This window comes from Pongo pygmaeus, chromosome 13 (genome assembly GCF_028885625.2).
Source record: "Pongo pygmaeus isolate AG05252 chromosome 13, NHGRI_mPonPyg2-v2.0_pri, whole genome shotgun sequence".
Classification (NCBI taxonomy): domain Eukaryota; kingdom Metazoa; phylum Chordata; class Mammalia; order Primates; family Hominidae; genus Pongo; species Pongo pygmaeus.
In genome coordinates this window covers 41380167-41452255 of record NC_072386.2, presented here as the reverse complement: position 1 = coordinate 41452255, position 72089 = coordinate 41380167, and the positions used below count along the sequence as shown (strand labels likewise).

The 72089-nt window shown below is 42.7% G+C and overlaps 1 long non-coding RNA gene across 1 annotated transcript; it reads left to right on the top strand.

Annotated features, from left to right (window-relative positions):
* The first annotated feature begins 22699 nt into the window (after nt 1-22699).
* Nucleotides 22700-48589, top strand: LOC134737886 (uncharacterized). The gene is made up of 4 exons (XR_010123285.1): nt 22700-22844; nt 23414-23526; nt 30020-30142; nt 47578-48589. It is a non-coding gene; the product is annotated as an uncharacterized LOC134737886 (long non-coding RNA).
* The last annotated feature ends 23500 nt before the right edge of the window (nt 48590-72089 follow it).

The window sequence follows — 72089 nt, the reverse complement described above, 5'->3', positions numbered from 1 at the left end:
AGTTCACTGAATTATCACAGTTCCTCTGAGGTCATTTGTTTGTGTTTGCTCATCTTGGTCATTCTTATTCATGTTTGAGATATTCCCCAGTGTCTGGGATTCCTTTGTTATTTGTTCATGGATGATAGGTAGCATTGCTGTGCATGGACGGAGAGGGTGGACTGGCTCAATTTACAGGCAGAGAGCCCAACAGCATCTTGGGAACTCCTAAATGCTTAAACGTATAGGTCTCAGCCCTGGGGTACCAACCATCACACCAGCTACCACAGTTTTCCTGCATGGGTACTTCGACTTCTCAAGTTGAAGTCTGACACCTTCACTTTCACACAGTCTGGGGAACACCTTCACCCATCAGATCTGTCAGCCTTTTCCACTCAAAATGTCCCCAACGAAATATACTCTCTTCCTTCACAAACCTCTTTGCCTCCTTGGGCTTCCGGCATCTGATAGCTATACTGTCTTTCCAGTATTAAAAACCACAGAATAATATCTGAGTGGCTCTTACTCTCCTTGTTTAGTCTGTTCCTAAGGCCTTGAGGATTCCTCCTGCCTCTGTCCACCCTCTTTCTTTCCATCACAGCCTCTCCAGTCAGGCCATCATTATTTATTCCCTGGAAAAAAATCCAAGTTTCTCTCTAGCTTTCTGCCTCTCATCTCCCTTATAGTTAGCTGTCAGATTAATATTCCCAGGTGTAGTTCTCTTTATATCATTGTGCTGCTCAAAATTCTTTCCTGGATCTCTTCTATTTCCTCACTAAGGCCTACCTTTGCAATCTGACGTTCAAAGGTTCAACCCACTTCTCTTCCCACCTTCCTATGGGAGGCAGGAGCATGTAGCATGGGCTCTTGGGACATACAGGCACAGCCAGATGCAGGCTCCAATACCTACGGGGCAAATTATTTGCCCTCTCTGACCCGTACCTACCTTTCTCATCTCTAACTTTAAGATAAAAAAAGCACAGGTATGCCTCGGAGATATTGTGGTTTCGGTTTTGGGCCACCAGACTAAAGTGAATACCACGATAAAGTGAGTCACACATATTTTTTAATTTCCCAGTGCATATAAAAGCTATGTTTACACTATACTGTAATCTATTAAGTACACTATATTGTAGTCTATTAAGACATTATGTCTTTAAAAATGCAGATACTTTAATTAAAAATATTTTCTTGTAAAACAAATACTAACAATCATCTGAGCCTTCAGCTTGTAATCTTTTCACTGGTGGAAGATCTTGTCTTGATGTTGATGGCTGCTGACTGATCATGATGGTGATTACTGAAGGCTGGGGTGGCTGTGACTATTTCTGAAAATAAGACAATGAGGTTTGCCACAATGGTTGACTTGTGCTTTTACAAAAGGTTTCTCTGCAGCGTGTCATTCTGTGTGATAGCATTTTACACATAGTGGAACTTCTTTTAAAATTTGTCAGCCCTCTCAACCCCTGCCACTGCTTTAGCAAATTAAGTTTATGCAATATTCTAAATCTTTTGTTTCATTTCAGCAACATTCACAGCATCTTCACCAGGAGTAGATTCTATTTCAAGAAACCATTCTTCGCTCATCCATAAGAAGCAACTCCTTATTCATTCAAGTTTTCTCATGAGATTGCAGAAATTCAGTCGCATCTTCAGGTTCCATTTCTAATTTTAGTTCTTTTGCTATTTCCACCACCTTGGCAGTGACTTCCTCAGTTGAAGTCTTGAACCCCTCAAAGTCATGCATGAATGTTGGAATCAGTTTCTTCCAAATTCCTGTTAATGTTGATATTTTGACCTCCACCCATCAACGACATCTACAATGGTGAATCCTTTCCGGATGTTTTCCATTTACTTTGCCCAGATCCATCAGGGGAATCACCATCTATGGCAGCTATAGCCGTAAGAAATGTATTTCTTAAATAATAAGACTAGAAAGTCAAAAGTACTCCTAATCCATGGGCTGCAGAATGGATATTGTGTTTGCAGGCATAGTAACAATATCCATCTCCTTGTATATCTCCATCAGAGATCTAGGGTGACTAGGTGCATTGTCAATAAATAGTAATATTTTGAAAGAAATCTAATTTCTTGAGCAATAGTTATCAACAATAGGCTTAAATATTCGGTAAACCATGCTGTAAACAGGCTTTGTTATTCCATTTATAGAGCTCAGGCAGAGTAGATTTAGCATAATTCTTAAGGGCCCTAGGATTTCACAATGGTAAATGAGTATTGGCTTCAAGTTAAAGTCACCAGCTCCATTAGCCTCTAACAAGAGTGTCAGCCTGCCCTTTGAAGCCTTGAACTCTTCCAATATAAGACTGTTTCATCTACATTAAAAATCTGTTGGTGTGCTGCACACCAACATGGCACATGTATACATATGTAACTAACCTGCATGTTGTGCACATGTACCCTAAAACTTAAAGTCTAATAAAAAAAAAATCTGTTGTGTAGTATAGCCATGTTCATCAGTGATTTTAGCTAGATCCTCTGGATAACTTGCTGCAGCTTCTACGTTGGCATTTGGTGTTTCACCTTACACTTTTATGTAATGGAGATGGCTTCTTAAACCTCATGAACCAGTCTTTTGCTAGCCTCAAATCTTTCTTCTGCAACTTCCTCACCTTCTTAGCCTTCATAGAATTGAAGTGAGTTAGTGCCTTGCTGTAGATTAGCCTTTGGCTTAAGAGACTGTTGTGGCTGGTTTAGTCTTCTATCCAGAACACTAAAATTAATGCTCGTAAAGGGTTGTATTTATGAAGACTACTACTGTTATTATTGTTATTGTTCTTGTCATGCATCCAATATCTTTCAGCCAAGGTGGTCTCCTCTGTATTTTCTGACTACAGCCTATAATTTCCCACCTCTGTACTCTGTCTCAAGTGCCCTTCCTCCTCCCTGTATACTGTCAAATTTTTTAAATACTTTTAAAATTGTGATAATATATACATAACACAAAATTGACCATTTTAACCATTTTAAGTGTAAAGTTCATTGGCACTGAGAGCATTCATATTGTTATGCAACCACTATCCATGTCTAAAACTTTTCCATCTTCCCAACTGAAACTCTGTACCTATTAAACACTAACTCCTCCCTCTTCTCATCTCTTACAACCACGATTCTACTTTCTGTCTATGAATTTTACTATTCTATGTATTCCAAGTAAATTGAATCATACAGTGTTTATTCTTTTATGTCTGGCTTATTTCACTTAGCGTAATGTTTTCAAGGTTCATTCGTGTTGTAACATGTATCCAAATTTCATTTATTTTTAAGGCTGAATAATATCCCATTGTACGTACATAACACATTTTCTTTATCCATTCATTTGTTGATGGACATTTTAGTTGCTTCCACCTTTGGCTGTTGTGAGTAGTGCTGCTATAAACATGAATGTACACATATGTGTCCCTGCTTTCATTTCTTTGGGGTATATACCCAGAAGTAGAAATGCTGGATCATATGGTAGTTCTGTGTTTAGCTTTTTGAGGAACTGCCATACTGTTTTCCACAGAGGCAGTATATCCTGTCAAATTTTAAGTGTCACGGTCCAGTTCCATTATTACCTCCTCCAAGACATTTTTCAAATCCCCTTCTAGATAGAAGAGACTTCTATCTGGAAGGGTCGTGGTGATTTACTTGCAGATTGCCTTCCCTTAGCCTCTTTTAGAAGAGTCTTCTTGATTTCCCACATAGCTTCGCTCAGAGGCAGATGCCCAATATGTATTTAGTGAATGAATGAAAGAAAGAAAGAAAGAATAAATGCATGAATCAAGAAATGGCCAGAGCTGCTGACAACTCACAGGGGAGAGGGCAGGGGATTAGTGAAAACTCCCCACCTGAGAAGACGTCAGCTCCTGAAATGCTTTGGTACATGGATGAGGTTGGTGAGCCACTTCTGCAGTCTCTTCACAAATCCAGCGTAGTGTTACTTCCTTGGCTCACTCTCCTTCATTACATTAAGAAGCAGCATGTGTTGCTGGCGTCTGTTGGATTTCCCTAATACGAAAAACAGGTTGCCACTTGGGTCTGCAGAGACATTTGGATGCATTGTATTTAAATTTTGTTTTCATTGAAAATTTATAGCTGCCACCTTCTACTCTAATGTAATGAATAATTAGAAGCAATTACAAGGAAATTTAGCAAATTACTAAGCCATCTAGGAGTAAAAATTAGTGTTTATGGTGTTCTTCCTTTGCTGTCTAGCAATCCAAAATGATATATGATATGCATGCAGACAACATGCACAAATACTTTTCTATGCACCCAGCAGTTTTCCAGTAAGATCGTAAAAATCAGTGCATGGCATTAGAGTCTTGTGATGTTAAAGGGCCTTCTCAATAAATATTGGATGATGGGGCAGGGAATGATGAACTTGAGCAGTAAAAACGTAACCACAAAAGGTTATTGGTGGTGGGGTAGATTATGTTCTTTTTTAAAGTTAATTTTTCTATTGTATATTTTAATTTTAAAAATTAAGGATGAAACCAGAAAAGTGAAATAAATAAAAATGCTGTCTATACCCTTTATCCAGAAAATACTATTTTCCCATTTTGTTGGTATATTGACATTATTTTCTTTGCATGTTTACATGTATTGTCATTATTTTTATCAAACTGCACAAAAAATACCATTTTGATTTAAAAACTCAGTCGAATCATGTAAACATGCCTCTGTTACTATGGCCAGTCACATAGACAACGCATAATTATTTTACATTCCTTAGGATTGTAGTTTTAGCTTGTTTCCAATTTTTAACTGTTATAAATAATACTGTAGTGAACCTCATAGTCCATACAACTTTTTAAATATATTTTAAAGCTAGAATTCTAAGAAGAAGGATTTTTACCTCAAAGAAAATAAACTTTTCAAAGTTCTTAATTCTTATTACCTCATCACTTACCAAAAAGCTTATACTTAATTTGTTTTTCAACTTGCAGTGTAGAGAATACTTGTTTTACTGCAACTGCACAAGTATTAATAATATCATTAAAGCATTTTGTTAGCTTATGAGACAATTTTAATTTTTTTGATTATAACTGACCTTGGGTGAACTTGAAATCAGTCAGGTTCAGTAGCAAGAAATAGAATTCACCTAGTTTACAAATATTTATTTCATAACATGTGTTGCACAAGAAAGAGGCCTAGGTTGAGCTTTGAGATATGACTTTAAGAGCAGCACCACAGCGCTGGGTCACAGAGGGAACTGCTCCTGCCTCATGAAGCCATCACAATGGAGAAGCTACTATAGGAGAACCAAACGATACTGCAGCAATTGCTGGTGGAAATGACAGAAGCAGCACAAAACATGCCCTTATCTCATTTCTGCCTTCCAAATTAAATAACATCCAGAATCATAGCTGCAAGGGAGTCCAATAAATGTAGTTTTAAGATTTTTTTAGCTTCCACAGTGCAGGAAAACCCCTGAGAAGGCAGGTAGAATAGATGTTAGGTGCTAATCTCCCATATCCACCCATGTGTTTGTGATGCTTGTTAGACTATTAGATGAATTGTCAATTTTTAACCCTTTCTGAGCTAACTTGTAAAAGAAGCTACCAGAGGCCAGAAAGATATATTATTTCTAAGAAGCATATAGCATTATCCTTAGCAAAACTGGAGACCCGGTGAAAGTGAGAAAGGGCAGGAGATGATTCCATATACTCCCACACTGCAGGGGGTTCCAAAGATCTCAGGTAAGTTTATTTGTATATATGTCAATATATAAGCATTAAAAAGAAATATTTTTTGTTGTGTTTAATACAGCAGCATGCTAATTCAAATATTATTATTTTTCCCTTCCTGATAAAAATTGGACCTTATTTATTAACTTCTTAAATAACTTGTTTCTTCATTGAATGAATTATGATCATTTAAACATAATCAGTAATAAATCAAAAAATCTTTCATTACCCCTCACTCACCTACTAGGGCCGCTATGTTGTATAATTCCAGGGTTCACTGATTACGTAGAATATAACGTGAATGACACCCAGTGGAGCTGTGCTCCAACGCAGTGGGCCTGTCAATTCCCTTAATTCATTGGATAACTGAGTCTACTTTTTTTGTTAGACTAATTTTAAGAAAGTTGCTGATACCCAAGGGAGCTACAGAAGGTTATGGGGAACCGGGCCCTTAAAAAACCTAGGAGGGCCTTTTTTCAGAGATGATGTGAGCTCAGAAGCCGTCAGGCTCACCAACATTCATCTCCAAGGAAATCCCTTTGTATTCATGCCTTTTTGCCATTTGACTTAGCAACCAAGATTGAACAATTTTTCCTATGGATGATAAGGCTTTTACTTTGAGGGCTGTTTGGAAGACTAAATCTAAAGAAGTAGTGGATTCATTTAAGAAAACAGGAACAAATCTGTTGCAAAGGCAAAACATTAACAGTTCCTTTCGAAGTCCCTCTTTAAAGCCTTTAAAGCCTCTTAACCCATGACTTTTATGAAATTGTCAATGGAATTGCACTATATTGCCCTGCATCCCTAGGGGAAGATTTCTGAACCCTGACCTCTTCTCTCCAGCTACTACTCCTGTCTAAGAACCAAAGGCAGGTCCCTGGAAAAAATATCCTTCAGATGCTGCTGAGAAGCCAAGTTCCGCTAGGTTTATGAGTGGTGGGAATGAATCTGAGTGAGTTGATGGCTCCCATCAAGTCCTGCTAAAAGTAAATTGTATGACCTCTGTTAGTGGATAGATGAGGGGCCATCTCAAGTAGAGACTAATTCCCTGTAGAAGAGATTTTAAATTATGTTGTTAGGAAGACAGAAGGCTACCAGACTTTGGATGTTTACAAAAACCATTGTTTCTTGTTTTCCCATAGGCAAGGGAAAGAGTTGAGCTGTGAGGGGAATCTGGGTTTAAATAAGGGGTGGTGGGGGTGAAAGAGATTGAGAGGGAGACACAGAGAGAAACAGAAAGACATGGTTAGAGAAATCTCACCTTTTTTGGAATGGCTACAGTCTACAATTACCGTATTTTCTAGATTTTCTAGGACTATCTGCATTTTAAATATTTACTTTCATTATCCCCATGAAACATCAAAATATTCTGGAAATGTAAATATTTTGACAAATGGTAACTGAATGAATCAGGTAATTAATCATTACAAGTGTGTGAATTCATTCTCTTGGTTCTGAGCATGAATTCAAGGATATCAAATGGAAAGTTGATGTCACTGATTAGTCACTTCTGGGCAGCAGGGAAGTTATCAGTAGGCTCCGGCACTGAAAATTCTCTTTTAAAATGCGAATCAATATTCAGAGGCTTGTCAAGAGATGTTTGGGGAAAGAAACAGAAAATATTAGTTCCCCTTTATCTGCAAGTGTATGTTTCAAGAACCCCAGTGGATGCTTAAAACCTTGAGTAGTACTGACCTCTCTACTGGCTGAGCATCCTTAATCTGCAAATTTAAAATCCAAAAACTCCATAATCCAAAACTCTCTTGAGCGTCGACATGATGCCATAAATGGAAAATTCCATACATAACACCTAACACAAATTTTGTTTCATGCACAAAATTATTAAAAATATTATACAAATTACTTTCAGGCTATGTGTATAGGGTATGTATGCAACACTAATGAATTTCATGTTTATACTTGGGTCCTATCCCCAAGATATCTCATTATATATATGCAAATATTCCAAAATCCAAAAAAAATAAAAAATTTGAAACACTTCTGGTTCCAGGAGTTTCCAATAAGGGATATTCAAACCATATATGCTATGCATGAATTTCTTTTTCCTTCTTTACAATTTCATGAAGAAATTGTAGATTTGTTTTTACTGCAGATCTTAGCAAGTACAGCATATGATTTTTTTTCTTTCCTTATCGAGTGGAAAACATCCACTTTTTCACTTAAAGAAAACATTTTGTGACTTCCTTACATATCCAAATTGCCAGCACCACTACTTTTGCACTTTGGAGCTATGATTAAGTAAAATAAAGGTTACTTGAACACAAGCACTGTGACATGGCAACCAAGATGGCTACTGAGTGACACACAGGCAGGGAGCTTACACGCCGTGGATACCTGGACGAGGGGAGGATTCAGGTCCCAAGTGGGATGGCGCGGGATAGTGTGACATTTCATCACGCACCTCCGAATGGTGAGAAATTTAAAACTTATCAATTGTTTATTTCTGAAAATTTCCATGTAATATTTTTGGACTGTGGATGACCACCGGTAATTGAAACCTCAGAAAGCAAAATCTCTGCTAAGAGGAGGCTGCTGGAAATAATTACTGAACAAATGAAGTTCTTCTCAGAAGCATAAGTAGGAAGATACACTAGCAGTTTTACTCACTGATGAATAACAAAGACAAATGCAAGTATTGCACTAATTGTTATATGCTTTTTGCTATATTTTAATTTTTCATTAAAATTTTCCACTTTCAATAAGACAATTTTTGTTTTTTTTTAGATGGAGTTTCACTCTTATCACCCAGGCTGGAGTGCAATGGCGTGATCTCGGCTCACTGCAACCTCCACCTCCGGGGTTCAAGTGACTCTCCTGCCTCAGCCTCCCGAGTAGCTGGGATTACAGGCACGTGTCACCACCCCCAGCTAGTTTTTGTATTTTTAGTAGAGATGGGGTTTCACGATGTTGGCCAGGATGGTCTCAATCTCTTGACCTCGTGATCCACCTACCTTGGCCTCCCAAAGTGCTGAGATTACAGGTGTGAGCCACCATGCCCGGCCTCAATAAGACAATTACTTAAATTTATAACTATGATTTCACTGTCATATTCTTCTAAGATTTTTTACATTAATAAGTTCAGGAATCAGAGAATGCTGTCAAGTGAGGAAGGCAAGGTAACTAAAGGCAGGGATTTGGGAGCTGGCTGAGGAATCAAAGCCAGTTTCTGCGACTTGCTAGATTTGCAATAAATTGCTTAATCTCTCTAAGATTCAAGTCTCTTACTTGAAAAATGGAGGAAATAAATGTCTCATAAATTTGTAGTGGTTGAGGATTAAATGAACTAATGTTTGAAAAGTGTTTGACCCAGAGTGGGTATTCAATAAATGATAGCTGTTATGAAAAGTACTAATAATGAAATAATGTGAGCAAAAGTCTTAGAGTGAATTCAAGATTTGCGATGTCCTCCTATCTCTGTACAATGTGGCTAGCTATGTTCTAGATGGTGCAGGATCTGTTATCCTGAACCTCTGAGTGAGGCCCATGCAGAATCCCCTGCTGATGAGCGATGAGCATGTGGAATGAGCTAGAAATGTACTTTTGCCTTTTTAAACCACTGTAATGCAGGGGTTGTTTGTTACTGCAGCCTAAGCAGCCCCTCCTGATGGATGCAGGAGGGAACACAGATGCTTCCACTGCTACCATATCTAGGACCCGGGGAGAGAGATGATTTGGACAGTTTACAGAACAAGGGACAAGTAGGCATATGAGTGGTGGACACAGTGGCCATGATTGGCAGGAGGTGATGGCTACTCCAGCAGTGAGCAGTATTGTAGAATAGGCATGGAACCCCATATCCTAACCGACATTGAATCAAGAAAAATAGTACTCATTTGGAATGGTCTTGAACGTACTGGTTCAGCTCCAGGAAAGTCTCAAGGGAGGTTAAAGAGATTTGAAGACCTGTATGTTTTTATAGGCACTGTCTTCTTCCCTTCACAAAACAGGATGGAATTATCATGCTAATGTCTGCAGAGAAGGAAGCACAGATTAGGTGACTGTGGCTACTATGAGGGCCAGGAAGGCCCTCCCACCCATCCTATGGGATGCACCACCTGTGCCCACTAGGCCTATGGAGAGGGGAGTGACTGGGGCACCTGCTCACCCCTGTACCATGCCTGTTCTTCAACTTCAGCTCTGGATCCCCCAGAGAGGGATTGCTGCCTGCATCTGAGTTCCTGGACAAACATGCAGTCTACCAGTAAGTGCTTTTAGATCCCCAAGAATGTAATTGCTTTATATTCCCTCTAAGTGGGCACACCCCATTAACACACCTGAAACTGAGACCTTTTCCAAGTAGAAAAGCATAAACTTTGTGGTAAAGCTTCTTCAGGCCCTTTATCTCCCTGTCCAGGCCAGCGTGTTCTCCGAAAAGAGGAAAATGAGTGTTCTGCTCCCAAGAGATCACGGCGTTCACCTGAGTCCCACCAGCCGAGTCATTTGTCTGCTCCTGTAGCATTTACCTTTATAGTGCAAAACCTCAGGGTGCTGGCATTTCAGCCACATCCAGGAAGTTGATGCATGGTAAGCAACCTTTCATATGTTGAATTACCAGTGCCCTGATCAAACCCTGGACAGAGCATCATCATCTAAATAGTTCATGTCCTGATTCAGTGTTTCCCAAGCACTATGCCACAGAACCCAAGTTCTGGAAGACATAGTTGCCAGGCTACTAAGGGATTCTCAGGTCAAAGCATTTGGGTGTTCATTGTATTCTTTTTTTTTTTTTTTTTTTTTTTTTTGAGACAGAGTCTCGCTGTGTCGCCCAGGCTGGAGTGCAGTGGCGTGATCGGGTTCATTGTATTCTATTTTCCCTTCCCAGCAATTTGAGCTGCTTATTAACATATTACAATTCTAACAGGTCCCCGCATAAAAAGTAATCTCTTTGACTCAAATAGATTGATTTAATTATGTTTCTGAAATTTATCTGAATTTGACTATGAGCCATGTTTAGTATAGCAAAATGATTAACATCTTAAGGAATAATGAATTTTTCTCAAATTTATTTTTCTGTATTTTTCCTCGAATTTATTTGAATTTGGCCATGAGTCATGTTAGTATAGCAAAATGATTAACATCTCAAGAAATAATGAACATTGCCACACTGACTTAAGAATCACCACCCTGATTTATTCCTATGGCTTGAGGCAGCACCACCTCTTGCCCTGTCCAGAGGAATAAGTTAGGTTGGAGATGGACCATATTCAGTCCAGCCAAGATATTAGCATGAAGCCTCTGAAGGACTCAGCCCTTTCCAACTGGGAGACTTCCAGAATAAACAAAGATGTTCATGAATTGGTGGGTTCATTGGGCATTACTAATTGCTTATTCAACTTTTTTTTTTGCTTTTTTTCTCTGAATGTTTCAGTATTTGATCATCTCAAGATCAGTAAGGAATTCAACTGGTCGCTGTCACAGCTGAGGTTTTCTGGTGTTCAAATATGCCTATTTCAGACAGAATAATGCCACCCTCCTCCCACCCCCACAAAGATATCCACTCCCTGGATCCATGTTACCTTAAATGGCAAAAGGAATTTTCTGGTTAAATTAAGAATCTTGACATGGGGAGATTATCCTGGAATATGTGTGTGGCTCTAATGTAATCTCAGGGTGTTTATAAGAGGGAGATAAGAAGGTCCATGAGAGAAAAAGATGTGATGAGGGAAGCAGAGGTTAGAGTAATGCACTTTGAAGATGGAGGAAGGGGCCATGAGCCAAAGAATGCAATCTTAAAGAGGCAAGGAAATAGAGTCTCACCTAGATCCTCCCAAAGGAATGCAGCTCTGTCTACACCTTGATTTTAGCCTTGTAAGACTTATTTTGGACTTCTGACCTCCAGAACTTTAAGATAATAAATTTATATTGTTTTAAATTTACCATAGTAAACTTACAGTAATTTGTTACAATAAAAATAGGAAACTAATACAATACCTTAATCCTATCCTACGTCAAACTGGACCAGGCCTATATAATCAAACTTAGAGCATCCACTCTAAAGGGAGATTATTCTAATTTAGAAGGAGCCAACTCCCAACATCTCCTCCTTTCTATCCACTTCCAGAAGCTGGGCCCCCTATGACAGCAACTACTCCATATGGAAATGAATTATTGGTTGTTATCATGGCTTCCTCAGGCATAGAAGAACCCCTCATAGACATGCTCAGACCACCAGAAGCAAGAGCAGATGAGGCAGACCTAGCAACACAGGTTCAGAAGAGGAACTGTGTGCTACTTTCTTGGACAGGTTTGATTTTACCTTCTGCTGCATGCAGCCAGCAACCCAAGCAGTTCCCTTTATTCTGGAAACCAGAGCACATATCAAGAGGTGGCATCATTTCAGGAATAGAAAGTCGTGTGACCAAAGGAAGTTGTAGCCATGCATGATGGATACAAGAAACAGAAACAATATGGAAGAACATGTATGCAGAGGGGATATCTGCATATACGGCACCCGAAATTTAGGGCCACTCAGAGATAGTATCCTGGGAAGCCCAGCCTGTATGCTGAGAACCTGCTATTAGGATAACCAATCATCTCAGATGCCTGGGACTGAGGCAATTCCCAGACATGGGACTTTCCGTTCCCAGACATGGGACTTTCCATTTTAAAACCAAGACAGTCCTTTCATACCTTGCTGGTGGGAACGTAAACTGGTACAGCCACTTTGGAAAACAGTTTGACAGTTCCTCAATAAGTTAAACATAGAATAACCATATGACCCAGCAACTTCACTCCTAAGGGTATGCCCCAAATAACTGAAAATATATGTCCACATAAAAACTTGAACAGGGGCTGGGCATGGTGGCTCACGCCTGTAATCCCAGCACTTTGGGAGGCCGAGGCAGGTGGATCTCCTGAGGTCAGGAGTTCGAAACCAGCCTGGCCAACATGGTAAAACCCTGTCTCTACTAAAAATACAAAAATTAGCCTGATGCGGTGACGTGTGCCTGTAATCTCAGCTACTCAGGAGGCTGAGGCAGGAGAATTGCTTGAAACCAGTAGGGATCCCAGGAGGCAGAGCTTGCAGTGAGCTGAGATTGCGCCACCGCACTGCAGCCTAGCCTGGGTAACAGAGTGAGACTTCCTCTCAAAAACAAACAAACAAACAAACTTGAATAGGGATATTGATAGTGGCACTATTCACAGTGGCCAAAAGGAAATAGCAACTCAAGTGTCCATCAACCAATGAATAAACAAAATGTACTTTAGCCATACAGTGGAATATGATTCAGCCATTAAAAGTAATGAAGCACTGAAACATGCTATAACATAGATGAACCTTGGAAACACTATGCTAAGTGAAAAAAGCTAGTCACAAAAGCCCATTTACTGTATAATTCCATTTATCTGAAATGTCCAGAAGCGGGAAAATGTATAAAGACAGAAAGCAGATCAGTGGTTGCTGAGATCTTAGGGAAGAGGAAATAGGGAATCACTGCCAATGGGTGTGGGGTCTCCTTTGGGAGTGATGAAATGTTCTGGAACTGGATAATAACAGTGGTTGCACAACATGAATGCACTAAAAGCCACTAATTGCACATGCTAAAATAGTGAATTTTGTGTTACGTGAATTTTACTATAATTAAACAATTTTTTAAAAAGCAAGACAGTCCCAGGCAAAGTGGGATGAGTTGGTCACCCTACCGCTAGCATCCACACTGATAAGGAAACCAGGCTCAACTGTATGGTAAGGGCAGATCATGATACTCAGAGATACCACATCAAGCTCCATGTTTTGCTGGAGAGGACCTGGGTCAGAGGAGTGAGTGTTGTAACCCATCTCATACCTCACAGAGGAACCTAAAGGTTGTGGAGTCCTCTGCTTATTATAGCTGGGGTCACCCTAACCCTGCCACACCAGAGCCAGGGTCTCAACAGATACACGTGGTGTTGGATAGACAGGGAGATTCAACCAGTCATTACCTATTCCTCAAACACTTGTGCTCATTTGATCACCTCTAATAAAGGTTCTCTGGCTGTGAATCCAGACTACCCCTCCCTGGGGTCCCTGGATTTGGGGTGGGAGATTCACAAGAAGTTGCTACAGGCATCTGGAATCCAGCCAGTGTGTTTTCAAGCCACCTCAAGGGCCCTTGCTCCTTTGTTGCCCTGTGTCTCCACCCCTTTGACCCCTTTATCCAGTGGGTAATCATTTAACCTATTCTTGGACCTTGATCCTCAATACAGAACTTGTGGGTTTTGCTCATCAGTTGATAATGGGAGAAATATTCGCTTCTGTCCAGTCCTGGGCTCCCACAGGGCTGAGTAAGGACATTTCTCTGCCCCAACCGCCAGAGGCAGGAGATTAGACAGGGATGACAATTAAGGGGTTACTGGTATTAGGAAAATCATTAAAACTGGAGATATAACTAGGTAAAAAAGAAAAAGCTAGAAATGTGGTTTCACTGGATAAAAAGCAATAATAAAGCATTCACGAAAATGTTTATCATCTATATTTAATTGCTCTGTAGCATAACACAATTATGTGTATTGGTAAATATGTATTATATTAATATATTGTCACTTTAGATTTCCCCAGTTAACCCTCTGTGAGTTTACTCAGTCTTTATAATTTATTGCTTATGCAGCATGGTCGTCTGTTTCCAACCTAGAAAATTAGTGGGCCTATGCCTCGGGCTTATGAGCTATCAGTTCTACGCCTTGATATTGCACTTGGTGATGCAGGGCAGAAGTAGTTTGGTGGTTTCTCAGCCCAAGGTTGAGTAAACAGATGTCCCGGAGTTGATTTTCCCCAGAATAATTGCATACAATGAGCACAAATGTTTAATTAATCAGGAATCTTGTGCTTATTATCTTTTCTCTGGGCTTCCACTGATAATGACCCAGAGGAAATTTCTTTTCCTTTGTGGGAATGATATTTTATTTAAAGGTTTTCATTTCATCATCTGATCCTCCCTCCAACCCCCTTTTCTAGTAAAAGAGAGAGAAAGAGACTAACTGACTGAATACCTGGACCACCAACAAAAGAAAGGAACACCCAAGCTTATGACTGCAGAGAGGCAGTGATACAGCTGGGTGGAGGGCGTCTCCACCACTCAAGTCAGTCTCAAAACTATGCTGACTCAGAATAATTTAATATTTTATATTCACTTGATGCAAACTTTTCTCCCCAAAATCAAAGTTGCAAGGAAGGAAAGAGAGTTAAGCAAATGTTTAACATACAATAAAATGGAAAGGCGCTTGTGTATGAAGTCAGGTTTGAGTTTTCAGGACTGAGTATTGCAGTCCAGGCTGATTCCCTAATGAAGGGCCCACTCGCCAAGCCTGGTGCACGGCACAAAACATTAATCAGGACATTGTTTGCATTAAAGGGCTGAGTTTTTCAGTGGGTAATCATCAGGGAAACCCAGTCAAGGGCGAACAAGGACGGCAGCCCTGATTAATTAAACATCTGCACCGGGGCTAAAAGCAAGACTTACCCTGTTGGTTGTATAAGAGCTGTTGATGTTAATGCCACACATGGAATTGGGAAATATTGTTTGCTGAAATTGTGTCTGTATGGAAATCTCCACATTCAGAGCGTATCGAGTTATATCTTTTCATATTATTTCAGCTGCTTCCTGTGTCATTAGGTGTAAGGGGTTCTGGGCAGAGTAATGGTATACTTAGCTTATCCCTTCAAGGAGAAGGCAGCATTTGAACTAGCCTTGACACATAGGTTAAATTTTGTGAAGGACATTCCAGGGAGAGGGGCCAGCATAAGCAAAGGCAGGAGATATGTCTTCATGGCCATGAGTCTTGGTCTGATTGGAGCCAGGGACTGGAAAGTCAGCGGCAATTAGTGTTGCAAATGCACGTCCTGATACCAGACACTGAGGTTCAATCTGAAAGCCATGGAGCTATTGGAAGCTTCTTCAGTGGTGGATGGGTGGCATGACCACAATGTTCCCAGAAGAATGATTTGGAGTAGTGGGGAGGATGGATGTCTGGTTAGCAGAGAGACCGACTGGGAGAGGGATCTGTTAAGATGATACTCAGTGATGTGGGTACTAAAGCAGACCAAAGTAGATCTAGTACAAAAGAGAAAGGATTTTTCACAGATAAAGTCTAGTACAAAAGGAGCTACAGTCAGGGTTACCAGATAAAATATAAGACACCCATATATGGACACACTCATACTAAATATTATTTGTTGTTTATCTGAAATAAAAACTTACTTGTCATCCTGCATTTTTGTTAAGTCTGGCAGCTCTAGCTCCTGTCAGTTTTGTTAAATCTGGCAGTTCTAGCTCCTGGCAGCTCTAGCTCCTGGTGTGGCAGCTCTGAGAACACACCTCTCAGATCTCTAACTGCAGGGAGAATAATTCACTGACTGAGGCCCCACCTGCTGTATTCTGAAATTGCTGCATTTGTCCCAAGGCTGTGCTTCCCGTGGGCTGCTCTCAGTCAGTGACTTGGCATGGCAGGGATGCTAGGCATGGGACCTCTCTGATGGATGACTTTGGCTCCGGGACTTCCCCCAGTATTGCACTGCAGTCTAAGACACTTCCACCCAACCTTCTTTCCTTCCTTCCTTTTCATGGAGTCAGACCTGTACTGTAGTCTGACAGCTCTCCAGCCTCTGCTGGCGCCTTTTTTTCTCTAGGGGCTTGCCCTGGTAAAAAGCCTTGCACATAGAGCCCCCTCTTGGCCTCTTCTTCTGAAAAGACCCAGATTAATGTATCTAGTGTCCAAATGGAAGATGGCAGGCGCTGCGTTGAGAAAGTTTAAGATTTTTAGACGTGGAATAGGAACTAGTGAGGGCTGTAAGGCAACAAGTGGTAAAAGGAGAGGAGAGAGAGGACTTAGAAGGGGCAACATCTTCTGATTTGGGCTTGTTTTACTTAGTCCTCAATAAGTGCACACCAAAATCATGCATAATACATTTTAAAATGCCCGTAATTCATGCCCACAAAAATTCTGGTTTAGGTCTTAGGTCTTAGATGATTCAGACATCTGTGATCCTGATGTCTGGTTGAGAAACCTTGTTTTAAAGGACTTGGGTCAGGGATGGTAAATAGATTTTGTCTCTAGAGGAACTCTGATAAATTGGTGATGCTTGGAGGGCTGTGCTGACAAAAGCTGTGTGGCCACATCTGGGCTCACAGGAAAAGATCTGGGATTAATTAGGATGGTCTGCTAAGGTTGAGGGAATAGGGGCAGTAGGAGTGCTCTGTATTTGTTAGGCCTGCCTATGTTGGTAGACTATTAAAGCCAATATCCTTTGCCTGAAAAGAGGCTGTTACTGCATTCTGGGAAAGAAGCAGAAGGGTCTGAAGTATAGTTGAGGCTGTCAGGGTTAGAGAGGGAAAGATAGGGTGATAAATGTGAGATTTTTGGAGCTAGAAGGAGAAAGACTTGGGAACCAAATTGGTGAACAAAGTAAAGATAAGAAAGACTCAGATAATAGTCTGAGGTTTCAATGACTGAGGGGCTTGTATGTGTTCAACTAGCTGGACCATAGCTCCTTGCCAACTGGGACTAAGTCATAGTTTAGGCTGTTATGGCAAAATACCTTAGACAGGGTAGTTTATAAACAGGAATTTATTTCCCACAGTTCTGGTGGCTGGGAAGTCCAAGATCAAAGCTGTCAGATTTGGTGCCTGGTAAGGGGCTGTTCCTCATTGATAGCACCTTTTGTTTGTGTTCACATGGCAGAAAGGCAAGAGGGCAAGGCAGCTCTCTGGGGCCTCTTTTTTAAGGGCACTAATCCCATTCTTGAGGAGAGAGCCCTCATGATCTAATCATCTCCCAAAGACCCCACCTTTAATACCATCACCTTGGTGATTTGGTATCAACACATACATTTTGAGGCAAGGTCACAAACATTTAGACAACAGCAGACTGGTAATTTCAGTTACTCTTTATATACCTAGTAGTAGTAGCAGCAGCAGTAGTGGTCATCATCAGTCTTTTTATTTTCCAGTTCATTATACCTCTGTGTGTTTTATATGAATGGCATATTTGGATGAATAGATAAATGTACAGATTCATATTTAGTTATGTACATATTTGTTGTTTAGATATAAAAATGTGTATAGAAATTTCATCTATTTTGAAGCACTTTAAAAGATTTTAGTACATAATCTATAGGTGTGTACTGTTCAATTTATCTTTACTAGAAAAAGAATGTGTTGATTTAAAGTGGGTTTAGATTGAGAATATGAACATTTGATATGCAAAAGTAGCAGTGTGTATGGTATGTTAAGGACAAAGGAACATCTGTCTGGTGCTGCTTCTCACCAGGAGGTCCCATGCTTGGTCAGGCACGCACCCACAGGGAGGGGAGAGGTGACAGAGGCTCTGGGTTCGTGACCGCAGAATGCAGAGGACCTGACTCATTTCCCTTCCCGCGCTGTAGGGCATGGTTTGTGGTGGCGGCTCACCACGCTGGCCAGGAGCTTGCCTCTCCTACCATTCCCACTCCATGTGATCGCTTCCCAAGGTGCCAACTCCTGGCTTTCCATCTGGGGAACGCAGACATTTTTTTCAAGAGGGTGGAGGGAAAATCAACATGAAGATTAATGGACTTCAAGCAGAAAGAGAATGAAAATACTGGAAACCTTTGCCTGTGATTCAGCGTTCAGGGGCACAAGAATACACTGGAGACAAAGAAGAAGAGCCAAGTCGAGTCTGGGGCCAGAGGTTTGAGTTTAAGAAATCACTTAGAGACCTCACCTTAGGCAACACGGCCATGAAATTAGTGGTTGAATGTTGCCCACTTTCTCTTCTTTCTTGAATGCTGGTTGGGGGCTTAGGTTTAAGGTGAATTTTACGTTTAGGAGCATTCATTTGAAAATAGGTTTTTCAGCCTGCATTTGTAAAAATAGCTTCTCCCAACTAGAACACCAATGCATGTTCCACATATGTGGGCATTCTATGGGATAACATGCTACTAAATACTACACAAAAGTAAGTTATTAATCTCATTTTAAGTAGCATAGGAAATTTTTAGTGACTAGTAAATCCAATATTTCACACCTGAAAAACTTGAAAGAATGCTCAGTAAAAGTCTAACAACATGTGGTAAGTTGTGTATGTACCAACCAGCAGATACACTTCACTGTAGATGTTGGCAATAATCTACCCAGACTGGAGTCACAGTGTTTACTGTGATAGGCTAAATTACCTGAATCTGTTGCACCCTGATTTCTCTCTAAAAAACCAAGTTGTTCATGGTCAGGGAGCTGCTCCCTCAATTGGATCTGTATAGGGCTTTAGGGAAATCAAATGGCCAGTTAAGCTAATCACAGGTGTGAATTCCTTATGGGCCCCCTGAGGACAGCCCAGAGAATGCATTTCCCAGCTGCAAGAGGTACACTGAATCGTAATATGCAACCACTTCCTGAGGGGTCGATAGGATTCCCTGGCTGCCAAACAGGGCCATTTTTGATGAGGCTCAACTAGGGGGAACATGTTGAGATGGGGTAGCTACTGGACACCATGGTCCGTGAGCATGCCCTCCACCCCAGGGCTCTGTGGGATGTGGCAGCCCCCAGGATCCAGCTGTACAGGCAGCCCCCAGAGCAGGGCAGGGACTGAGCTTGCCCTTTCTCAGTTCCCACTGCTTACTCTTCAGCAGGGGCGCACGGCCAGTGCTGCTTAACTCACAAAATGGTGCCAAACGGGCCCTGAGAGAAACATGTTCAAAGGCCTTTTTGTCTAGGAATGCATCCGTGCCGAGGAAGGGAATGTTATGCATGACATGCATGGATGGGCTTTCAACCCACCCAAGTCCAAACCTCATTTGCTCTCTGTGAGAGGGGAAGGTGGCAGGAGAGGAAGCCAAGTGGGCAGGATGCTGCCAACATTCAAGCGGGAAGGGCCCTGCTCTGGAATGAGCACGCTGGCAGAGGAATGCATTTTAGAAATGTTGTGGTGAATGAGACACCAAGGTTTATTTTAAAATGAAAGATTTATGAAAATAGCCTGATACCTGAGGGGGAAAAAAAGACAAGAGTTGAAATAGACGATGGTTTGCAAGCTTGGATGATGTGCAACATAAGAGAGCAATGTGGAGGACTGGCAGGGAGGAGAAGGGCCACTGGCCATGCGCGAGACGCCAAGAAGAGAGTTCGGGGAGGGCAGCAGAGGGCATAGGTGGCCAGTCTGGGATCTGGCTTCTCTCCTACTTCCACATTAGTTTCCCTGACCTGGGAATGTTTTCTCATCTGTACAGCGAAGTGGGGACCGAGATACATTGTTGCAAAGCACAGATATCCAGGTTGGCTCCAAGGAGCAAAGAACTTTGTTTTTTAGAGACAGGGTCTTGCTCTATTGCCCAGGCTGGAGTACAGTGGCACCATCATAACTCATAGCAGCCTCAAACTCCTGGGCTCGAGTGATCCTCCCACCTAGGCCTCCCAAAATGCTGGGATTTCAGGCATAAGCCACCATGCCTGGCCAACAGGGAACTTCTTGTAAGGATAAGGATTAGCTCCTAGAACCTGAGGAAGGGGTGAGAATCAAGACAGCTGTAGGGATTTGGCAAAACAGGGACAAATGCGCAGGCTCTCCAGGGCCTGGATTCCAGGTTTAATGAGCTCTAAAAGTCTTCTGTCTTAGTGCAGCTCCTCCCCAAGATCCACATTCTTAGGAGGGCAATTCCAGCTGGTTTAGCGTGGGTCACATTCTCACCTGCTGGCCAGAGGAGGGCACCCAAACCATGAGCCAGGGAGGAGAAGTTCCCGGAAGAGGACTGAGGGAACTGGAGCTGGACAAACAGAAACACCAGTGTCCACTGCGCAGGGCTGGGATAAAACCACAAGCAGCCATCATCTCAATACCACACAGTCGTGGAAGCAAGGGAAGGCTCTAGTATGTGTCTGATAGGGCTGCTTTGTGTGTGTTATTACAGGAGTCCCCAACCCCTGGGCCATGAACTGGTACCAGTCCGTGGCCCGTTAGGAAATGGGCTGCACAGCAGGAGGTGAGTGGCAGGAGAGTGATGGACGCTTCATCCGTACTTGCAGCCACTCTTCATCGCTCACATTACGGCCCGAGCTCCACCTCCTATCAGAACAGCAGCGGCATTAGATTCTCATAGGAGCGCAAGCCCTGCTGTAAACTGCGCATGCGTGGGATCTGGGTTGCGTTTCTTACGAGAATCTAATGCTTGATGATCTGTCTCTGTCTCCCATCACCCCCAGATGGGACGGCCTAGTTGCAGGAAAACAAGCTCAGGGCTCCCACTGATTCTACATTATGGTGAGTTGTATAATTCTTTCATTATATATTACAATGTAACAATAATAGAAAACCTAGCACAATAAATCTAATGCGCTTGAACCATTCCGAAACCATCCCCCTACCCCCCCACCCCCTGTCTGTGGAAAAACTGTCTTACACAAAACCAGTCCCTGGTGCCAAAAAGGTTGGGGATGCTGTGTTACTGTATTAACCTCCCATAGTCTTCCTGAGAAAGAGGAAACGGAGGACAGAGAGACTCAGGAAATTGTCTAGGTTCTCCCAACATCCTATGCTAAGATCGGGTGGCAGGGCCCCAAGGGCAGGTGTGCCTCCTGGTTGTCAGTGGTGCCCACACAGGGAGCTCAAGGGAGGAGGGGAGTGGAATGGTGTCTTCTAGCCTGAGGCTGCCCCAGAATTCTGCGTGCTTCATATGTGCACAACAGAATTTGTTCACCTAAGCTTCTTAATATAAGTTTGAAGATCAAGTGCTTATCTCATATCTTACATATTTTCAGGAATACTGGAAGAGGGGAAACATGCCACCTAGTAGCATTTCCCGAAAGAATTACCTGGGGGAAGGAAGCAACAACGTGCACTGACAGGTGCTAGGTTCAGTCACTGGCTTTGGGTTGCCACAGAGCCCTCCTTGTTTCTGTAGCAAGAGGCGTGACTTCAGTTGTGTTGGAGTTCCCACCATTGGCGTCTATCAGCCGTCCTTATGAAGAGATGCAAAGATTTAACGGTTTCAGGAGGGAGGCCACCTAATTTGACACACATTTGACACACACATTTGACACATTCTGTACATTCTTGTACTAGAATAATAGTAGGCTGGTGAGATGGCATTTTCAACGGGTGGTAAACTGCCCTTTTTACCTCATTGTGGGAAGGGAGATCTCACACATTTTTTCCACAGTAATTTGATTTCAGCTGAGAACAACTGCAGGAGACACTATTGGGAGTGCAACCAAGGTTCAATGTGGAGGTCATTATTGGAATTAGATGTTTCAGTGCGTGTGACATAGTTGAGTTCTCTTGAACGCCTCAAGGAAGCCTCCTGTCATAGTTCTGTCCATCAGAATGGACAAGGGGCCAGTGTTCTCACCACTGTGATGGACACTACCCCAATCCTGGGGAACAGGTGGCTTGAGTGTTTTGGAAAGCTAATATAGTCTGAGACTTTACCTACCAAAGCTTCCCTGGATCTCAGGTTGGCACTACAATCATGTTTTTTGTGCTGTGGGCTTTATTCTCCAGAGTTTTTACATGTGGAGTCCTCCATTTGGTTTTCAAATTTTCTGGGCCCAAGGTTTAACTTGGAGAGTGGGGTCTATCCTCCCCTATCCCCAGGCCAAACTTAATAAATGCACAATTGAGAAGAAACCTAGTACACTTGATATGCAAACACAATTTCAAACTGAGTCTGCCAGCCCCCATCTTTCAACCAGATGGCTACCCCTAAGACCTTTGATGACTCCGTTAGTAGGGCTGAATCGAATGAATTATATACTGAGAATAAAGAAAACTTAGGTAAAGCAGCATTTTGTAAGGGAACTGTTTTCTTAGCTCCCAGGTTTTGACTGCAGCTCTCAGATAATTCAGATACCTGTTTATAATAGCATTTGGAGAGATCCTTCAAATTCGGTCTTAAAAACAAAAAGAACATACTAAGAAAGAATCCACAGGAGGATTTGAACTACATATATGTTAATACATAATTAACATGGACATTATTAGATATAAAAAACTAACACAGTGGATCCCTTTAAAAAAAATTTTGGTTCTTTCCCCCTAAATCTCTTATGAAGTTATGTCTACGAGAATTGTCTTCTTTTTTTGTGGGGTGTGCTTTCTCTTAATTTAACACCCAAGTTCACAGATTACTTCCTGCCCTAGGATCTGTGGCAAATGTCACCACCTGTGACAGGGCTCTTATTTATGAACTGAAGAACATTCTCCATCTTGGTATGTATGCTAATTCAAAATCCACTCCAAGTTCCAAGCATTTATGATGACTTCTAAAAGAGATTACTTTCCTCCAGCATTCTTTGCTTACTGCCTGCTTCTAGTTACTTATTTCTCCAGGAAAGATTTACCTTTCTTTCAGCATGGCCTTACAGCTTTCTGGCTCTCTGAACATTTTCTCCCTGCTGCCTCTGTGTGTTTCATTCTCCCCTTACTGAAGATTAGAAGAGGGGATTGATATTTGTTTCAACAAATATTTATTCAATATCTACTATGTCAGTCACTGGGCTAGGTGTTGTGTGGAAGAGTAACTTACACATTTGATCAGAGTTGAAAATAAATTCTACCGCTATGCAGAAACAGACTCACCTTGATGTTTCCTGTGAAACACCATCAACACCTTCCCTGGTTACAACAGCTGACTCCTGCCTTTAATAATTTTGTGCACACAGCTGGGGGTACACAATCATTGATGGCATAGCTTTATACAAGAGAAGTGTTGAAGAGAAGTTATTGGTTTCAGTGATACTAATTATTTCCTCTAATGATCACTTCTCCTCTTCCTCTAGGCCCTCTTGCCAGAAAAGTTCTCTCTCCACAGACCAACAGGAAGTTCCCTAAGTACTATGAGACCTTGTCTCTGCCTATAGCTGGCTGCATTGGACATGGATTCCTGGCCAAGGTGAGAAAGACACAGAAACTACATTAGTTGTCTTGGGAACATGAATTGGAAAGGCAAGTATTTGTGAATGCTGAGACCTACATTTTGTGGTTTCCACAATGGCCCAAGAACAGTCCAAAAAGCCATCAGCACAGAGAGACAAAAAAGAAATTTCTTGGCTGGGCACGGTGGCCCACGCCTGTAATCCTGGCACTTTGGGAGGCTGAGGCAGGCAGATCACGAGGTCAGGACGTGGTGGCGGGTGCCTGTAGTCCCAGCTACTCAGGAGGCTGAGGCAGGAGAATGGCATGAACCCGGGAGGCGGAGCTTTCAGTGAATGGAGATAGCACCACTGCACTCCAGCCTGGGCCACAGAGCGAGACACCGTCTCAAAACAAACAAACAAACAAACAAAACACAAATTTACCTATCTTAACTAGCACTAAAAAAGTCTCTCAATTGTCAATCAAGAATTCTGAACCAAGAATCCAATGCCTTACTTCTGTTTGAGGTTTGAATTTACACTATAGATGTGGTCTAGGAATATCTGAGATGAGATATTGACATAAAAATGTGATTCTATACTATTCAGCCATAAAAAAGAATGAAATCCTGTCATTCACAGCAACATGGATGAGCCTGGGGGACATGATGTTAAGTGAAATAAGTCAGGCACAGAAAGACAAATACTGTATGTTTTCATTTGTGGGAGCTGAAAAAGTTGTGCTCATAGAAGTAAAGAGTAGAATGCTAGGATGGGGGATGAAGAGGAAAGGATGGTTACAGATACAAAATTACAGCTAGACAGAAGAATAAGTTCTAATGTTCTATAGCATTGTAGGATAACCATAGTTAATAATTTATTGTATATTTTTCAAATAGCTAGAAGAGAGGATTTTGAATGTTCTCAACACAGAGAAATGATGTGTTTGAGGTGATGAATATTCTATTTACCCTGGATTGATCATTACATATTGTACACATATATGAAAATGCCACTCTGTACCCAATAAATATGTACAATTATCACATGTCAATTAAAAATAAATACATGGATGAATAAATGTGATTCTAGGCCATGTTGCCATGCAATCATGAACCACGCACAAAACTCTCCATTAGGTCACATCCTCAACCCAGACCACACAAGATCCCCTGAATAGAGAAAGCTCCACTGAAGATGATCTCAGCTTCCAAAATTATGAAGCATATTAGGAAATGGTTTCCCATGAGAACCAGTGGATAGAATACACAGTGAGATCAGATCCCCAGGCACTTCAGATAATAAACATATTACATAAAGACTATAAGTAGGTTTAAAAATGATTCAAAGCATAAAATTAGAAATTGAAAACATAATAAATTATGACAATATATAAGGTACCATGAAAAAATAAAATAGAGATTTGAAAAAGAAACAAATGAAACTTCTAAAATAATAAATATAGTCATCAATTTTAACAGATTAGACATGGTTAAAGAAAAAAGTAGTAAACTGGAAGAGATTTAATTCCAATTCAGAATGCATCACAAAAACGTAAACATGTGAGGGAGTAACTAAAGACATGGAGGAAAGAATGAGAATAAGAGTTTAGAAGTAGAAATAGAAAATGAAGGAGAAGAAATATTCAGAGAGAAAAAAGACAGAATTTTTTTACAATGTCTAAAAGATAAATATCATGAGATTCAGGAAGTACAGTAAGTCATGAGCTGAATAAGTAAGTGTGAATTCAAACTTCAAGTCCACTATAATGAAATTGCAAAATACTGATGCCAAAAAGTTCTTAAAGCAATCAAGATTTTTGTTTATAGGAAATATAATTAGGCAGCAGATTTCTTAACAGCAACAACAGATATTAAAAGTCAAGAAGATGACATACCCAAAGCACTACGAAAAATCACTATTGGTTTGCAATTATATAGCCAGCTAAACTATTACTCAACAACACATATAAAATTAAGGTTTTGTTTGGTTTTGGTCACCAAAAATGTAAAGTAGTTGCTAAGGGATTTATTTCAAGTAGAAGAAAATTGAACTAAAAAGGAAGGGATGAGCTCTAAGAGGGGAAGTTAAATTTAAACAAGCATTGTCTATAGAAGTTAATAATATTGACAGATTTTAAGGATATAAAAGTGAAAATGAGATATTCGACAACAATAATAGATAAAATGGGTGGGAGATGTTTGGATCTCTGAAGATTGATAGGTAAGTAGAGATGACATTTTGTACTTTTCAAAGTCAAGTATGTGTCTTAAAAATGTAAGGGTAACATCTAAAACATCTGTAGGTATATACAGAAATAGAAATAAGACTGATAATTACCAAATCAGTAGAATAGGAAAAGAGGAAATAAAGAAATCGGAATCAATCCCACTAAAAGTTTGGAAAAAAGAAAGCAAAGATCATATATAGCAAAGTAAATACAAAGCTCAAATTAAGATGGCAGACATAAACCCTAAAAAAATGTTAATGAACTAAATGTATCTGTTAAAACACAGAGATTGTTAACTTGGATGAAAAAATTAAAATCTATGTGGTTTTATAAGAGAAAATTTGAGGGCAAAGAAAAGAACAAAAACAGAAAAAAAAAATAGAAAAAGACCTATCAGGCAAAAAAAAAAAAAAAAAAAAAGGTTGAATATAGTTACACTTATGCCAGACTAAAGGGCAAAATTCATGATTACTGATAAAGGTTGTTATAAAAAATGTTAACACTTTTAGTATAGATATAATATGATAGTCTCAAAACTTGAAGTCCCAAGAGGAACTGTGAAATTATAATCATAGTAGATGTTTTAACACATGTGTCTCAGGGAAGTAAAGCTGACTTTAAAAATTAGTGAGGAAGACTTTTCAACAAGTCATTTTGGGAATGATAATGACAGTTGTCGAAATAGTGCTTCTGGTTCCAGCTCAATGAGGTTCAGGGTCCTTCTTAGGCAAACTTTCCGTAGTAAACTCCTATGGGGAGGAGGGAGCAGGATTCTCTGACCTTTGCTGTCGCCTGTGCAGGACTCCCTCATGTGGCTGAGGCCCCTATTCCAGCCTTGACTCAGGGAGGGGGTGATTTTGGCATGTGAGTACTGCTGTTATGTAACTTGGCTACGATTTTTTTCCTTCTGCTTTTTAAGTTAGTGCAAGCTATTGTGGCCTCAAGATTCTTTGCACACAGCTGAGGCTGCAGAAAGTCACATGCTTTAGTTAGAATGCAGGCTAAATGGCTGTCACAAAGACATGGAAGAATACAGTGGCTCAGAGGAGGCTGATTATTTCTCCTCACGGAACAGTCTAAGTTCCCTGCAGGTCGGTAGCCCCAGGAAGGTAGGTGGCGCTGTTCCATAAACTCGTCTAGCCTCCTGTTGTGCTACTCCAGTAGCCCCTAAGGTTGTCCTCTTCCTCATTCTTACCTCTGCGTCCCGGCACATGGGAAAGGCAAGCAGCTACTTTAAAAAGATGTGACCCAGAATTTGCACACATTATTCCTACTCATGTTCCTCTCCTTGGAAATCATCACTCAGTCACATGGCCCCCCTGAGCTAGGTGGGTGTCTGGGAAATACCATCTCCAGCCAGTCAGCCATCTTCCTTGCTTGTGTGTGTATGTGTAATGGGGTGGGGGGTGGAGGTGGAGGTGTGTTCATTCTATTGCCAGAAGGAAGGAGATTGGACCGGATAACAGAAGAAAATGAGCAGTGTCTGCCACAGCATACAAGCTTATTTCTAATCATCGCCTGCTCATTACATGTGAGGGACACTGGAACCTTTCAGAATCTCAGTTTCATCATCTAGAAAACTGCACCTCACAGAGTTGTTATTAATGGCAATCAAGATGAAGGGAGGGAAGGTGAGGGCCAGCTGGGTGCCCTGTTACCCCCTCACTCCATAGTCCCTCCTCTGCATAGCACAGAGGCCCCTAGCCAGACGCCACAGGCACCGTGTTGGAGGCTGGCCAACGCTTTGCCCAGTCCTGCCTCTGTTCCTGGAGCCCCTCTTTCCTTATCTTGATCCCCCCACTTCTCCCTCCCGCACCTCCCCAGTGAAGGGATTCTGCAGATTGATGGACTGTCATCTAGAAGGTGGAGGCAGACCTCAGATTCCTGAGTTCTTGAAGGAAAGGGATTAATGAGCCCTCAGAGTTGTCTCTGGGCTGGAGCTCATCTCAGTGCCTGCTCCAGCTGGGACGGCCCACCGCAGAGAGAAAGGCAGGAGGCTGCGAAGCTTTGGTCATGCTGCCCTGTAGGTGACCTGTCAGGTTTTGTTTGTGATTGTTTGTGCCCAGTGGTGCAGGTCACACGCTGAGCTCCTCCCAGGAATTTGATTGTTTGCAGTTGTAAAGTGCAGGAGCTTGGATCTGTCCGAGCAGAGGGTTAAATCATAGAGTGTTTTACAAGAGCAGCTATAGGGAATGCCTTGTTTTCTCCTTATATGGCTATTTTTCTCAGTCCAGAATCCCAGGGTGTATTTTACGTGGTTGAAATACACAAATGGAGTAACAGTCTTAGCCAAACATGCTATGTGGCTTTAAAATTAACAAGCTTCTCTCTACTTCTGTACCCCAAACACACATTCACATGCACAGTTTCTGTTGAGACTCTGCAAAGATACTCTCTTTTTTTTCAGCCAAAAATATTTGATGGGGGTGAATTTCTACAATTCCCTTGCTTTATGCATAAGAAATATTTCTTTTGAGGAGAGGTGTTTGCATGTGGGTCAAATCTAAGCATCAAGTTCTTAATGAGCAGCTACTGTGTGTGTAGCTAACTCTAGGGTATAAAGACAGAATTGGGTGCCCAACACTAAAATATGACAAGGAAAGATGTTTAATGAAAGTTCAAGATGACACTGAGCAAAGTAGCAGAAGGCAGCACTAGGTGAGTAAGCACATGGGCTTCCTTTGCCACAGGGGCTCAGAGGAAGGAGAAATCTGTTCAGATTGGTGTGTTCAAGACAGATTTCATGGAAGAAGTGGAGGTTTCAGCTAGTCGGATTTGGCCAACTAGGTCAGTGGGAGCAGGGAGGCATTTGGGTGCAGGGAAAAGGCCTGAGAGAAAATGCAGAGGAAATAAAATGAAGAAGCTTTTAGAAGACAGCAAATAATCCGGTGTCTAGAGCAAATGGCTCATGCAGGAGAAAAGCAAGTTTAGGTGGGAAAGATAGGCTGAGGCTGGGAATGTTCTGCACAAGTCAGGCGAAGAAGCTGGGGTTTTTGTTTCATGGTAAATGTAAGGCAATGAAGATTTTTCAGTACTTATTTTGATCTGAACCAGGTGTCTGACTTCCAGGATTTCCAATAGTTTATATTTCTGGAATGTTATTTTTTTTTCTTTTAGCCTACGTTGGTGAATATCACTTAACCCCGAAAACTAGGATTGGATTAATTAAATATGATGTTTGGATATTGAAAATAAGAGGGCTTATCGAAATTTCCTTGTTGGTGATTTCGTAAATGAGATATAGAGTTTAATATTGAATATAGTTCTTGGCCACACCTTCTGGAACACAAATGATGAACTTAGGTTTTGCAGGGAAAAGTTGAATGACTAACTTTCATTCTTTGTGGGCACAGGAGGAAATTTTGGAGAAAAAATTTGGCATTGGATTCAGATCCAGAAACACCATATTTTGAGCAAGTTTGGATGAAAATGTGTACTTTGGGGCATTTTGGAGATAAAATCTGGCATGGGAATGATGTTCCCCAAAGCCCACTTTCTGAGTCTCATTCAATCTTCATTTTAGTTTTCTTTCAGAGATAAAGCTGAAATTATTGTGCATATTATAACTGCAAAGAAACTGCCAGGGAGTTTTAATGACTTTCCCAGACTCAGTCAGCTAGTCGTGGAGCAAGACTCTTGCGAAGCTGGTGGGATCCAGGCAGCCTCTCTGGAATAGTAAGCTGGCAGTGGGCGGGCTCCAGTGGATTAGAGCGCAGACATATAGTCAAGGAGGCAACCAAATTAGACCAGAGAGCCTTTTGCAGCCAGGCAGGTGTGAGATGGTAATAAGACAACTGGGAATGAGGCATGAAAGAGAAAGCCCTTATGAAGAGGATCGTGAGGATTCTGGCCTGAGAGAAGAGGGCCCCATCAACCTAATAGGCAGCCTCTTGAGGCCAGGTGGCAGGGAGGGCTTCTGGGCAGGACCGGCTTCAGGAAAGACTCAATGATTGAAGGCGTTTTGTTCCCCAGGGACCTTGAGGAAGTCACTTGATTTTTCTGAGCCTCAGCTTCTTCCTGTGCTAAATAAAGTGAATTATAACCCCTGAGGACAAAGTGTTAAGAGGATTAAATGAGAAGACTGGATGAAGCATCTAGCTCAGTCTCTGGGACACATTTGAGTTCAATACAGATTTTTTGAATGAGTGCCATCAAGAACTGACAAGCTAGCAATGATATGGGGACCTGTGGTTTCTCTAGGGGTGAGGGTGGTGATGGGGTTTATGTCCAGGAAAAAAAGAGAGGCTCTAAGGAAAAGTCTCTTGGAAAATAACTCTTTTTTTTGTTTTCATTTCTAATAGTTCATTAAAGAAGATGAGGGAAAATAAACACACATGTACCCGTACACCAGATAAACTGAATGCTTCCTTCTGCTGGGGACACGCTGTAGGTGAGCAAGTGCACCAAGGACAAGGCGGCCACTGGTAGGTGCCCTTTGTAGGCCTATCAAGGATCATTTGAGATGATGCTATTTTCCTGCTTTAAAATCTCCTTCTAAAATGTTTAGTGCTTGCAGTGGGGAGTGCCAGGCTTCTAGGTTGCTTGCCCAGGTATCGGGTGAGTGTTAAGCCAGGGAAGTGTGATGAGCCCAAGTCAGCATTGAAATATGCAAGGTCCAAGGATGCTGAAGCCAGAGAGGTTGGGGAAAAAAACAGATACATATGGATTCTATATAATTGTTCACTATCAGAGTACATATTATTTGCAAATGTTTATTGTAAAATCCATTGTGTAATAGAAGTCATTCTTGCCTCTGGAGAGTAAAATTTTTATTATATATTTGTGTGTTATTAATGCCATTAGTGTATCCTTGTTCTTATATCTTGGATGACTGCTGTTAATTTATTATGACTGTATGATTTGTATTAGGGAGCTACATTACCAACATTTATTTGGGGTGTTGAAAAGTTATAGATAAATTAGTTTTGTAAGAAAACAGAATCTTGGGGATGAGTACTGAAGCATGTAGAACCAGGCCAGTTATGAAGCAGATTTTGTAAAACCATTCTCAGAAATAAAAATGTATCCAAAAGCCCCACCACAATATTTGTTTTCCATGGTTCTTTTACACCTGCATGAAGTGGGCTCAGCACCAAAAGGGCCACATTTACCTGTGCCCCTTCAAAGACCAAAGGGAATCCTTTTGAGGAGAGACTAGTAAGTCCCAATGCTGGAGGAGATCTGTGGATATCAGGTATGGCTTTGTTCCTTACTACTTCTTTCTTGGACCTTTTCCTACAATAGTGCTTGTGGAACCTAAGCTATCTATCCATCTCATAGTAAATTTGAGAGAGATTTCAAAAAATTAAAGTACTGAATCTTACTACAGGGCCCTTAGGATGAGTCAAGATCTTGTTTGGGTTTCAAAGAAAAATTCAGTGCCCTGGCATCACAGATACTTCCATTTGAGTTGCAGTTACCCTTGTTCCAGGGTCTGGAATGCATGGTTAGCATAGGCAAAGCCAGCCGAGGAGAGAGAGCTCAGCAGTCACCAGGGAAAACAGTGCCATTTATTCTGAGAATGTGCAGAAACAGCATTTGATTGGGAAGAGGCCTTCGGTCATTTATCTCTCACTTTTAAAATGATGAGATCGATGTGTCTCCCCAGTGGGCTGTCCCCCTTCTATTCAGCAACAATACACTACTTCTTTTCAAAGAGAAATATGCTTCCAATAAGGGGGAAGGGAGGCTGGGGGTGGTAGTGTAGGGGATCAAGCAACTTTCATTGAAGGATTCATTTTTGATTTAAATATTTTGTTCTAATCTCCAACTTCCTTTTTAACTTGGCAGAATGACCAAAAGAAAAACAATGTCCCTCCCTAGCCCAGTTTACAGCCTGCCAGAGCAGAGGATCCGGTTACTTCTTCCAAATTGTATACGTTGGGTTGTTTGATATACTAGGTTTTTTTTCTTTTTACATCTATTGCTCATGTACATAGGGTTTTCTTTTAATGGCTTGTCAAAGTGGACTTTGGTGAAAAACCACAGGAGAAAAAAAAAGAATGAAAAATATAGATCAAATATAGCCAGCTATTTAATTTATATATATATATATTTTGGTTCTTTGAGTATGTTGTGGAAGGAATTCTCTGCAAGTGATACATCCTGTAACTGTAGGCAGATGTAATCCCCTGGCCGTGACACAGGCAAAAATTTCCCTTCACATTGGAGACATTTGCAGCCATTTTGTTCCCTCCCACAAAGAGGAAGTGCACAGGGAGGAGGACGCTCTGGGCCTCATGCACTCCCTGCAATGCTCCAGAATTGTTTTTACAATTCCCATGATGCCCCTTGAACTCTGCCTTGGAAGGGAAAGAAGCCCAGGGTGTTGCAGCCTGGGGTTGGAATCTGGGCTGAATCTTCTCCAAAAGCCCTTTCTCTTTCTTGTTGCCAATTTGCCCCACTCCGTGCTTTGAGCTTGGCTTCAAACTCTTCTCAAGGACACATGCTGAGATTGATTCTGCCCAATCTAGTCTCTGCTCTTTTTAGCGTTACCTATAGTGTGTCCTAAGAGGTTACTGTTTGTGTTATATTCACTGGGACTTGTACCTTTGCTTTGTAAATATGTTAAAAGCATATTTTTTCCTTGTGGTGGAGAGTGCTTCTTCTAGTGGGTGTAGGAATAAATTCCACCTTACTCAGACCAGAAATAGCCCAATGCATGTCTTGTTTGTGGGTCCCCAGAAGCACATGCTGAGACAATGATTTGAGTGCAGTGGCTCAATGGGGAGGAATCCCAGGAGATCCTAGGAGAGGAGTGGAGAAATGAGACAGGGAAGGGAAGGAGGCCACCAAAGGGAGCCTCGTCAAGGTGGTGGCCGCTGTGGACAACTGGATCTTAACACAGCCCAGGAGGCTTGTCAACCTCAGCACTATTGACATTTTGATGTGATGATTCTTTGTTATGGGGGCTGTCTTGTGAATTACAGGAGGCTTACAGCAGCCCTGACCTCTACCTGCTAGGAGCTGGTAGCACTCCCTCCTTCACGGCTTATTGTCATGGGTTGTAATAATCAAGAATGTCTCCAGACATTGCCTACTACTCCCAGGGGGCAAAACTGCCCATGGTTTAGAACCACAGGAGCCATAGGAACTCTGGCCATGGGTAGTCTGGCGACCATGCTCTGAGATGGTAAAGGCCATGGTGAGCCCTGGAGTGTACACTGCATCCTCTTCTAGAGCAGCACTTGGGGAGGCTGAGGAGTAAATAGAACTGCCCATCACTCAGCAGACAGCTGCTGGGATGAGGCAGGCCTACCTAATATAAAACCAATGGAAATATTTGTTTTCAGTCACTCCTTTCTAACTCTGCAAGCTCCCATTAACCTGGTGATCTCTCATCCTTCACCCCCATAAAATCCTCTCTAAGAAAAGGTTAGATAAACCCAGTCTCTACTTCCCTGGGCTATACACATTCTCAGAGCCTGGAGAGAATTTAAGCTAAAGGAAAACAACATTTCTTGAGCCTATTAGGAAGGAGGCAATTTCCCTATGGGCTATGTCATTAATTCCTCAAATCAGCCCTGCAACAGAAGTCTTATTAACCTATTTTACACACTGGTTAGGTCACTTCTGTAGGCACAGTTATTGAGGGCAAAGTCCAGATTTGAATTCAGCTCTCCTTGCATCTAATAAAGGGCATGGATTTTCTGTGTTCACTACGGGTTGGTGAGTGTGAGGACAGAATACTTTAGAAAAAGGAATATTTTCAGTAGGCTCCAACACATGGATGGATGCTGAAGAAACCAACCGAGAAGTAAAATAGGGTCTGGAGTGTGGGAACTGAGGGTTTCAGAGGAGCAGGGTGCATTAGAGTAGGCAGTGGCTGCCAGGCTTTCTGAGGCCCAAACCAGAGACTTGGGTCCACAGAGCTGTGATTGTGTTCCACCCAGAGCACCTGCAGGGCAATCTCTTTTCTTCCCCATGCCACTGATAGTATTTTTGCAAAGTTCTGCAAAAGTTCTCAAAATAGCCAAATTCAATGGACATATTTCTCCCTCCACTAGACCTTGACATTTGACACAGTGATATGGTTTGGATCTGTGTCCCCACCCAAATCTCATCGTGAGTTGTAGCTCCCATAATTCCCACAGGTTACGGGAGGGACCTGCTGGGAGATAATTGAATCATGGGGGTGGTTTCTCCCATACTGTCCTCATGGTAGTGAATAAGTCTCATGAGATCTGATGATTTTATAAGGGGTTTCCCTTTCACTTGGCTCTCTCATTCTTGCTTGCTTGCCGCCATGTAAGATGTGCCTTTCACCTTCCACCATGATTATGAGGCCTCCCCAGCCACATGGAACTGTGAGTCCATTAAACCTCTTTTTCTTTACAAAGTACTCAGTCTTGGGTATGTCTTTATCAGCAGCGTGAGAACAGACTAATACACACAGTAAACCACTCCCTTCTGGAAATAACCTTCAGTCGTTCCCCAGGCATCTCACTCTCCTTCCCTCTCTTCGCTCTGACCATTCCCCTCAAGTCCCTGTAGCTGGGTCTTCTCCTACTGCTTGCTAGTAAGCATGGACTCTAAGGACTACAACCTTGGCGTACTTATTTCATCACTTACCACAGTTTCCCTGGGTGACCTCTTAAACTGCAGTATATTTAGTTCCTGAATTTAAGAATGGCAGCTTTCAAGTCTAATCTCCAGCTCAGACCCTTTAGGGTGGTGAGTGGGGGTGGCATTTTCATCCAAATGTCCTCTGGGTACCTTGAACTCAACATGTCCCAAACAGAACCCAGTAATCTCCCTCCAAGTGCCCTTAAATCTGCACCCTCCCTGGTCTCTTTCCAGTTGATGGTCCATTTATCTATGCAGCTGCTCAAGCCAGAAATCTGGGAGCGATCCTAACCACCTGCCTTTCACCCACCCCTGCCTAATAAGCCTCATTCTACCTCCAGCATCTCCTAGGTCTGTGTACTCTTCACTGCCTCCTGCCACTACTTTAGTACAGGTGCCTTTGGGGGTCATTCCTTGATTATCACTGTAGCCTCCAGATGGTCCCCCTGTCTCTAAAACCCTCCTAATTTTCTACCTGTGGCCATTCTATCTTAAAGATATATGAGCATCACCAAATTCTATTTGAAGGTTTTTAAAATCTCACAATTTTCAGGATGAAATCCAATAGTTTAGCCAGACACACCAAGTCCTTTGTTACCTGGGAAGTGGGTAAGAGTCAGGAGCACCTGGATCTGAATCCTCGTACCTTGGGTAAATGACTGATCCTCTCTCAATGTTTGCTTCCTCAATTGTAAAATAGGGATCAACCACAGTATTCATGTAATGTATAAAAAGCACTTTTAAGAGTGCCTGGCCCATATTAAGAGATCAATAAATATTCTTGGTCATCATCGTTGCCTGGCTTCCAGGTTGTGATGGGTGTGAGGTAAGGGGACACTCATGGAAGAGCTCTGCCTCTGCACATCCTCTCATTTCTTCATCTTTGCTTCCTCATCTGACACAGAACTGATGGCTCTCAGAGAGGTAGGGAGTGGGGACAGATGAAGGATGAACACATTGCCTGCATCGGCAAGTTGGCTCAAAGGGATGGCCCTCAGTGGAAATGCACAGGCAGAAGAAGAAGGGTTTTGAGTCAAAGCACCAAGTGACTTGTCAAGTTTTGACATTGGCTGTCAAGCTTGAGCTGCGTCCTCTGTAAGAATTCGCTACTCAGTCCCTTGAGCTTCCTTTGGAGCAAATTTAAGAGGTCTAGCGTGTTCCTAGTACCATTCTCCCTGACTGCTGAACTCGTGGGAAATGTGTAGAGCCCTTAGTTGTATACGGATGGCACTCTGCATGGCAGTGGGGCTGGATAGGAAAGGTGCAGACTGATGGGCCTCTCTCTGAGGAGGGAGCTGGCTGAGGGAGGGAGGATGGCAGGTTGCCTTGGAAGGTCCCATCTTGAAGAGTGAGCTGGAGGCACCAGGTGAAGTGGGGCCAGGCAATGCCACAGTACAAATTAGTGACCTTGGGCCCTGGTACTTCAGTAACAGTGACAACCCCCCTCAGTTTCTTTCAGGGTCCTCCTGTGCCCCTTATCTTTTAGAGATTAAGACCACAGATTTGGGGGCAAAATTTTCAGGGTTAGAACCTCAGTTCTGCCATTTAGTAGCCAGTGTAACTTTAGGTGAGTGGCTTTCTCTCTCTCTTTTTTCTTTTTTCTTTTTTTTTTTTTGAAAGTAAAGAAATGAAGAATGGCTACTCCATAGGCAGAACACCCGGCTTTAATCTCTTTATGCCTCAGCTCTCTCATCTGTAAAGTGGGGATAATATAATAGTAGCACCCACCTTACAGAGTTATTGTGGGAATTTAAATGAGTTATTAGAACAGTACCTCGTACGTGGTAAACGCTGTGGACAGGCAGTATTAACAAGGGTTTCAGGGAGGCATTTAGACCACACAATAGGCTGAGAGACAGAAGTGATGAGTTTGGTGCCAATCATAATACAGAAAGACAAAAAAAAAAAAAAAAAACCACCAAACACCATAATCTCAAATGTTGAAATCCCAAAAGATCAAAATCCCTAAAAATTACAATCTCTAAAGTCTAAAATCCTTAACATCTAAAATCCCTAATGTCTACATTTAGAAAATCACAATCCCAACAGATTAAAATCCTGAATGTTGAAATCCTGAAAGCCGAATTCTAGGGAAGGGATTAGTATATTTTCAGTTGCGTGCAGGATTACTGCATTGTGTTAGTTGCATCACATTAGGCAGAACAATTACCTTGTTATTGTCTTTATTTGGAAATGAAGTGTGGCTTACAGAGACGTGTGTGTGGGTGCCAAGTGGATGAGGGGTAGAATTCTGGACTTAATTTTAGGTGTCAGTTTGACTGAATTAAGGAATACCTAAAAACCTGGTAAAGCATTATTTTGGGTGTGTCTGTGAGGATGTTTCCAGAGATCAGTGTGTGAGTCTGAATGAATTAGGCAGGGAAGATCTGCCCTCAATGCTGGCGGGCACCGTCTAATCAGCCAGGAGCCTAAAGAGAACAAACACAGAAGGCAAATTGGTCTTTCTCTGAAGCTGGCATGGGCTTTTCTGCTGCTGCCTTGGATATCAGAACTTCAGGGTAGCCAGTCTTTGGGCTCCAGGACTTACACCAGCAGCACCCTGAGTCCTGAGGCTTTTGAGCTTGGACTGAGAGATACACCATCTGCTTTCTAGGTTCTGAGGCTTTCAAGCTTGGACAGAGCCACACTACCAGCATCCCCGGGTCTCCAGCTTGCAGATAGCCTGTCATGGGGTTTTTCAGCCTCCGTAATCATGTGAGCCAATTCCCCAATAAATCCCCTCTCATAGATCTATATCAATATCCTATTGGTTCTGTCTCTCTGGAGAACCCTGACTAATATAGATTTGATATCAGGGAAGCCAGATATTATTCTTACTGTTGTTGTTGTTTTTTGTTTGTTTGTTGACAGAGTCTCACTCTGTCACACAGGCTGGAGTGCAGTGGTGCAATCTCAGCTCACTGCAACCTCCGCCTCCCTAGTTCAAGTGATTCTCCCACCTTAGCCTCCCAAGTAGCTGGGATTACAGGTGCGTGCTACCACCCCTGGATAATTTTTGTATTTTTAGTATGGACAGGGTTTTGCTATGTTGGCCAGGCTGGTCTCGATCTCCTGACCTCTGATGATTCACCTGCCTTGGCCTCTCAAAGTGCTGGGATTACTGGCATGAGTCACCACGCCTGGCTTTCTTACTGTATTTCTTATAGCACAATGGAAGATCTGTATAATTGTTGATAAGTCAAGTGTATGAGGCTACTTAATGGTAAAGGATAAATGTTTAAAGGCTAATTATTACTGGTGCTGTGAAAGCATAAATTGCTTAATTGCAATGGCCAAGCAATAATCCAGTTTTTGAATGGACAGCATATACTTTCAAAATTTGTAGACTATAATCACTGTCCAAATACAAATACAATACTCACTGTATTTTGAAGATCTTAGAAGTAAAAATGCAGATGAACAATACAAGAACTCTCCCCTGGCAAATTATTTAATCATGTATGACTTCTGCCCCTGTGCACACAGTGCCAGTTTGCCATACTGTTTTTCACCTTCACATTATTACCAATACTAGAGGTATGAATTATGTAAACTTTAGGGAGTTCTAATTAGTTTTATGCACTTTTTTTGCAAATTTGACACCATGAAAGTGCGTTATCACAACGTTGTCTTTGTATATGAGCATTGCACATGTCCATAAAAATGTTGAAACTCCCTCAATAAACAAAGAGCTGTCCTTTTTCATCTATCTGCGTTTGTGAAAAATAAAATTTCACAAGATCTGGGCTCTTGAGCTACTGCATATGTGATAATAACCCCTCAAAGTTTTTGAATGATCTTGTCAAATGACTGAGGTTGTCCTTCCAGGTATTTCCGATGACCACAGTTATAAAGCTGATGCACACAATAACCAACCATAGTGAAGCACTTTTATACATTTCACTTTTTGACCTGTTTCTTTATGAATATGGTTCATCTGCTCATAACTTTTATACTCATGACTGTAGTTAGTATACCTGAGTGTTTATACTTGCAAAAATATATTTTATTGCCTATTTTACTGTACAAAGTGGCCTATGCAGTGTTTATCATATTTTTATATGTTTCTCAAATAGATTCCCCTTAAAGACATAAATAAATGTTTTTTAAATAACTTCTAAAATTATTGTTTTCCATAATTATATTTTCAGGATTTCAACATTCAGGATTGTGTCTTTGGGGATGATAGCCCAAGCTCTGCTGGGTTCTCCTCTCATCCGTGTCTCTAATGATTCATGTCACTTAGTCCCTCTGACCTCAGTTTCCTTATCTAAAAGAGTGTCTGGACAATGTGTTTCCATAGCAAGCAGTCCCCAGCCCTTGGTTTTGCCCCCTGTGCTGGGAGGAGTCCCAGGCTATCCTCTCTCTCCCTGACTGCTGCCCCCATCCTCTGGTCACCAAGGCCTGGGTAAGTTCTCTCTGATTCTGTTTTTAGAGAGCTATCTCTCTGGGTTCTACTTGCCAGCCCCCTCCTTGACCGTTGTGGCCCAAACACTCCCTGCTGTGGCCAGCTTTGAGGTACGACCCATCCTTTGTTGTTTTCCTAAACCCAGTCCACACCATTGAAAAACAAATTCCTTTATTAAACTTCCCTTGCTACCCAGCACGAGTGCACCATGATGGATCTGGAATCAAACCCCAGTAATTCGAATCCAGAGTTCTTAACCCCTACACTGTCCTCATCATCTCAGGATGCAAGTGACATCACATCTCCTTAGTTTTCTAACTGAACTGATTTGAGCCCCCTGTATTAGTCTGTTCTCGTACTGCTAATAAAGACATATCCAAGATTGGGTAATTTATAAAGGAAAGAGGATTAATGGACTCAAAGTTCCACATGGCTGGGGAGGCCTCACAGTCATGGAGGAAGTCAAATGAGGAGCAAAGTCACGTCTTACACAGTGGCAGGCAAGAGAGAGAACTCCCCTTTATAAAACCATCAGATCTTGTGAGACTTGTTCACTATCATGAGAACAGCAGGGGAAAAACCTGTCCCCATGATTCAATTACCTCCCACCAAGTCCCTCCCATGACAGGTGGGAATTACAGGAGCTACAATTCAAGATGAGATTTGGGTGGGGACACAGCCAAACCAAATCACCCCCTTTGTTTTGGGGTTGTGGACCCCATGCTTCTGTTGGAGCCTCTCCATCCTTCTGAATTATTTGTCTCAGTCCAAGTACTGGAAGGAGGGAGAGAGGGAGGCTCTGAGGAGGCCCTCTTGGTCCTGATGTGATCCCTGCTGCTGTTTCTCCAGCATGTCATCATGGGCTGTCACTGTGGAAAGCTGGCCTCACGCAGTCTGGCCTTCCTGTCTGCTGCTGCTGTGAGACTGTGGCTCATCCGGGCTGTTTTCTGTCATGAACGAGTGACAGCACTCTCAGGCCCAAGATACCCCTGGGTTACACATGTGCGGCCTCCTTTTATTCTCACAAAGCTCTTATGCCACACAAACTTCTCTTCACACTGGAAATGAGGAAACTGAGGCCTAGAAAGAGTAACTCACTGATCTGCATTATATATATTAGAACTTTCCAGCTTCTAAAATAAAATTTGCCTCCTAAACCTCCTTCCTGGTGTTAACAATATTCTTAAGAGTTAATCATGGGCCTCCCCAGCCAGGGCCCAGGGCCTTTTGTAGAGTCTGCCCTCTTTGATTTGTTCCATGATCTCAAGCTCTGAATTTGTCCCGTTTTTATCACTTTCTCTTTCTTCCCCTCTGTTCACTCCACAAACTCTGTTTCTTTCCTCCCCCAACCCACCGCCCCCCATTACACTTTGAGAAGTTGTTAAAATCCAGAGTGAGTGAGCATGTCCCATTAAAACCCTTTTTCTTTTCAAACAGAATGTGAGTCTTTCCAGATTCCCTTTTCCCATCACCCGGCTCGCCGTTCAGCGACATTTAAGCCTACTGCTGACAGACGGACTTCCGCTCTTCCCTAAGATCCTTCTCCCTGGCCAGGAATATTCTATGCATACATTGTTGCTGGAATGGTAACATTTGCAAAACCTTAACATTCCATGTCTCATATCCACAGGAATAATTCTTTTCAGAATTGTAGCTGGACAAATCCTAACCGATGGGTGTTAAGTTTCTAAGATCAAAGAATTTTTGAGCTAGAAAGCCTATTGGAGATCTACAGGCAGCTCCACTCTAGACAGATGAGGAACTTGAAACCTGCAGAGCTCAGGGGACCTGCCCGAGGTCAACCATCAGCTTGAGCGTGGACCACAGTCCAGGTCCACTGACTCTTGGGCAGCGCCCAGCACTGTTGTGATGCAACTTGCAACATTTTCCACCTCCCGGCATCATGGCAGCATCGTCTGAGTTTTTGGTGTGGGAGGGTGTCATGTACAGGGAAGGGACTGGGGGATACAGGCAAGTAAGGGCTCACAAGTCAGCCCTGCCACTTACATGCTCTGTGTCCAGTCAGGTTACTGGACCCATCCGAGCCTCAGTTTCCTGTCCTTGATGAAGGTTTGTTTGAGGATATGAGGGTGCATGGCACATAGGTCAACAAGTGATTGCCTCTTTTCTCTTGTCTCCTGCTCCTGTGCCTCTCCATAAAGCAGTCCGCTGTCAACCTGCCTCCTGAGCACGGCCCCTCTCCATCAATGGTGGCAGCAGATGCTATTTGCCACGAAGGCTGAATCATCAAAGGCTGCAGTGTGGGGCCAGAGAAAACTCCTGATGTGAGTCTGGCACCTCAAGATGGTGTCTCCCTCACTGGGGCTGCACCACTTCATTTCACAGGCTTTCTAGAGTGATGGGTTTTAAAGCACAGTTTCACAACTATTCCACTAGAAGGCTTTGGGTCCATAGATGAGTAAATCTGAACATCCCTTCTCATGGCCATGCTGCCTGTCACCTCAGTGATGCATTCAAGTTCTTGCCCCGTTAGCATTCTCCTTCTAGCCTCAGAACTGAGCCAGTCTTTGACAAAGGGAGAGGAGGCGGCCTTGGTTCCCAGAACCTGCAGCCTGGCCTGCTGATGTTCTTTCCTGCCTTCTGAGACCATCTTTCCTTTTCTTCCGGGTTCAGTGCTCCTTGTAAAAGTGGGCTCATGAGGCCATGTCTTTGAGTGCATGGAAAGATATGGTCCTTCTCTGGGGTCTGCATTTTGTAGACAGCAGCTAGACCATGGCCAGAGGGAGCGAAGGGAGTTGCCCACTCAGGGATCCTGGAAGCACACCCTGGTAACCCATTATCCTGCCCTCAAGGAACCCTCTAATTAGTAGGGGGAAAGATACATAATAAATAATTGCTACATTGTGACAGAGGCTGTCATTCAGGTGTGCACGAAGTCCAGAGATGGCACAAAGGTGTCTGCAGCTGCATGGAGTAGTCAGTGGGGCTCCCACAGGAGGTAACGTTAGAGTGAATTCTCAAGGATTCTTAGGAGGGCACCAGCTAGATGGGGAGGGAGATTTCAGGCATAGCGAGTCCCATAAGCACCTTTGTTGTTGTTGTTGTTCTCTAAAGATCCTCTCCTCTGCCTTCCCCTCTAGGACCTGGAGATTCCTTGATTAGTGGTGGTTAACTGTGACAGGCCTCCTACCTGTCTGGAATAGAGCCAGTGGGAGGATTTAACATGGAAACTGCCAGCTTCAAGGTTCAAAAAATGTATTTTTTAATGTAAAAAGCCATTTAAACATTTCCTCCAGGGAGCTGTTTGATGGAGAGAGTCCTTGCAGCTTGGGTCTTGAAAGGATCACTGCAGGTCAGAACTTCTCAGGGAAGTGTTATTGGCATGTTGGATGGGATATTCCTTAGTGGTGAGCATTTAGGACACTAGTCCTTCAGGCACTAAGGCAATGAGCATTGTTGTGACAACCCAGACACCCCCCCACCAAACACACACACATATCCAAACACGCAGGGGCCGGGGGCAGATGGAACTACCTTGGTGAGAACTTAACGTGGAGACGAAGCCCCTCGGGGCAAGAGTGGATGTAGAGAGGCCAGTTGGGAAGCTGCTGCAGTGGCCAGGTGAGAGGGGGCAGTGGCTGTCGGGCTGGTGGAGGTGGGAAGGTAGGATTTGAGGAATTTAATGATGGATGAGGCATTAGAGAAAGAGAAGGGCAAAGGAGGACCTCAGATTTTTGACCTGAGCATTTAGAAAAATGGAGATGTCATTTATGGAGATGGGGGAACTGTAGTAGGGGCAGAGATTTTTGTTATCTTTGTTCGTTTATTTGATAGGGAGATGGGGTAAAATTACATTTTAGTTTTGAGATGCCCAGAGGAGATGTTTTGGCAGATGTCTGAGTATGGAGTTCAGAGAGAGTTCAGGAGGCAGAGAGAAGTTTGGGGTCCTCTTGGTGGCTAAAGCCACAGGCTGGCTGAGCTGGGTCACTGAGGAGCCTGAGGGCAGAGCCTGTGGTCCTTGATGCTCATGTGAAGAGGAAGAGGAGACCGGTGTAGTAGGAGAAGAACCTGCTGAGGGAGGGCTCTGGAAGCTTTCTGCGAGAGTGTGCCAGGCTCTGTGTGGGGTCCTTTCATGTCCACTGCCCCCTCAGCAACGCCGCGGGGCCCTGTGAGGCTCATAGTATATTGCAGGAAGAAGGCTCTGAGAGGGCATAATCCTTCTGCGTTTAGCTTTTGGCAAATGAAATGTGTAATTTCTTGATGACTATCCTCCTTTTGCAGCATGTTGCCCTTACTTTGCATCTGCTGAACATAGCCCTAAAGTAGTGGGAGATGACACACATGTGCCTCTTCCAAGTTCAGGGGCTCAGGAAGGGAGAGGAAGCCACCAATGGTTCAAGCGGATTATTCCTGATGCTCCCAGATTCTGTGTATGTTAGGAACTATTGCAGAATGCAGTAATTTCTCTGGGCTCTTTTTAAAGCGAGCAAGTGCTATTAAATCAGAAATTTTACCTTTATTTGAATTAAGAAAAATTCAAACATGTACCCTCTATATGCCAACAATTGGGTAATAGAATATTCTGCAGCCATTATAAATTATGTTTCTGAAAAGGAGGCAACAACATGGAACAATGCTTTTATTTTAAAGCTTAACAGACTATAACATTGCATATTCAATGGATCACAACCATGTAATCTAAACGAAACAAAACAGATATTCAGGAAAAAACCCAAACATAATAAATAATCTGCTAAATTATTAATAGTGGTTTTCATTGGTGGTGGGAAAATAAGAAATTTGTATCTTTTCCCTGATTTTATATATTTTCCACATTTTTGTAATGAGTATATTCTGTATTATTTTAGAGCAGTGTTGCCCAACAGAACTTTCTACAACAATGGAACTGGTCTATATTTGTACTGTCTAATCCATAGCCACTAGCCACACATGATTACTGAGCACTTGAAATGTGATTAGTATGACTGAGAAACTGGATTTTTTAGTTGTACTAAGTAATTGTTAATTTAAATTGAAATTCGAGTAGCCACATGAGCCTAGTGACTACTATATTTGACAGAGACGTTTTTTGTTCTTTTGTTTTATTTTGTTTTGTTTTCGAGATGGAGTCTCGTTCTGTGGCCCAGGCTGGAGTGCAGCAGTGTGATCTCGGCTCACTGCAACCTCCATCTCCCAGGTTCAAGCAATCCTCCCGCTTCAGCCTCCAGAGTAGCTGGGACTACAGGGGTGCACCACCACACCTGGCTAATTTTTATATTTTTAGTAGAGACAGGGATTCACCATGTTGGCCAGGCTGGTCTCAAACTCCTGACCTCAGATGCTCTGCCTGCCTTGGTTTCCCAAAGTGCTGGGATTAGAGGTGTGAGCCACTGTGCACGGCCCTAACAGTGAAGTTTTAAAGTGTAAAAAATAATATAAGAGAAGATGAATTATATCTCATTAAAGCTGTTAAAGTAATATAAGCATTTAAAATGTGCTCAGTATATTATGTTTAAAATTTAATTGTAATGTAGAAATCAGTTTGGATTTCAAAATAGAGAATGTAGACACTGCAGAAGTATTGGAGTTTTTATTTAAATTGCTTATTTTCTAGCACAATAAAAAGCGATCCAGCATTGAGTTTTCATGCCTGAGTTCAGTTTTAGTTTAAGAAGAAACAATAACCTGGACATTATTAGGTGTTGTTCTGTAACAACTTCTGCTATTATGAATGACGTCCTTTTATATATATGTCTTGATCCTTACACGAGGAGTTCATATCATGTGAGTAATGTTTTTTGAGGTGGGAGCAAAGCTTATTAACCCCATTTTATAGATGAAAATGATAAGAACCATGAAGGTTCAGTTCCCAAAGTCACGAAACAAGAAGCAAAATCAAAGCCTCTTAGTTCTTGAAGCCCAGAAGATTTTATTATCTTTTACAATATGGAGAAAACAGTTTCTGATAAACGGTAGTGGGAAGGGAACTTCCCCAAGGAACTGAAAAGATTTCAGATGTGCTGGTTTTGGTTAAGTTCTTTCAAGGAAGTTTTTTTTGTTTGTTTGTTTTGTTTTTTTGTTAGTGCTTCATTTTGTTTTGTTTTTGGCTTCTAGAGCTATTGTAAGATCAGTCCTCAGAAGGCAGGGCACTGTGTGTCTATCCAAGGTTGCTCTTTATCTGGTAGGATCTGTACCTTTAGGCTTTCCATGGGAATGCCAAATCCAAATCCCTTGTCCCTTGTCTCTTCATGTGACCCGCCACTGGGTCCCCAGCCCCAAAGCTCCCTCCCCCTTCCTTCCCTCTGCCACACGCAGGCCCTGTTGCCGGACGGGGAGGTAGCAACCGTGATTCCACATCCAGCAATTTAGGTTTAGAGAGATTTATAAAGGTGCCAAGCTCCCCCCAGATGATATTCCTGGATCCACTCAGGCACAGTGGACACGGCATCAGAGAGATTGGCTGCAGGTTAACAGGGGCTGGGACACCTCCCTGTATGCCCTTGTCTGGGTGGCCCTGAGTGTTTGCTGTGAGCAGCAGGCAGCAGTGCAAATGAAGCACAGCACAAATGAATCTCCTGAATGTTTTCAGACCTAAAGTCTCAATCCCTTTTGGTTCAAGGTCTAGGGGAGAATTGAAGCCAGTTGTGAATTTTTTGAAAAAATAAAAATAAAAAAATAATAAATTGGTTCACTCGTCTGTCAGAGCTGCCAAGAAATATTCACACGAGGGGGACTATCCAAAAAAATGAAGAGTAGCTCTTGTCCAAGACCGATCTCTGGAACTCTCTCCCTCCCCTTGCTCAGAACCACTTCCTCTCCTCAAATCTCACTTTAAAACCTTCCTGTTTGCTTTAGCCTATGACTGACTCAGGCCCCATTCATCTTTCTTTCCTCTCTCCCCATGACCACATCCTTCCACTCTCCCCTCATCGTCCACCGTGAGAACACTCCCCTGCCTCTTTCCTCCCTCCATTTTTCAGCCCCCTTGCCTGTTACCCTGCAGTGACAGCAGGTATGCTGCAGGTATCCTTGCCGGCCTGCACGAGTCACCTCCCCGTCCAGATGTGTTTGTGAGCATGAAGGTCCTCCACACGGGGGCCTGTTCCTTTGCCTGGTTCTCAGAGGACGAGATAATGAATTTCAGTGGTACATCTGCCTAAAGAGAGACTTTGCAAGGTGTATTTCAGGAGTTACCGATTCAGAAACTGGAGAAGCAGAACACAAAGAGACCTTGTAATAGACCAGCAAAGATACCAATTCCCTGCTGTGTTTCCCTTGAGATACTTCATGTAAAGCCTGAAGGAGAGGTGGGAATAAAACACAGGCCAAACTGGAGCTGTTGTTTTGCCTCCAGAATAGAATTCTAATTGTCTCAACTGAGCTTCTTATTTCCCTCAAGTAATGAGAAACGTAAATTCCTCAGCAAAGTTCTAAGGCAGGATTGACCCTGGGAAAACAATCCCAGCGTAAGCTCAAGTGTTTGAATTCTTTTTGTTCAGGTTGTAGTCTCAATACTTTCTAACCAGTGTGGTTTCAGTTGTGTTTTCTGAACAACAGGCATGCTGTGGGTTTTCCCACAATGCATTCCTGTCCTCCCTTCCAAGATGGTGCCTTTTCCCACAAACATGGAAGCAAAATGGTCTGTTCCTGCCTCCACAGTGACCTCACTGCTGGCTCCAGAAGAAATGCTTACGGAACCAAGCACCCCAGACGGTGTCTGAGGAGCCATGTTCTTGTGTCATTTTTGACCTTATTACAATAATAACAGCTGCCATTTCCCTACCACATTATTGTTTCCAAAGCACATTTGTATTTGCTCGTGAGGTACATCAGGCAGGTGTGAATGTTTCTGTTTTACACTTAAAGGACTAAGGTTGACATGACTTGTCTAAGGTCACAGAAGTTGAGTGGTGGGGTTGGAATCCACACGAATATTCTTTAGAAACTACGGCCCAATTAGAGGCATCCCCGGGTGAGAATATGCATCCGGTGTCTGGAGAGGACTTCCACACTGTGAGTGATGTAAACAGTACCTCGAGGGGGGTTTCCAGGGGACACTGGGCTTTTTGCTTGATTTTTGATAGCAGGTCTTTTTTTTTTTTTTTTTTTTTAACACATCCGACTTATTAAAAAACTTGAAAGTGAGTGAGTCAGTATTACCCAAGCTCACCCAAACTGGTGGCAGAGTGATGGAGCTCAGAACTATGCCAGTATTTAGGCCAACCTGAGATGAAGTCTGGAGCAGTTAATTCTGCTGTGTGAAAAACAAATAATGAAAAGCATATTTTTAATAAAAACCTGGAAAAACAAATAAAAAGCAGCTGCCCAATCTCCCTTCCTTAATTTTTGAGGGAGACATAGAATGTAAATATATATGTATGTAAATTTGTATTTCATTGTGTATTAGTTTTTCTCCTTTGCAGGGTCTTCTCTCTGAAGGCTAGTGGACCTGCACTCAGATGGCAATTCAAGTCCAGTTCATGAGATCTTGGACTGTTTTGACAAATGATTTGGGGAAAGGGATAGGGAGAGAGTTGTCAGCACTGATGCTGAGACTGTGAGAGCCATTTCTGAGTGGAGGTGAGGAAAAATGGAGCGATGACCGTGAGGGTCTTTGCGTGGCGCCTCCAGACCACACCTGGGAATGGTGACTTTGGAACTGGCTGACGTGTTTATTTGGTGTGAGGTCAACTACAGCCCTGAGGGCAATAACATGATCCTCATAAAACAGACCCCCCAGGCTGGGCCTCAGCCCGCTTGCTGCCAAACAGGGGTGGTGGCCTAATAAGTGAGACATTGCTGTCAACTCTCTGTAAATGGTGGATTCATTCACTCTGTGGATGACATAGCCTGTTCTTTGCCCTTCTGTGTCAGCCCCATTGATTGCTTTTTAACCACCTTCTTGCTTTGTGCTGCTTCTTTCAGATGAAAAGGAAGGGAAAAGAGACTTGATTTCCGTGCCCACTAACCACGCCAACAGAAAGCTTTGTGAAGAAGGAAGTAAAAGCTATCGGTAGGAGTTAGAAAAAAACATTTCTAGTTATAAGAACAGCAGAAAAAGACCTGAACTTCAGAGTGGACCACAAATGAATATGAATTAATAACACAGATCTCTTTTCAAAAGCCAACACAAAATGAGGATGTGTTTTTTGTAAAAGCAGCTGTTCTTGCCACTGGGCTTATGCTTGTCATTCTTTCATGTGTCACAGCCAGACCTAGGAAATTCCCTGGAAAGTCCCCTCCATCACACACCTGCAGTTTTTCCATTTGAGTGTAATTCTGTTGGACCTTGAAAGACTTTTTGATCTTTGGGACGCTCTTATCACCAAATGTATCTTTCTGCAGGAAGAAGACAGAAGAAAGGGGTGGACTATGAGATGGGAGGCTGGGTCCCAATTTCAGTTCAACCATTACCAACCAGGTGGCTTTAGGCAAGTCTGGCCATTTCCTTTGCCTCAGTGGCTTTCTGTAAAATGGAATTCTATAAGGATGATGAAAGCGAAAACATTAGCCACTATGCTTGCTAGTGCTCAAGAAATGATTCCTTTCTGCCTGCCTGCCTCAGTTTTCCATCTGTAAACAAGGATTCAACTAGAACATCTTTGAGGTTCCTTGAGCTCTAACACTCTGTGATTGTTGGTAGCACCTTAAGAAATTTACAACGAACACTCCAGTGAGTCTTAATCTATTAGATCCCATTCAATTCTAATAGTGTTGTGATTTTGACTTTGTAGCCTAACGTTTATTTTCTCTCTTCCTGATTTTTTATTTATATATTCTATTTAATAGTGTTTGCTTTTTCAAGTTGCCACCAATTCTTTGTAGAATAAGAAAAAAGTATAACTAACTGGAGGAAAGAATGCATTAGTGGAAAGCCAAGGAATGATAACACTAATGCTAATACAATACTACTGCTAATAAAAATAACTGCCTTTATTGAACACTTACTGTGTGCAAAGAACTGTGCTAAGCACTTTATAAACATTGGGTCATTTAATTCTCACAGTAACCCCATGAAGCCATACTTTTCATCTCCGTTTTACAGATAAGGAGACTGAGTCTTAGAGATAGCAAGCAACTTGTCCATGGTAAAGCTGAGCTGCAAATTCAGGTTGGGATAACTCGGAGAAGTGGTGTGCCGGCAAACAGGCATGAAAAACCAGAACTCCAAATCCCTGGTTTGGAGCATTTTACTGATTTCCATGGTATAAACCCTCCCACTATGGCTGAATTCAAGTTACCAACAGTTTAAAATCAGCTCAAAAAGTTTTAAAAATACCTCACTGCTAGGGAATACCAGGAATTGTACAATTCACTGTCTTCATTTTAACAATCCACTCTTGCAAGCCAATCAGAGCCAACCCCAACACATCCCAGAGAGAACCTGTGTTGATGACCACTAGGCTACACTGTCTGCTTGTATCACAGGCTGGGGCTGGGGATGATAGGAAAAACAAACAAAAAAACAAAACAAACAAACAAACAAGAAAGGGGAGATGGTTATGGACAGAGAAAGTAAGGAGATTTTGCAGCAACATGGATGGAGCTGGAAACCATTATTCTAAATGAATTAATGCAGGATCAGAAAACCAAGTACTGCATGTTCTCACTCATAAGTGGGAGCTAAACACTGAGCGCACATGGACACAAAGAAGGGAACAATAGACACCAGGGACAACTTGAGGGTGGAAGCTGGGAGGAGGAAGAGGATTGAAAAACTACCTATCAGGTACTAAGTTTATTACCTGGGTGACCAAATAATCTGTATACCAAAACCCTGAGACATGCAACTTACCCATCTAACAAACCTGCCCCTGTATGCCCTGAACCTAAAAGAAATGTTGGAAAGAAAACAAAAAGAAAGTAAGGAGATGACAAATTCATTCATCCATTAATTCATTCCTGCATTCATTCACTCCACAAAGGCTTTCTGAGTACCAGCTAAGTACCTGAACTTGTGGTACACACTTCAGATATAGACGTGAGTAAGATAAGGAGCCTGGAGTGTGTTGGTGAGAGAGTGACATGCACACAAATGACTGAGCACATGATGTGTACAAGTATGTGTATGAGTCTAGGGGAACCCGATGAGGGAGGAATTAATTGTACATGGAGATCCTTGAAGGATGGAGTTCCAGGTGACACAAATTTTGCTTCCTTTCCAATTTGTGGGGGAGTTTCCCTCACTAGAGACATGTGCTCATGACATTTTGGAACTAAATAGTGAAACCAAAGATGGGGCTAGGAGAGGAAGAATGATGAGAAAGTATACTCCTTGGAGTTAGGGATGCTGTTGCATCACCCCCGTATTACCGACACCTGGTACCACAGAGTTGGCGCTCAGTGACTATTTGTTGACTTGGTGAATCACTGATGAATAATGATTTGTAAGCTCCAAAGAAGGTGGTTTGCGGAAAGGGGACCAGTGATAGTAGGAAAATGCACAATGTGAGTAGTGATTCCTAAGCATTTAAGGGGTGATTTTCAAGTAATAGAGTGAGCAGAAGACACCATGGACAGGGACTCCAGATGCCCCAGGCGGAGGTAAAATGCTCAAAAGAGAGGAACTTCACTACCTGGTGGGCAGGTGGGGACAGCCTTGCCAGGGATGGTCTGGGGATGGGATAACTCTCTGGCTCCCACTCTGAGAAGCAGGAGGCAATCTGGCCACAAGCCCTCAAGACGTGTTGAGTTTGGGAATACCTCACTGCTAGGGAATACCAGGAATTATGCAATTCACTGTCTTCATTTTAAAATTCTGTATGGGAGAAGCTAAAAAGTGAAGTTGAGGGGTTTTAGTATATTTCATTTGCATTGGTTTACTCTTCTGGTTCCTTGATTATCTGAGAGGAGGCTGCTGTTACAGAAAAGCGAAAACCAGGAGTGGTTTGAATATTCTTCCTTGAGACTTTTGACTGTTTCTATAAGAAGTGGATCTGCATGTGCCTTTTGGATATTGTATTCCTCATGACAATGCCTTATGTTCATAGATGGTTCTTAGTTTCCAAAGACTTTCCCCATAATAACATTTGCTCCATCCTTAAAACAGTCAAATGCAAAGGCCTCCATTTTATTGAGGGAGAAAGTACGACTCAAAGAAGTCAAGTGACTCACCTGAGGTCACACAGCTAAATTCTAGCAGAGCAAGGGCCCAAGATAGTGAATTCTAAATGCAGAGACCTTCTTATTGTCCCAGTTTTCTGTCCGACGATGCTCACCTCCTGGAGTGAGCAAGTCTTGCTGGAGACACAACAGCAGCTACAAGTGGTCCTCCCGACCATTCTAGAAATCCTTTTTCCACAGTGAAAAACTGAACTTGCCTGCCCCAGTTTCCCAGCCACCTCATGACTCGATGAGCAATTGCTTTAACTCTGACAAAATTAGGCCACCTCCAACCTAAATGTAACCCGTTTTCAGAGTGAGACCCTGCATGGAGGCAGCTCTTTTCCTGAAAGGATAACAAAAGCATGCTTTTGTGTGTATTTCACTTGATGGAAAGAAATCCCCAGTGAGGCCGTTTTTTCCCCCTGAATTCTCCCAAGTCCAGAATGTATCCAAGTTTCCAATATTACCTCAGAAGAGCCATTCATCTATGAAGATGGCCGAATTGTCTTCCAGCTCGGTAGACAGTGTGTCTGCGGGAGAGAAGGTGAGGGGGTGCAGATAGGGGTGTGGGGAGAGGGTGAGGGAGGCTGAGGGCAGAGGAGGAAGATATGAGAGGAGAAAATGTGTGCAGACAAATGCTGACAAGAGAAGGAAAGAGACGAAAGGGCCAGCCCTGACTCTGGGGTCCCATCTGCCAGGGACACTTTCAGCTGATTCTTTTTAGGGCCTGTCAAGATCTGCCTGGTGAGCTGTCACTTCTCATCACTTGGCTCTCAATGAGGATCTTTGTGTCATCACTGTCATGAAGAGGACTGGCAACTGGCAAAGAATTTCCTGGGGCGCTACCTGATCCACCATTATTCGCCTCTTATCGTCTTAGCAGAGTAGTTACGCCACTGTCAGATGTAATGGAGACCATGCCACTAAGAAAATTGGCCGTAATTTATTTATCAATTGTTTCTGTATACCACAAAAGCGGCCTTCTATTTTACGGCTGAGTCTAAGGTATTTGAGCGCCCCTGAAGTTCATGGTTTTCCGGTATTCTAAGTTCTACTTATGGCTTTTCCTGTAGATGACACACAACACCGCCTTTGTGGCTTGCAGTTGGTTTTCTTCTTTGCTTTCTTTAGTCACAAATCATCCTGAGGCATCCCTTAAGTGCATTTGTATTGTTAAGTGCACCAGCTTGATTTGGTGTTAATTCAATTTGAGTGCCCTTAATATCTTGCGGGGGTGATGCAATGCAGGCTGCCTGTACCTTGTAAAATCGGGTCCCAGGTCTGCCTGCGAGCAAAGCACCTTTCCCACAGCCACTTACCAAAGTTGCTGATAAAATTTTCATAAGGGAACCTTTTTAGTCTGACCCTATTGTGTTATTCTACCATTAAGTCTCGGAGAACTGAGCTGGCTTCTAGTGACAGCTTATCACATTCTCCATTATTGCTGCCTGCCCAGAGAGCTGGCTGGCTGGCTGTGTGTAGTGCAAGCTCCCTCCCTCCCCACCACTTCTGGGACGTTCTGGGAAAAGCTTGTGGGCCAGCACCTCGGGGCTAATGGGAGATTGTCTCTCTGTGGGTGCCAGAGAACTGAGCTCTCTTCCTGATGAGCTGGTTCCTTTCACCCTGGAAAGCTCGAGGGGCCCTGAAGGATGAGGAACCTGAGGGATAAGAAGGAGAGCAGTGAAGGGTGAGCTGAAGTGGAGGAAGAGTTACAAAGCACTTTCCTTAAAACAGCACAGAACGCAGCCACAACCATGTGAGCACCACTCTGACACACAGTTTGAGGCAGAGGATTAGACCAGGTATTTGTCTTTGGAATATTTGCTTTAGAAACATGATGACATTATTCACTCAAAGAGAACTCCAGAATCGTGGGCCACTTGTCCCTGGGTTGGCATCTGAACTCAGTGGCTTATTTGCTTTGTGACCTAGGTCAGTTTTCCTATCTGTGAAATCAGCACCCACCTATGGGTTTGTGTGCATGGTGTGTGTGTGTGTGTGTGCTGATTAAATGAGGCAACACACGTAAAGGCCACCAAAAACAGTATCTCCTGTGACTATCTTAGAATCCAGGAGGCCGTCAAAGGTCAAGGTGAGAAAGCTGGTTCAGACAGTGCAGAAATTATCTGGGTACCACAAGATGAAAAAGAGATAATAAGTCTAGAAACTTGGTCTTCTGATCCTTGACCCAATCTAGGTCCTTTCCGTCCATCCCACTGTCTCCCTAATGCTGTCCATGGACATCGGGAGCTTGAGTAGATTTGGGGTGCATCAGACTACTTTCTACTTCCTTGATGACAAGATTTCTTCACTGCAGACTAACCTCTTCTAGGTCACTCTTCCTTGTTTTGTTGACTGTGTCTGAGGAATGGCTTAAATCTGCCTAACAGTGTGAGCATTGCCCCTACCTGTCTGCTGCGTTGGGTTAAAAAGCATGGTGGTCCGATAAACAGAACTGGGAGATGCTCTTTCAAAAGAGCATTTAAAAATTATTGTTCACTGTAGATGTCACGAAAGTATAGATAAAGTGCAAATACTACAGCAAAAGGGAAAAATCCCGTCATGCCACCTATAACCGTGAAGTCACGAGCTGTGTTTTCTTCCTCTTTCTATGCACACACACGTGCTCACTTGTTCACCTGCTTGCTCTCTTCAGTATACTGTGATGGCTAAAAGCACAGACTATTGAACCATTCTTAGTTCAAACTCTGGCTCTACCACTTGAGCAAGTTATTTAACTTTTCCGCTGTTGTTCTGTCATCTGTTAATTTGACTTCATGATGGTGCCTTCCTCAGCATGGGGGTTAAGAGAAGCAAACGAGTGAATCTACGTAAATCACAGTGCCTGGCACACAGTCAGCATTGTACAGAGATTCCTTTAGGATGACGATTACATACAACAGAAACCTGGGGTCATACGATGTGTTCTGCCAGAGGTCTGGTTTTTATGGGGGCAGTTTCTTTGCTCACACCCAGCTGCTAAATTATAATGCTTTCTTAAACTGCTCACTCAGACAGGGTCTCAAAGTCCGGAGGAGTCCCACCTGCCTCCTGGTTCAGCATGCCATGGTGAGCATTGTGTCTTCATCTCCAAAAAGGTCTGGCAGAAGTTAACACCCTACAGCCTGATTCCTGGAGCGGGTAGTTAGACCCATTTTAGAGGAGGGAGGATTAAGACTGAGCAGCTATTGAAGTGGCTGCATTCAGGTCTTCAAGCACATGAGGTGGACTTCCTGCCCCGTGTAAGTGACTTGGCCACTCCCTGGCCTTGGTATACACTTCTATTACACTGGAGATTTAGGCCTACATGAAGTAAGTAGTAAGGTTAAAATCAAGAGAAAAGACTAATTCTCAGAAAAAAACATCTCATGGAAAAAAGCTCTGAGTGGCTTGGTATATGTGTAATGTGTGTGCAGATATTTGTGTGTGTTACCATTTTGGTGTTTTTGGGCATCTTTTTGTGAGATTCGAAAATGCTGAGAGTGAAAAATGATCATTTCAAACCAGACTGGGCCAGGTAGTATCATCAATCAGGAAGGAAGATCAGAGTCCAGCGGTGTGCATGTATGTGTGCGTGTGCACGTGTGTGTGCGTGGAGACCATATGCACGAAGAAGGCGCCAGCGTGCGAGCCTCTCGGGGTGAGCAGGAGGAGCAGATGTGGACCCGAGGAAGGGAGTAGGTTTTGATGAAATACTGGCTAACTCTCGGGGCACCGAAGGAGAAGCAGCTCTGGTCAGGGAACTGTGCTACATTAGAATTTATAATAGATTAGCTTAGCTGCCCCTTGATCTTCAAGGGTATTTGGGGAGCTGAGGATGAGGCATTTCTGCCTTGATTTTCACAGTGAGAGGAAACCTCTGGAACACTATTCCCAGCCTTTCCTTTTGCACAGCCTAAGGCGGTGAGAGCTTGCTGTTCACACCCCCACTCGGGTCATTTGAAGGAGGCTGACAGTGCCCAGGAATGCTGACATGCTTCAAAACATCACACACAAAAGAACCCACTCAGATTCCTAAGGGGAGTTGCTGTCGGCCCTTCCCAAGCTGGATTCTAACATTGGATGTGATTGCCAGGGCTCCCCCTCCCATAGCAGGGGCAGGAAATCCATATTCATTCTGTCCGTCTGCCAGACTCTCCTCTCCCTGTCCATCTGTCTGTCTGTCTGTCTGACTCTGCCTTGCTCTCTGAGGGTGTGTCCTTTCATGAAAAGGGGAGCGCATAGGGATGTTCCAGATGAGCTGCTGCCAGCCGTGTAGCTTTAAACTCCAATGAGCTGAAGCGGCCGGGAAAGAAAGAGCGAGGGGTGAAGTCTGGTTTGATGTCTTGGCACACTGGGGAGATGATTCATATAACATGAGCCCCTCAGGGTCCGTGGTTAAATCCCAGCCTAACACCCCCGGCCAGACTGGAATTCTGAAGTCCAGCCAAGGAGTGTTACTGGTCCTGCCTCGGCAAACAATTGGTGGGTCAGAGGTAAAGGACAGAGGAGGGGTGATTCTTTCACTGGAAAAATTACCTGCTGGGAAGGAAGGAATCATATGATGTGTGTGGTGGGGACATCCAGCCAGGGAGGACCTGGCTCTCACGTTACGAGCTCCCTTGCAGAAGCCAGAAGGGACTTTTTATTGCTGGTTGGGCCTGGGGGCCCAGCAACAGTGGCTCTGGCTTGGTTCTGGGAGGCTGGAGAAGGGGTTGGGGGGCTGTGAGCTGGGCTCTGGATGCCAGGGTGGGTGTGAGGAAGGAGGGAAGCCAGGGATGGGTGTGACTGTCTTCAGACTCACAATGAAGGCAGGAGCAAGAAAGAGGAGAGAGGAGCCGCCTGGTTTCCTCTCTGGCCAAGTGCCATGGGGCCTCTATGGCCCCTACTTTGGCCTTTGCATGACATTTAACATGTGTGGCCACCCACCTCCACCCTCGGCTTCTTAAACATCCTCTCCTCCTGGACCCACTCTCCACCTCTCTGACCGCACTCATTCCCTTTTTATGTGGAAGTTGTGTAGCCCTCCTTCTTCAGGGAAAGCCCCTTTCCCAATGCTTAGTTAACGTGGGTTTGGATGGGGGACTTTGGGCTTGTGACCCAGGCCTGGCCAGAGTGACTGGTTTAAGGACAGGCCTGTGAGCCAATGGGGTCCAAACAGAGTCAAAGCTGGAACTTCTGTTGGAATTTTTGGGACAAGGAAGTTCCTTTTCAATTGGGGTTGATGAGATGAGAGGCTAAAAGCCTGGAGCTCCCAGGAGCCGTCACAGTGAGAGAGGCTGTGCAAAGGCGAATCCACAGGAGACAGGGAGGCAGAGAGAGGAGATGGAGTTCCGATGGCATCGTTTGAGACCTGAGACCTAATCACAGCCGAGGTCAGGATCTACCCCTGGACTCTTCAGTCACGCTGCTAACCAAGACATCCCCCCTTTTTCCTCCACCGAGTCTGAGTTTTTCTGCTCCTGTGATTGCCAGCATTGTGGCTATGTGTCAGCTCAGCACACCTTGTTTTCTGTCCCATACAGAGTCTCCTCTCCCCTTCTCCACTGCTGATTTGTGTCTTCCCCCTAAGTTGAGCCCTCGACCTTCAGTGTTTGCTCCTCTCTCCTTGCTCCCTCAGACTTTCCAGCCACTCTTGTGGTGTCAGCTGTGCCTTCTATGAGAATGGCCCCACTCCAGCAGTTTGTGTTTTTGCTTAGATCTTCTTGCCTGTCCCCAGTGCCTGGCCATGGAGAATACATTCCCACATGGGCGTCATGCACAAGCACACGAGCACAGCTGGCTGAGGTTGGTATGCTCCTCCTGCTCCTTGGGAAGAGGAAGCTTCCCTTCCCAACCCTGGAATCACATCCCCAGGGTTCAAAGTTAGAGTTGTCTTTTATTCCTTCTTCTCTTTGTCTGGCCCCCTAGAGTGAATCATCTACCAGGTCTTCAAACATTTCTCTTCTGTATGTTGTTTTTTGCTTCATCCACTGCCATTCTCTAGTCTGAGAGCTCATTGGGATTCCCTTAAAAGCCTCTTACCTGGCTTTCTAATATCCGTTTCAAACTGACTCAACCCCATAACCCCCAATGTAACTCCCCCAAATCCCTCTTTCCCCTCACAGCTCACCTGAACAAACCAAATTCCTCACTGTTGTATATCATCCAATACTGGCTTTCATGAGGCATGAGAAGCCATAGGAGCATCTTGCTGGAATATTAATTTGACTGCAAGAATTCTTGGAGTGTGGGAAGTGTTTTTACTGGGAAGTAAATAAAAACTATTTTTATATTAAAACAGACTGATCTTATGTAAAGTAGAATGCAAAGCTCATATGAATTTTACAGATTAAACAGAAGTTCTGAGATTGTAAAAGTCCTCTTCCAGTCACCACCCAAGATTTCCAGACCTTCTTTTCCTCTGCTATTGGGTAGAAAGCTTTGAGAAGCACTAGCATGTTGAGATCAGTGTAACCTTCTCAATTTAGTGTCTACCTCTCCTGACCCTAACTTACCTATGCTCCTCCTGGTCTCTCCTTAATTCCTGGAGGCAGGGAGCTCCTCTGGCTGTTTTTTAAACTCAATACTTGCATTCCCAACTCCGTTTCATGCCACAGTCACCTTTTCCAAATGACCTCTGTTCTCCTTTTCCTTATCTTACCTTGAGTAGCCTTTGGAATCCACATCAACAAATGGATTATAAACTAGACAAGAGTCACTCCCTAGCTCAAAACCCTTACAAAGCTCATATCTAGCTGTGGGATGTGTCCTGGCTCCTTCACATGGTACACTGGCTCTTGGCTGATCTGGTTTCTACCTGATCTGATGCTTTAGCCTCAGCTCTTCTTGGGATGGCATCGTGATCAAGAACCACTGGAGCGCCGCCAAAGCACAGTGCTCACTCTCACCTCTGTCTTGGTCCTCTCCATTCCCCTTTCCTTCTCGTCCTATTCATTAAGATGCATCTCAGGCATAATTTTCTTCTTGGCCATCTTCCCTGAGATACCCTAGCCCCCTGAGCAGAGCTGCGTCTTAGCATCAATCTTTCTTACCACTTTCTCTGCTCACCAGATTGTGGGGTCCTTAAACGCAAGAACTAATCACCTTTGTTATTCCTGCTATTTCTTGAATAAATTAATTAGTGGACAAATAAGAGATATCAGGAGACTCAGGATTAATATCTGTCCACATGTCCTTGGGCAAGTTGCTTTACCCCTCTAAGCCTGTGCATTATTTTTTAGTCAAATCTGTTCATGCACACAATTTTTTAAAATCTCTATTTTGCCTAAGAGCCCCTGGAAGTATCAATGGTTGCATAGATTGGAACTGAAGACTGGGTCTGGGACTGAAGCTGCAAATAAGGAACTGGAGTCAGCGGATGAGTAGGACCAAGGTTGCTGCCTCCTCCCCAGGATGGCACAGCTTGCACAGGAAAGCATCCATATACTCGGGTGTGGTGTAGAAACCCTGGGTAGAGGTCCACAGAGAGACAATTTGGGGTTAGACACACATATTTTATTCATATTATTCTGTCCCTGCCTGCAGGAAAGCTATTATGTTTTTAAATTCCAAGAGCTCTTACTTATTTGCTGAAAGTTCTTTTTACAAGCACTCTGTTCTTGTTACATGGATGTAAAATCTTCTCTTATCTCTCTTAATTATGTTGCTTACAATCATAATTAATATTTGTTTTGTTCTCTGCCTTGTCTCTATTTCCTGTAAATTTCTTTTGGTCTCTTCCATTTAGGTTAGTGGTTTTCCTGAAGTGCCAAGAATATAAACCATTTATATTTATATTTATACATATTTAAGAATGAGGGACCAGAAGCTAATTGAGAAACCCATGTGCCTAGTGGAACTGTTGGGTGGCAAACCTCACCAAATCGCGATCTGGCAGCTGATTTGATAGAGGCCCCATGTCAGCATATGTCCGTCATGAGTCAGATGCTGTTCTCTTCACCTCCATGCTCAGTATTCCTGGGTTAGTCCTCCTCTTTTCATTGGAGTTGTCAGTTTCTGTGATCCCCTGTCCTTCTAATTACCTGTCTGAGGTGAGGTAAACAAAGTAGAGAAGGGATTGGAAAGAGGGCTTTCAAAATTTCACTTAACCTTCTTGTCTTTGGTAGAGTATCTCACTGCTGCTCTCTGCCTTACCTGATGCCTCTAAGGCCAGAGCCCTTCTAGAACAATCTAGCCACAGTGCAAACTGCTTGTCTTTTGCTTGGATATGGGGTAGGTCAGTTGCTTAGTATCACTGGGCTGGATGAGAGGATGGGGGTTTCTACATTCTCCATGTAAGAACTTTCAATCAATCTCCTTATTTTAGCCCCCCATTTTCTGAAATACCCAGTGTCTTCAATTACTGAGCCTTTCCAATTCTTTGGCCCTTTAAACCTTGCTTCTTGTTGGTTTCCACACCCATCTACCACCATCCAATTAAACTTCATATTTATCCCCTTTGATAATCTATCTCCAACAGCATTCTCTTTGTCCTGCTGGATATATGTCTTGAAAACCAATTTTACTGGCATTTTAGTGAAGTTTTATGGGGAGTGGGCAGAGACAGAGTTAAATGTACATTCTGCCATGTTGAACCAGAAGTTGGGCTAATTTCCTATAGTTCAACTTCCATTATTACTTTACAAATACTTTTTTTGGATTCAGTTAGTATACTTCCTGTGCCACTGAGTGTCCAGGGTACTAGAAGTACATTGGTGACCACCACAGACAGTGTTCTTTCCTCACAGTGCTTACCATCTAGTGGGGGAAGATAGAGAATTAAATAGGAAATTTAAAAATAAGAGGGGTGCTATGAAAGGCTAATACATTCAAGGCTTTGTGGAAGAAAGAACATCTCAGATCTAAGATGGTTTGGATAAGTAGTGGTTATTTAGGCAAAGAGGTGGCGGAAGATATTCCAGGCAGAAGAACAACAAATGTTAGGGTTTGAAAGTAAGAGAGTAAAGGCATATAGGAAGAATAAAAATAAACTCAAAATTACTGCAGGAAGCATTCCAGAGGGTAAGGTATGAAAAATGGGCTGGAGAGATGAGAAGGGACCAGATCCCACTGGGCCTCACAAGCCCTGATATTGGACTTTATTCTGAGGGTGGCAGGAAGCCACCAAATGCTCTAAGTACAAAAGTGACTAAATCATTTGTGCTTTTGGAGGTGTGTCAAACTGTTTTCTCTTCCTCCCAGTTTCATGCTTGTTACTTTATACATGCTGAGTCTATATTGTGAGGTGCATATAATTTCAATGATGGTTACATGGTTCTTGCTTACTGTCCTTGATTACTTTTGCCTTGAATTCCATTTTACCAGATATTGAAATTCATACTTTCCTTCTTAGACTCCTACTATCCAGATGTTGGCATGTCTCCCAGGTTTCCTGTAATACTTTCTCTTTATCTCTTCCTACTTCTTTCTGTTAGAGATCCTCATATTTCAGCACCCTAATTTGTTATTTGGCTGTATCCTGTTGTTTTTCTGCCTATGGTGTTCCTTGTGTCAACTGTTACTTTTTCTTGTAATTAAAATCACTAATCTTTTCTTTCTTTTGATTTCCTGTTCCTTATTCATATTACCTACATAATCGCTTGTCTCTGAATATATTTATTATGCTTATTTTAAAATCTTAATCTGTCTGTTACGATAGATCTGCTTCATGTAGTATAAGTTGCTCAGCCTCTTGTCTTTCTGGTGGTTGACTTCTTACGGTCCTCAGTCTTTGGGCTATAAACTCTGGTTCCTTTAGGGGCAACAGCTACTGTATCTGGTTATCTATACTAACAAAGGAACTCAAATCCCACTCCTAAAGAGGGACAGGGTAAGCTCCAAGACATGGTGCTTCAGGTCTCACACAGTGTTAGCCCATCACCCCAATTTTTTGTCCTTCTGTCAGGCCACAGCTTTAGTCAGGATCCTCCTTTAAATGCTCTGAAAACAACTTAGGAAGGAAATCATCTCTATAGATAAGTTTTTCAATCTCTAGTGGCAACCCATTAATGGGTCACACAATCAATTTAGTGAGTCAGCCAGCATTAAAGAGAGAATAGCATAGCACATCACAGCACAGCGTAGTGTAGCATAGCATAGCATAGCATAGCATGGCATAGGTTGAAATAGTTAGAGGGCATCCCACCAGTAAGCACACTGTTTTATGAAACTTTCATGTGTATGTACTGAGTCATCACATAAAATGTACTCCTTATTGCAAGCGATAGTCAAAATCAGTTTGAAGAACAGTTTTTGACTGTGATCCACCAATGCAGAGGGTCTGTGGATGAGTGGGTGTGGAGGAGGTAGAGGGGTGAATGCTGTGGGCCAGTCAGCTAGTCAATTGATTCTTCTTATCAGTTCTTTACCCAGCAGGGCTTGAGCATTGCTCTGCTCTCCCACACCTCACACCTACCATCTGCTGATGCTGCTAACTCCTTTTCCAACATGGGACAGGTAATTATCCCTCAGAGGTTACGTGGGCAAGTGCAGAACTAAGAGCTTTCCCTCAACCTGTCCTCCATCCATGCACCTGGTACCCCCTGGGCCGGGTTGGTTCCACCATGTATTTAGTCAACCAAAGGGTTCCCCACAGTTTCTATTTGAGTCCTCCAGATCCAGTCTTCCTTCTCATTTTTGCTGTTCTTCCAGGTTGATTGTGTGGGAGGGAGCCGGGAGCTCAGGCTTGCTTTCATCTTTCAGAAGCAGAAAACTTACCTGCAATCCAGTTTCGAGCTGTGGTGGTCCCGTGCTGAGCTCCTTAGGGTCCCATGCTTCCGGCAGCCTTCAGCTCTCTCCGCCCCACCCAGCTGTTCCCTCAGCACATCCTCGTGCTGGGTTTCTCTCCTTTCCTCCATGCACTGTTTTGACTTCTGCCTTTGTCCTTGACTATTAGAAACCTCAGGCCCCAGCCAGCAGGAAAATTTATCGCTAAACAATTACATCGTTGAAACCCTGACAAGTCCACTCTGGTTAATGGCTCTGAAAATATAGGAGAGGTGTGAACGACTAAATCTATTAGGCTCCATGTCGTGGGCCCGCAAAGACAGACTTGTAGAACCCAGTATTTGATGGACATTTCTCGTTCTTTTCCTCCTGTGTTGTTCTAAATGCTACTCTCGCTCAACATGGATTCATTACCTGGAGAATGGCTTGGATATTTGGATAATCGTCTTCTAAATAGTTTCTTTTTTTCCCTTTCCTCTTACGATTTTTTGGAACTCAACCAACAATAATGCAACAGGCAGGCAACCGACTGAGAAAAAAAGCAAATAGTGCTGGGTTACATTAGGAAATTATCATGTATTAGATGCAGGTGGGATTCTTTGACTTCCCAGCCTAGTGGAAAGCTTTTAATAAAGCAGCATGAAGAAGGAGTGGTTTAGAAGAGGTGGTGTCATGGAATCTAGGGAGGAAAAGAGAAGGTTAGAGGACTCAGTGATCAAAGCCCAAACCCTGTGGTTTGGACAGGTACATGGTGGGCAAATAAGCCATGAGTAACTTGAAGAATGGGGCCATCACCTTACTGGGGTATCAAAATATTGGTCCCACTTCTCTGCTCCTTTGTGGTAGCATTGTACCTGCACACCCTTGCCATGACCTTTCATGACCTTGCCATGACAGGTGGAGGATACTTCCCTACTCCTTGACTTTAGGCTTGGCCAAGCGAATCACTTCGGCCAATGGGAGGCTAGTGGATGTGATGTGAGATTGTGCTCACCCTCTTGTGCTCCTGCCTTTTTTCATGAGAAGAAAATACCTGATGCAAGTGCTTGTCCAGAGACGATGAGAGACATGTGGAGGAGCTCTAAACCCAACCCACAGGTTGGAGCCAACCTCAGCTTAGCTGAAGCTCAGCCTACATCAGCAGCCAAACACCTCCCACTCACAGATGTAAGAGGGGAAAAAAAGCCTTTTGTTGCTTTCCACTGAGATTGTTTTTGTGTGTGGTTGTGTTTGCAATGCAGCACACCTGACTGATGCATTCCCTGAACAGGGTTGCCCTTGGACAGATGAGGGAGGCATACACTTGTTTTTTAAGAGGTTGATGCCTAAGAAGTGGAGCTGGTTTCAGTACTCAGGAAAAAATGTAAACTGTTGCTTTCTGTGGGAAGATGTTGGCAAAGGATACAAATTTGCAATTTATAAGATGAATAAAACCTAATATACATTGTGATGGTTATAGTAAATAATAATATATTATATACTTGAAATTTGCCAAGAGAGTAGATCTGTATTACACACATGCAAACACACACACACACACACACACACACACACACACTCACAAAGGTGAGGGATATGTTAATTGGCTTGATTGTGGTCATTTCAGTGTATACATATGTCATAACATCACATTGTACACCTTGAATACATACACTTTTTGTCAATTCTACCTCAATAAAGCTGGGAAAAAAATGACCAATCCACAGGCATGCCGTTCTCTCCAAGGTGTGAGTCTAGAGGGCAGAGCAGGAACGCAGCCTCCAGCTCTTGCTGAGGCACGGCAAGGAGAATTGAGGTATGGGGTCTAGTGACAAGCAGGGAAACAGCATTTCAGAACATTGCTTATGGTCGGTGGTTGAAGTGAAAGCCACTGGCTGATCTGCATGCAGTTGTGCCAAGAAAAAGAAAAAACGTTCTGAGCACTTTTATGGTCATGGTTTGGTTAAGAGTGAGCAGGAAGTCCACTTGGCCTCTGCTGATGGGGCTTCTCAATCAACACTGGAAGTTTTAGTGATTTGATTCGACAGATACCAGGGGTCAATCTTCAATAGTTAGCACTGTGCTAAACAAATAGGACATGTTCAAGAAATCAACTTGTGATTGATAGATTATCAGGAAACTTATTAAACCTAATCACAGCACCACCATTAATTAATTACATGACCCCAGGATAAAAGCTTAACCTCTCCATTCCCTCACATGGAATGAGCGTGATACCATTTGGTGCCGTTGGCCTCTGTAACTGTTCAAAGGGTAAGATGAGATGAAGGTGGAAAAAGTCTGCAGTGGGCCAGAAGTGACTGTTTAGTCATCTTTCCCCACAGGTGCTGCTATTTTAGGTGTTTTGTGCTTGTGGAGCAGAAAGAATGCTGAAGCAGGAATGCAGGTGATTCAAGACTGAGCTCGGCCTTGAAGGGGTCACCACTAGATATTTTCCCTTATGGTCTCTGCAGGACAGTGGACCAAGGAGGTAATGGTTAAGTTGCTCTGTACTTTTACTGCTCTAACCTATAAGGCCAAGTTAAGTTCCTGGATTAAGACATCAAGCTTTTTATTGCACCCTAAATTGAATGGTGGGAGTCCTGATTTGACCAATCATTGTTTTGTAAAAGCAGATCCTCAGCTGGCTGCATTGTAGGACTACAACCAGCAACATCTCTGATCCACGGGCCATCTGACTCTTCTGAAAGATCCCCAGTGGCCTGGTGTTATGGTTTGAATTGTAACCATCCCCAGCTCCAATTCATATGTGGAAGTCCTAATTCCCAGTACATAGAATGTGACCTTATTTGGAACTAGGATCTTCACAGACAAAATCAAGTTAAAATGAGGTAATTAGGACGATCCCTAATCCAATACAGCTGGTGTCCTTATAAAGCGGGAAATGTGGAGACAATTATTCACTTAGAGAGAACACCGTGTGAGGATGAAGGCAGAGATCAGGTGATGCTTCTGTAAATTAAAGAGCACCAAAGATTGGAGTGAGCTGGCTGAAGGCAAGAAGCAAACGAACAAAGAACACCGAAGATTGTCTGCAAATCACCAGAAGCCGGGAGAGAGGCCTGGAGCTGATTCTTTCTCGGTAAGGAACCAAATCTGCCAATACTTTGCTTTTGGACTTCTAATCTCCAGAACTGTGAGACGATAATTCTATTGTTCAAGCCCCTCAGTTTGTGGCACTTCGTTAGAGCAGACTTAGCAACCTAATACACATGGAATCTCTGTTTATGAAAAAGCTGGTTCTTTGTATGAATAGCAGAGACTTACACAATGCTTACAATTTAACAGGCACTGTCCTAGGCACTTATATTACCTCCTTTATTCCTCGTAAGAATCCTAGAAAGTAGCAGCTCATAGTATCCTCATTTTGTACATGAGGAAACTGAGGCACAGAGGGATTCAATAACCTGCCCAAAGTTATCGTGTCACTGTGTGATAGAACCAGAAACCTTCCATGCTTGTGATGTGGGGGCACTTCTCATGGCATCAGCTTCTTCTTACAAAAAGCTGAAATCTGCTGCCTTGGAATAACAGGAGTGACTTTATTTTCTGCTCTATAGGATGGCCTCTCTGCTGCATTTGTGCTATGGCTTCTGGAGCCTTTACCCTCTCAGGCACTCTCCACTGAGTACCTCTTACTTTGTCAACATCACTATTAATTACCTCAGTGATCCAGAACAAAGGCAGGTCCCCAGATGTGGTCTGATTCAATTGGGAAATGGTCTAAATATTATAGTGATCCCTAATTATTTTATTGGTTTTTCCCCCCAGCATTTTAGGGCTTTTGTGTGTATGTATGTGCATGTGCGTATATGTGCCTGTTGGTATTTGTATTATATTCCAATATTTTAAAACTTGGTTTGCCCATAGTTCTTTTTTATTTTTGTTAAGCTTCTGAATTGTTTTCTGTGTCTTTTTCTCTATCTCTAAAATATTGAATCATGCTCAGCTCAAAAGGCCATGCCTTATTCCTGGCTTGATCTTACCAAGACGAGCACTATTAAATCTCCTTCTCTGTGAACTTCCTCGGGTGATGCAGCAAGTCAAAAATTCCAATTTACTCATCTTTTGTGAGATCTTGGAAGATCCTCCCTTATGAGAAATGTTCTCCAGCCTGGGAGAGAAAGGAAAGCTAAATCAGTGTTCTTAGCGGTTAACCTAGGACTCTGGGATTCTTTATACATCTTTGTCTCTGCGCCCCTATCTAGTAGAAATACTGAGTCCCAAAGACACCTCAAATCTCCTTCTTTTCCATGGTGGGTGACTTTTGTCTTCTTGAAGGCATTTAAGCTTTTCTGCTGCCCCCGAGCCGTATCTCTCTGACCAGTCAGTAGTTACTACTTCTGTTTTTGCTGATGTGGGGCATGTCTTTGTTTCTAGTGATTTTATAGTTCTCTAACAAGCTCTGATAAAGTTTCATCTGCCTATTAAGTTTATTTGCAGCCGTCTCTCTTGCGGAACTTAGAATCCATTTTCCTGGGACTAGGTGGAAGCACATAGGCTTACACTTAGAAACACTCCTTCCTGCGAGTAGCGGGCCACTCTCCTACCCAAAGTTCAGACACGCCATCAGAGCCAACATTCTTCTCATCACTTCTGGGAAGCCCAGTGGGTTCTAATATGGACATTGTCAGTTACTTTCTAGCATCAGTTCGTTCTTTCTTTCTTACTAATAGAACCCAGATTTTCTTTGGATATTCAACCCCTATACCCAATGCAGCCCAATAACTCAAGAAAGGTTCATCAAATCTCTCAGAGGTGAGTCTGGATGCATCCAGGCCATCTCCCTTACTGGTCAGGGCTTAAGACAATTCATGCTTGATAGTTCCCTGGCAACTATTGGTACAGTGGTGGACATAGGAACTCATGGGTCAAATAAGACTGAAGGGAAGGATTTTTATTCTATGGTTGGGAGAGTTTTTGTCTCTTGCTCACTGAACATGAACGAGAAAAAATGTAGCTCTGGATGCTGTTAACAGTCAATTTGCAATCATGAGGAAAGCCAGCCTGGTACGACACCAGCACATGCAGAAGGGCCAAGCTGGGAACATTTCAGAGCAACAGAGCCCAGGCTATGATGTGCCTAGACTTTCTGCTATGTGGGGTAATACATTTTTTTTTTATTGTTTACACCTCTGTGGGTCTAACACATCTTAATTGACACAGGACCTTAAAGAAAATAAGAATCCTGTGGTCTTGCCAGGTATAGTAGAGCTTCTGAGGTAGGTTTGCATGGGGAAAACTCAGATTTTCAATGTTGGCTGTGTTTGTATAATGCAACTAAAATGTTTACTTCTTATTGATTACTTAAAAAAAAAAAAAAAAAAACCCAGGACAGAGACGCTCACTGCATCCTCAAGTGACTCTTCTCCACTGATCTAATATTTTATTCCAGATATTTTATCTGAATATTCTACCTGTCTTAACTAAAGAGTAGAAATGGTCACTTTGCAAACTGAACATGTCTTATAAGTAATACATAACTATAAGAACCTTTAAAATCCCTCAAAAACCTGCTCTTGATTTTGTAAAATTGTCTAAATTACATTGGAAAAGGGAAATATTTAGTTTTGGGGGGACTGCATATATGACTAAAACAGAAAAAGAAAAATAGATCATGGCCTTTCATTTCTAGATGACTCTGCCCTTAGGAAAGGTATTTCGTGTCTCCCTCACAAAAAATGTAAATATTCGTTGTCGTATGTCACATCTCTGTCGACTTGGAGAACGAGGGGCTTTATGCTATAAAATGATCATTTCCAACATTTCTAATCCAGTGAGTTATATATGGTCCAAATGGGTTTGATGCAGAATCAATTCATGGCTTCATGGTAGGTCACATGAGTTTCCAAGTTTTAGACGTTCGGGCTCTCTTCTTTTGTGACAGCTTCATTTTAATGCCTAAGGACTGGTATTTCCTGAATTCCAAGTTATCTTTGGGTGATATAAAGCTTCATCAGTATTTTTGACCTGGGCCTGGGGTCATTTGCTTTTGTAAAACAAAGAAGGGCTAATTCTTGTAAAGAATAAACTTTTCTAGTTTTATTTCAAGTAATCAAAGTATAACTTCTAGGTTTTATTTTAGCAAAATTTATATATCTGTGGAGAGTGTACGCATGTGTGTGTCTGAGTACACGCATGCGTGAGCTTTTTATAAACCAGTAACAAACAACTTAAGAGATGTGGTAACATAGAATGGACCGTGCATTCTTTTCTTGAGTGAGAGATAAATCATTCTTCTCGGGTGGAATCTTTTATTTATGCTTTGGGATTCCATTTTATCGAGAAAGCTTTGGTTTTCCTTTTTGGCTTTGTCTAAGCTGTGCTTTAGCAAGTAATTCAAATCAAGCTGACATTTATTAGTGAGGACATGGTCCACTCCAATCTCATACTCACGGTCCAGCTGCTGCCATACAAATTTTGCTGTGGACTTTCCTATTTGCGACTATGTGTGTGTAGTGACAAGGGTGTATGGTTGCCGATTTACTGTCTCTAAGTCAATGGAATGAAATCACTGTGCACTCCCATGCCATAAGAATTAGGTATCAGGGGTTTTTATTTTGTCATTAAAAGAATGACAACTTAAAATCTGAGCAATTAGATAGGGTTATCATAGGAATACAAGGTTTTTAGTAATGGGTCCTATGTTGAGAATGTTCCTGTTTTCTAAGACATTTCCACACTCTTAACACTTTATCCTCACAATAATCCTGGAAGTCAGTAAAGCATACACTATTATCCCTGCCTTATAGTTGAACCACGCAACTCAGGGAAGCAAAGTAGTTTTTCCCAAGGTCACTCAGTGAAAAAGTGGCCAGTCTTGGGACTTACACTCATAGCTTCTGGGTTCTACTCTCTTTCTACCACAGAGAGAACCAAAGTTGGAAACAGTACTCTGAGATCACATCCAGAATATTTCCTCTTGAAATTGTCAAGAATTGTTCTTGACATTGACATTTAAATATATTCCATTGAGATTTTGAATAACTACCATTGTTGGAAAGCGATATATTTATATTTGGGTACCTTGGCTGGTGTGCTGGTTAAATCATTTCTGTGTAGTTAAATGCTTTTTAGGACGAGGGTGGAGATGGTTCTAGAAAGACCTAGCCACTCATTCCTATCTTTCTTAAAGGCCCAGAAATTCGTATTCCCTGGGGATGGAACCTCTTAGGTTCAGGTGTTGAAAGGCCCTTCCAGTGGTGTTGGCTCCCCTAATGGAAGAGTTGAAAAGTTTCAACGATCTTTCTGCATCTAAGAGATGCTATTTTGTCCTGATAGTCATATCTCCTGGAATTCCCTCTTGTGATTTCAAGAACTTGCTGAGTTAACCATTTTTTGTGTCTATTACAGGCTGCAGGGCTCAGTCCTCCCTTTGGTGATCTCACCATGTTTTCTTGTTTGCAGGAACCGTATTTGGGAACAAACAGTCGATTTTGCTAAGATAAGTGATAGACTAAAGACACTGAAACATGATTTTTCTACTTGAGTTACTCTGCTCTTACAGAATATCTCATTGAGTGAATGCTGGACACAGGTGGTTCCTTTTAAACCTGAATCAATATGTTCCAGAAGTTGAGCTATTAACGTTTGAAATCTGTAAAGCAGAATACTTAAAGTAAAAGCTGCTTCTTTAAATTGGGGAAACAGTTATCTTTTGGTCTTGAGTGCCATTTTTGTTTAACTCTAAGGAGTACCCTCTTGGTGGCTGACTGCTCGCTATCCTCAGCTCCTGATCATTTCTCTTTCTCTCTCTGTCTTTGGCTGCCTGCCTTCCCTGTACCTTAGATAGTACCCAAGAAGTCCCTTCTAGGGCTGTGTAACTTGTTACCTTTCTTGTGTTCCTCTCTCCACTTGGCATTCCGCACCTCTTCATCCCAGTATTCGTGTTGCCCTCTTTGTCTACCTCATATTCATGGCTCAGCTTGAGAGCAATAACAGTAGCAACAATTTATTAAACCTCCGTGTAATTGAAGTCCATGCATTTTGGTAACTGGCCCAGCATTGCCAATTAGAAAGCTAGAAAGTGTACTATTTGAACCCAGACTACCCACTTTCCAATTTGCCATGGCAACTCCTCAAACTTGCTACTGCCTATGTCCATCAATGATGAATACCTCCGGGCTGCCATGGGGGCCCCCAGGAAGCAGGCCTGAGATAAACTCTGTCAATTCACATAGTCACAGAAGATTGGATCCAGGCAGGGTTTTGGATGTCATCTAACCCAATTCCTTCATTTAACAGATGGAAAAACTGAGGTGGGAGAATCCAGAAGGCTGGTGAGGTAAGGCAGCATGGTAGAGTCGAATGAACATGGAATTTCATGACAGTCCAGGGTTCCAATCCAAACTGGTAACCAGTCAAGGGGCCTTGACCAACTCACTTAATCTCTTTGAGCATCAGTTTCATTTGCTATGAAATGAAAACCGTAACACCTAAAAATTATGTGTGTATAGTGCCTACCTGTGGTAGGTTTTAAGAACTGATGCCTATTATATTATGACAACCAGTCTAGTAGCCACCTTGCTTGGATCCTGGGAGGGGCCCTACTGAACTGGAGGGCAGCATGTCAGCCTGTGCCAGGCAGGGGAAAGAAGGAGGTAGTTCATGTGTCCCTTGTCCTCTTATCTGTCGACACTCCATCCATAAATGATCTTGTCCCATTCCAATGGCTTGCTGTATTTGTCAGAGCTTGGTCAGGGAAACAGAAGCTACATGAAGTATTATAAGCAGTAATGTTTTAATTCAGAGAAGTAGTCTTACAACACTGTTGGAAGGGCTGGGAGCTAGCGTAGGGGGAACTCAAGCCCCTGACCTCAGCTGCGTGTAGCACTGAAATGGGTCATTCTCAAATGCCTGTCCTGAAGTCACTGTGATTTCAAGAGTCTATAGGAAGCCAGTGCCACTGGCCTACAGCTCCAGGACAGGCGATTTGCTGAGCTTGCCTGGAAACCTCTGCGTCTACTGACTGACCACAGGTCTGCCAGGAACTGATGCTGGAGAACGCTGGTTCCAAATCTTGTGCAAGGGCTCTTAGAGGCTGACTCTAACTCACAGCTACACTGGGAAGATTTCTGGGAAATGTGTTTCCAGGTCCTCCCCTGTGATGCTGAGAGAATGTGGCAGGAGGTGGTACTGATGCCGAATTATCAGCCCACAAACAAACATGACCTTTATTCCTTTTAAAAACATTTTTTCATTCTTCACTGCATGCACTAAACACTTACAGTGCCCAAGACTGTGTGAGACCTAGTCTCTATGATTATCACAAATATAATAGAGACTACAAACATGAATGGGAGTGAGAAGTGGAATGTGGTACTCTTTATTCTCTTTTAAAAATTGCCCTTTTATCAGGAATATTGGCCTGAAATTTTTTTATTGTTACGTCTCTGCCAGGTTTTGGTATCAGGATGATGCTGGTCTCATAAAATGAGTTAGGGAGAAGTTTCTCTTTTTCTGTTGTTTGGAATAGTTTCAGAAGGAATGGTACCAGCTCCGTTTTGTACCTCTGTGGCTCACCGGCTGTGAGTCCGTCTGGTCCTTGACTTTTTTTGGTTCGTAGGCTATTAATTACTGCCTCAATTTTAGAGCTTGTTACTGGTCTATTCAGGGATTCGACTTCTTCCTGGTTTAGTCTTGGGAAGGGTGTATGTATCCAGGAATTTATCCATTTCATCTAGAGTTTCTAGTTTATTTGCATAGAGGTATTTATAGTATTCTCTGATAGTAGTTTGTATTTCTATGGGATCAGTGGTAATATCCCCTCTATCATTTTTTTTTTTTTTTTTGAGATGGGGTCTTGCTCTGTTGGTAAGTCTGGAGTGCAGTGGCACAATCTTGGCTCACTGCAATCTCCACCTCCTGGGTTCAAGTGATTCTCCTGCCTCAGCCTCCCAAGTAGCTGGGATTACAGGTGTGCACCACCACACCTGGCTAATTTTTGTATTTTTAGTAGAGATGGGGTTTCATCATGTTGGTCAGGCTGGTCTCGAACTCCTGACCTCGTGATCTGCCTGCCTCAGCCTCCCTATCATTTTTTATTGTGTCTATTTGATTCTTCTCTCTTTTCTTCTTTATTAGTCTGGCTAGCGGTCTATTTTGTTAATAATTTAAGAAAAAACAGCTCCTAGATTCATTGAGTTTTTGAAGGGTTTTCGTGTCTCTATCTCCTTCAGTTTAGTTCTGATGTTATTTCTTGTCTTCTGCTAGCTTTTGAATTTGTTTGCTCTTGCTTCTCTAGTTCATTTAATTGTGATGTTAGGGTTTTAGATCTTTCTAAATGTTTGATAATAGATCTTTCCTGCTTTCTTCTGTGGGCATTTAGTGCTATAAATTTCCCTCTAAACACTGCTTTAGCTGTGTCAAGAGATTCTGGTACGTTGTGTCTTTGTTCTCATTGGTTTTAAAGAACTTATTTATTTCTGCCTTGATTTCATTATTTACCCAGTAGTCTTTCAGGAGCAGGTTGTTCAGTTTCCATGTAGTTGTGCAGTTTTGAGTGAGTTTCTTCATCCTGAGTTCTAATTTGATTGTACTGTGGTCTGAGAGACTTTGTTATGATTTACATTCTTTTGCATTTCCTGAGGAGTGTTTTACTTCCAATTATGTGGTCAATTTTAGAATAAGCGTGATGTGGTGCTGAG